Source organism: Myotis yumanensis, unplaced genomic scaffold (genome assembly GCF_028538775.1).
Source record: "Myotis yumanensis isolate MYYU_CA2020_CCGP unplaced genomic scaffold, mMyoYum1.0.hap1 SCAF_5, whole genome shotgun sequence".
NCBI lineage: Eukaryota > Metazoa > Chordata > Mammalia > Chiroptera > Vespertilionidae > Myotis > Myotis yumanensis.
Window position 1 is genome coordinate 81,304,849 of NW_027223756.1, and position 64,376 is coordinate 81,369,224.

At 45.3% G+C, this 64,376-nt stretch overlaps 1 protein-coding gene and 1 pseudogene across 1 annotated transcript; one reads left to right on the plus strand and one right to left on the minus strand.

Moving 5' to 3' along the window:
* The first annotated feature begins 243 nt into the window (after positions 1 to 243).
* Positions 244 to 56,531, plus strand: ADGRE1 (adhesion G protein-coupled receptor E1). The gene is made up of 21 exons (XM_070413904.1): positions 244 to 315; positions 1,232 to 1,264; positions 12,525 to 12,671; positions 15,014 to 15,169; positions 15,294 to 15,413; positions 17,694 to 17,840; positions 23,695 to 23,835; positions 23,922 to 24,068; positions 25,123 to 25,211; positions 28,002 to 28,085; positions 29,452 to 29,629; positions 31,517 to 31,636; positions 32,739 to 32,938; positions 33,597 to 33,767; positions 35,554 to 35,748; positions 37,063 to 37,298; positions 42,450 to 42,516; positions 45,414 to 45,505; positions 50,718 to 50,886; positions 51,004 to 51,108; positions 53,970 to 56,531. The coding sequence occupies exons 1-21, from the start codon at positions 285 to 287 to the stop codon at positions 53,973 to 53,975; spliced, it is 2,634 nt and encodes an 877-aa protein (XP_070270005.1). The 5' UTR covers positions 244 to 284; the 3' UTR covers positions 53,976 to 56,531.
* LOC139009789 (periphilin-1-like) lies at positions 6,263 to 7,566 on the minus strand (annotated as a pseudogene).
* Positions 56,532 to 64,376: the final 7,845 nt, after the last annotated feature.

Genomic DNA, 64,376 nt, shown 5'->3' on the forward strand with positions numbered 1-64,376 from the left:
GAACAGGGGGGAAGCTGAGAGAGAGAGAGAGAGAGAGAGAACGAACATAGCGGCCCACTAGCCAGACCAACTTCTCTTCTCCGTGGAGAAAGGAGAATTTGAGAGTTTGCACACTGTCTGCATGAGTGGCAGCAACTCAGCAAAAAAACGGTCCATGGGGCACTGGCAGTAATTGAGCAACTCCTGCTCCGCCCCCTCCTCCCCTTCCCCCAACATCCTCTGTTTCATTGGAAAGCCCGAGGATGCAGAGAAGGTCCTCCTCTTTGAATGGCAGGAGCAGCACGATGTGGACCTTCAGCCTGCTCCTCTTCTGGGGTGAGTGTGTGTTACATTCTGTCGAACTCAGAAGGCTTTTCTGGGGAGGCTCAGCCACAGCCTGACCCACAGGGAGGTTGACCTGCTGGGAGGCAAGGGGGCCAGGCTGTACCCCGGCCTCTGTCAGTCATTGCTTCTAGGCCAGTGAAACAGCTGGGGGATGGCCATGCCAACCTGGTAAAGTGGATGGGTGGGGGGGGGGGGGGATCTAAGAGTGGCTACCTGCCCACCCCTCCTGACCTGGCAAAGCGTGAAGATCTCATGAGCTGATGTAGGCAGCTCCCCAGGAAGACCCTGCGTTTTCCTTGTCACATACGCACTCCTCCTGCTTTCATCACTTGCCCCAGAAATAGTTGGTTTGCCTAGTGGTTAGAGCAGTGATGGCGAACCTTTTGAGCTCGGCGTGTCAGCATTTTGAAAAACTCTAACTTAACTCTGGTGCTGTGTCACATATATAAATTTTTTGGTATTTGCAACCATAGTAAAACAAAGACTTATATTTTTGATATTTATTTTATATATTTAAATGCCATTTAACAAAGAAAAATCAACCAAAAAAATGAGTTCGCGTGTCACCTCTGACACTCGTGTCATAGGTTCACCATCACTGGACTAGAGCATCAGACTGCGGACTGAAGGGTCCCGGGTTGGATTCTGGTCAAGGGCACATGCCCAGGTTGTGGGCTCGATCCCCAGTAGAAGGTGTAAAGGAGGCAGCCGATGGATGATTCTCTCTCATCATTGGTGTTTCTGTCTCTCTCCTCTCTCCCTTCCTCTCTAAAATCAATAAAAATATATTAACAAAAGAAAGAAAGAAATCGTTGGCACTTAGGGAAACATGGGGACTGGCTGGGTGACAGGGTGCGTGCCGGCCAGATCTCAGGTGCATCTAATGACCTCTTTCCTCTGTTTGCAGGTTGGCAGCCTTGGTCAACACAGGCGGATTTTGGTAAGAGACTCCCCCTGATTGAAGGCAGTTGGACCTTGGATAAGTGCTTCCGTCCCTCAGTTTTGCCATCTGATTAATGGGTGCTGTATGACCCTCTGTGGTGGGATAGTTGTGAGGATTCAGCCCCATGTGGAGCTGTTAAGAGGGGACTCTGGAGTCACACTTGTGGGTTTGAATCTTGGTCCCAGTGTCATTGCCATGGGGACCTCGGGTGTTTTAGTAAATTCCAGGGGCTTTAATTTCCATGAAAATGAAGGTAAGAGGAGTGACTCCCACAGAGGTTATTTATTTATTTATTCATTTAAACCAAGTTGCTTTATTTTGCACTTTTAAAATTCACAAAAAGATTCACAATATCTGCTTTCCCCCTTTGATCGCCAAGGCTTTATAAGACAGTGAAAATCTGATCACATCAATTGGGCATACTCACAATGGACAATATACAAACACATTTTTTAATGCAGAACATTTTGCAAAATACACACTGGTACACATCAGAATTAATCTCTCTTAAAATTAGACTTTAAAGTTTAAAATTAAAAAACACACAGACAGATTTAACACAGACAAACCTACCAGAATAATGCTGGTGGCAAGCTTATTATAAACTGCTTTAAATGTTTAAATGTTATCTATTGAACCTACATTTAAATGCAGTTGTGAATAAAAGTCCTATAATTGAATGAATTTCAAGAAAGTGAACAACTCTTTTGCCTCCATGGTAGCTTCTCAAGTTTATTTTTTATTTATTTATTTTTAAATAAATCTTTATTGTTCAGATTATTACAGATGTTCCTCTTTTTCCCCCCAATAGCTCCCCTCCACCTGGTTCCCGCCCCACCCCATGCCTTTATCCCCCGCCACTGTCCTCATCCATAGGTGTAAGATTTTTGTCCAATCTCTTCCAGCACCCTTCACACCCGCTTCCCCCTGAGAATTGTCAGTCCACTCCCTTTCTAAGCCCCTGCTTCTATTATATTCACCAGATTATTCTGTTCATCAGATTTTTTTTACTGACTTAATTTTTAGATTCACTTGTTGATAGATATATATTTGTTGTTCCTTTGTTGTTCATAATTTTTATCTTTGCCTTTTTCTTCTTCCTCTTCTTAAAGAATACCCTTCAGCATTTCATATAATCCTGGTTTGGTGATGATGAACTCCTTTAGCTTTTTCTTGTCTGTGAAGCTCTTTATCTGACCTTCAATTCTACATGATAGCTTTGCTGGGTAGAGTAATCTTGGTTGCAGGTTCTTGCTATTCATCACTTTGAATATTTCTTGCCACTCCCTTCTGGCCTGCATGGGTTCTGTTTGAGAAATCAGCTGACAGTCATATGGGTACTCCCTTGTAGGTAACTAACTGTTTTTCTCTTGCTGCTTTTAAGATTCTTTCTTTGTCTTTTGCTCTTGGCATTTTAATTATGATGTGTCTTGGTTTTCTCTTATTGGGGGTTCTCTTTGGATTTCTCTTATTGGGGCTTCTCTTGCTTCCTGGACTTGTAAGTCTATTTCTTTCATCAGGTAGGGGAAGTTTTCTGTCATTATTTCTTCTAATAGGCTTTTAATATCTTGCTCTCTCTCTTCTTCTGGCACCCCCATAATTTGGATCTTGGTATGTTTGAAGTTGTCCCAGAGGCTCCTTACACTATCTTCATATTTTTGGATTCTTTTTTCTTTTTACTTTTCCGGATGGGTGTTTTTTGCTTCTTCGTATTTCAAATCTTTGACTTGATTCTTGGGATCCTCTAGTCTTCTGTTGGATCTCTGTATATTATTCTTTATTTCAGTCAGTGTATGCTTGATTTCTGACTGGTCCTTTTCCATTTTTTTGGCATTCTCATTAAGATCTTTGAAGGTCTCACTAAGTTCCTCAGAGATTTGTAGAAGATTCTTGAGTAACCTTATAACTGTGGTTTTGAACTCCAGACCCAGTAATCTGCTTTCCTCCATTTCTTCCATTTGTGACATGTTTCTTCATCTCCGCATCTTGGCCACTTCCCTGTGTTGACAGAGTGGCTTTGTGTGGTAGGTGTCCCACTGGGCCCAGTGGCTCAGCCTCCCCAATCACCTGAGGTGGACACTCTTGGTGAACCCCTCCGTGGGCTGGGTGCACAGTCCAGTTGTAGTTAAGCCTTGAATGCTGTTGGTATCCCTGGGAGGAAATGACCTCCAGGCCAATTGGCTGTGAGGACCTGCTGTGTCTATAGTGGAAGAACTGCTGTGCTGGAGACACCCTTATGGGGCAGGATTTGCTTCAGTGGGGCTTTGGTGCTCTCTGAGTCTGCCTCTTGAGTGTGTCACTTATGGATGTGAGGAGTTGAAATCTGGTATCTGACCACTGGGTACACTGGCTTCTGGATCTCCAAGGAGGTGCAAATTCAACCACTGTGTGAGTCCGCCCAACAGGAGCTACCACAAGATCTGCAGATTTCTCCTCTTTGTTTGGGGTTTGGAAATTTTGGAGCTCTCTGACTCAGCTGCAGTTTGTTAGGTTAGGCTGCAAAAAGGCAGGTGATTCATTTGTGCCACTGCGCACAGCTTGGGTGGGGCGGGGTCTCAGAGAATCACCGGGGCGGGGCAAACAGTGATGGCTGTTGTCAGCAGTCTCCGAAACTCCACTCATCTCCACATCTCACTGTCTCCGTCTCAGTGTCTCTGCGTCCCCGAGTCCGGTGCCCCCACAGTAACAATGATCCCTGAGAGCAGTTCTGTAAGAAAGCCACCCTCGCTTTCCGACCCAATGCCAGACAGTCTGGTTTCTCCCTGTAGGAGTCTGGGTCCCTAGAGACTCGCTGGAAACGAGATCAGTACAGTTGGGAGCTTGTATCTCCCTTCCCACGCACCCAGGAGCAGCCCGGTTCGCACACCTCCATACCTCTGCTCTTGGCGCCTCCGCACCTCCTACCCAGCCTCAATGCGCTTTTTTCCTTCTAGTTGTAGAACTTCCACTCAGCCAGCTTTCCCGTGGTTCTGGATGATCACTGTTTTGTCTTTTCGTTGTAGTTTTAATGTGGTTGTGGGGAGCGGCACGTATAGGTATATACCCTATGCCACCATCTTGGTTGTTCCTCAAGTTTATTCTTTAAATTGTGACATCCTGACTAAAGAAAATGGACCCTGGACCTATAAAACATAAGGAGAAGAAACCCATGGGACAGAGGAGAAACAAAATCAGTACATTTACTCTTTCTAAGGTGGTTGTAACAAACAAAATCATTGCTCACATCTATATATATAAAAGGCTACTATGCAAAGTGTCCCCTCAGTTCGACCATTTGCTATGATGCGCGCTGACCACAAGGGGGCGGCGAGGAGGGAAGGAAGGCCCCGGCGGGCAGCCAGAAGGCCCCAATTGGCCCTGATCACTGGCCAGGCCTAGGGACCCTACCTGTGCATGAATTTCATGCACCAGGCCTCTAGTGAATAAAGAATACCAGAGATAATATGTGGGGTTGAGTTTTGGCTATGTACAACATCTAAATGGCAAAAATAACAATTCAAGTTGGTCTTATATAGGAGACGTAAGAAAATAATTGTTGCCTTCAATTCAATTTTAAATTTGTGGAATGGCATAATACATTTTTTGAGGTACCTATTCCAGGATCTGCTAAAATTATTTATACTGCTATTTCCATATTTAATAAAATGTTTATCTATTCTGGGTAGCTGTTAAGATAGTATCAATAAAGGCCACTAAAAATGATGCCAGAATTCAGGTGAGAAGAGAGTGGAAATGGGAAGAGGATGGGAGGATAATGATATTGGGTAGTAATAACAAACATAATTTTGAAGGTTTCCTAACTAATGCCACAAAATTATATATTTTGGCTAAATGCCACCGGACAGCTGGAAGTGATCAGGAAATGAGTGGAATATCCTAATCGTCCCAGTTAGATTCCTCACTAACCTGTTATTTGGATGGCTAGCTCATGAGGGATGGTTTACACAGACTGCTGGGTGAAAGAACACTTCACAAAAAAATCTGTTTTCTAAGTAAAGGAACCTAAATTAATGTCTGTGCGAGGCTTACTACATATTCTGCTTTGTTTCTTCCAAGAACACTTTTGAAGAATCCCTTAGAAAAGCAGCAAAACAAAGAACTTTTCAAACTACAAAGAGATTAACCAAGACATAATCAGTAAATAGTTTAATCATGGATATGTTATCAGTCTTCTCTCTAAAGATAGGGAATATGGGCCAATGGCAAAAAAAAATGTAGCTCTACTACTACCTCAAATTCTAAATTTTTCTCTTTCAATTAGAAATTTAAAAAGAAATTTCAGCTTTAAAATGGACCTCATCTTTCACCTCAAATTACTACATATGATGTCGTTTAAGACACACACAAGAATTTCTGGATTATTTTAATAGAAGACATTAATTTAGGTTCCTTTACTTAGAAAACAGGATTTTATTGTGAGGTGTCTTTTAAGAGATTTAAGTGCTCTAGGTACTGCCATGAGAATTTATACTCAAAAAAGACCAAGGCACTCAGTTTATTTGGATCTTATACTTAAACATATTAAAACTTACAAAGCCTAAGATAAGGAAGCAACAAGTCAATAAGATCACAACTTAAAATTCTTACATTTTCACATGGTATCAGTGACTATGAAATGCAAAAAATCTTATAAATGTTTAAGTGGGATCATCTCTAAAAATGACTCTAGTGTGACCAAACAAATGACCACATACTATGGAAGACTATAGCACATGAATGAGTACAGAAAGCTGTTCTCCAGAACTTGAAACATTACTTGACCCATCAAAGATAAGTAGTTAATTAGAAGGCTCTACACGTAGATAAAACAAATTCTAATTAAAATATCTTAAGACTATTTTAGATGTTTATTTGATCTTGGAACTGTGGTCAACATCATGAAGTACTTGTCTTCATCAAAAAAAAATCCATATTTTAAGGATTTACACAATCAGGGGGGCGAGCAGGGGCGGGGTCTAGTACTTTTTTTTTTTTTTTGCCTGAGCGAGTAAATTTTTAAAAAGGCTCCTCAAAGTCTTGACTAGTGGTGTCATATTCTGCAATGAAATGCTTGAGTTCTTCAACATACCGCTCACCTATTTCATGTAAATTCTGTCTCAATGCAAACTGTATGGACTTTTCTAATGAAGAATCTTTTCCAATCGGCATTTTCCCAACCATCCCGAAAGTTTCACAGTCTTGTCGGTAAACCTGTTCAATCTCTCTCTCTTTTTTTAAAAAAAATATTTTTATTGATTTCAGAGAGGAAGGGAACGCAGGAGAGAGAAACATCAATGATGAGAGAGAATCGTTGATTGGCTGCCTCCTGCATACCCCCTACTGGGGATCGAGCTGCAACCCGGGCATGTGCCCTTGATTGGAATCGAACCTAGGACCCTTCAATCCATAGGCTGACCCTCTATCCACTGAGCCAAACCAGCTGGGGCAATCTCTTTGGTTTTTGATGCCATTGCTTTGGAGCGGCCGTTTAGCTGACTGTCTTCAAATAATCCTATGCCTTCTGCTGCGTTTGACTCAGGTTCTTCTGACTGGTCGGTGAACAGTGATGCTGTGGATCCTGCCTCAACCTTAGGAACTCCAAGTACATTCCTTTCATCTGCCTTCTCTCGCTTCCCAGTAGCCCCCTTGCCCGCAGCCTCCACAGGCTCCTTTTGAGTTAGCTGACCGGGTTTGTCTCACATCTTCGATGAAGGAGCTGCTGCAAAACTTGAGGGGGAAGTGCCTCTTGATGTTTTCACAGACCGAGCAGGTCTCTCTTGGCTTTCCTTCATGCTTCCGTGTGCAGCGAGCAGCAGCACGCACGGGTTTTCCGGGTTGAGACTGATGGAAAGAGTAAGTTTTGCTTCTTTCTGGAGAGAAGCTTCTACTACGGACACTGGAGCCAGGTCTGCTGTGTGCAGGGTCCTTTCTGTCAGTGGGCGATTCTCTTAAACACGGAGTTTCTCTTTTATGAAGAGACAGGTTTCTGACACCAGGGAAGTGTGGAAACTTTTTCTTCTAAAGCCATCTCTCATGTCCCTGTATTCAGGCTGTTGGTGTCCAGAATGATCGTCTCTTGCCCACTGGTAGTGAGACGCATCTCCTCTGTGAGGTGGACCACTTCTTCCATCATGAGAAGAACTGTGGCCCTCCTCCCAGTCTCGGTAGCCAGCATGACTGGCATATCTACTGTAGCTTCCTTCAATGGCCTGCCTAGCAGTGCTGGTTTCTTTGTCACGATATTAACTGCTCCCTGATAGCCGTCACTGGGGTGATTTCGAGGAGGTGCTCTCATAGTCATGTTGTTCCTCAGACCACATTGCATCTCTTCTGTGAGCCCATCTTGGGCGGTAACCAAGGATAATGGGGCCATGAGCATGGTCGTTTTGGCTGGTCACAAGTCTCACTGTAAGATACCAGCTTCAGAAAAGGCTCTGGGCTCCAGGCTGCTGCCACGCAGGCTCCCATGGAGTGGTTAGAGGCCTGGTCTGGTCTGTGTGCTTTTTCCAAACTCCACTATGTCTGTTCACCCTCAAATGCAGAGGCATGACTGCTGCCCATTTCAAATGCAGTGCAAGACTCCAAGTCCCGCCATGGAAAATGCCCGCCTGCTTGCGGCCACCCCTGTGAGCCGTCCCTTGCCCCCGTCTCTTCCCACAAAGGGAAACCACGCTCACTCAATCCCACAGAGTTTTGATGAAGATAAAAGAAAGTAAGATAGAGGCAATGCTGAAAATGGGATATAGTAAGTGCTCAATTAAATTAGCCCTTCCCCACCTCCTCCTCTTCTCCTTGTCCTCTCCTCCTCTCTCTCCAGTTCCATTTCCTCCTCAGAGAAACATGAATTATCTGGTTCTTATTGTCTGGGCTGCAGATAATCCAAAGCTGGTAGCCAATGAGGGGGCACAGCCGGGGTAACGACCAGGTCTCCCGGACTCCTTCCCGGCATCAGTTCACTCCACTTTGCCCTTGTCTTGCATTCTGACCCGAGGTGTGACCTGGGGCAGGTTGAACCGATGCTCCTGGGCCTCCCTTCCCACATCTGTACCCTGCGGTGGTAGCAGGTACCAAAAGGAGGTTGACCGACAATCCCAACTGGTCCCAGACTTGGGGTGTGAGGACCCGGGACACCGGACTTTGGGTGCTAACACCCTGAGGGCCCTGGAAAAAGACTTGTTCACCTCACCTCGCAGTGTTATTGTGGAGACTAGAAAATGCGTGGAAGGGACCTACGAAAGGAAAGTTCTGGTTATACTTTAAAAGCTCTCTCTGCCTAAGTCATGTTTTTTGCTTAGGGTAATGAAGTGACCACCAGTTAAGTTGTTTTGCTCATGATTGAGCATCGTGTGTGTCTCAGATGGACTGTTGAGTGATCTTTGGCCTGGTCTCCCCGCTCCCTGCCCTCCCAGCAGTGGCCAGATAGCACCTGTGAGCATCTGAGTTGGTCTTGTCCTTCCTCTGCCCAGAGCCCTGTAGGGCTCCCACCTCCCTCAAGGTAGAGCCGAAGTTCTCCCCAAGGCCCACAAGATCCCACATGACCTGCCCCATCCCTTCCCTGCCCTCACCTCCTCCCTCCCTCCCTCTGCTCCAGCCACATGGGCCTCATTGCTGTTCCTCCAACACACCAGGCCCAGTCCTGCCTCAGGACCTTTGCATATACTGGGCCTTTTACCTGGGATGCTCTTGCCCTGTCTAGACACCTGGATCCCTCCACCATCATCTTTGTGTTTCAGCCCATGTGTCATCTTCGCAGTGACTACCCTATTTTTGTTATTGTATGACTCACCCACTCTCTGAATTATCTGCTCTGTGATGGTTGATAATTTTGTGTGTCTTGTTCCGCTGTTGAGTCTGCCATGCCTAGAAGAATCCTGGCATATAGTAGGTATTTGTATTAGTCAGGGCTTTCCAGAGAAACAGAACCAACAGGATGGACATCTACATATCTTGATATATGCATTCATATATGTAAAGATATACTACAAGGAGTTGGCTCACTTGGTTCCAGCGGTTGGCAAGTCCCAAGATCTGCCCGGTGAGGTGCACAGGTCTTGAGTCAGGAAAGGATTTGGGGAACCCAGCAAAGGTGAGCACGGCTGATGGGACAGGGCAGGAGATGAGCTGGAGAGGTTGGCGGGCGCTCAGGCTCAGGGGACTGGGCTGCTGTTCTGGTTGGCGGCCGACTTGAGCTGGGCAGATAGCGCTAGAGGAAGAAAGCTTTGGGGAGCTGAGCGGGGAGACCACAAGTGGCGATGTGCCGGAAGTCTGCAGAGAGAAAGGTTGGCTCTGCAGATGAAAGAGGAAGCTGGAAATGAGAAGAAAGATACAATCTGAGTGCAGGAAAGGGAAATAACAAAACATTTGCAGAAGGCAAAAAACCCTGGCTCTCAAGATCCTAATCATGATAATTCATCTATGACATTTTCATAGCACTTTTTATAAAGAGCTTTCCTGTGATATCCCATCCTACCAGTTGATGTCGGCAATACTGTTGACCCCTCTCTTTCACGCCCCCTACCCAACCCACTGGCAAATCCTATTGGCGTTACCTTCGGAATAAATCCGGAATCTCTTGCTTCCCGCTGCTCCCACCGCTCACCTGGACAAGTGCAGACGCCTCCTGCCTTGCCATACTGCCTCTGGTCCTCTCCAGTTCATCTTCCCCACCCGTGGCCAGAAGGTCATGTAAAACCTGCCATGTTGTGCCCCTCCTCTGCTCTAAACTCTCCCATCTCTCTCTGATAAAAAGCTGAAGCTTTACAATGGTCTAGCTGCTAGACTCTAGCAGATCCTACATGATCTGGCCATCCCTCATCCGCTCTGCTCCCACCACACCAGCCTCCTTGGAATTCCATGAAATCGTCCTTTATCCTTGCCTTTTCCTCTGCCTTAAATAGCTCCCTAGCCCACTCGCTCACCTCTCTCAGGTCTTTGCTCTGATGTGACCTTCTCAGTAAGGTCTTTATGACTGAGTAACAACTGTGTTCCAGGCGCTGTTCTATGCATTCAGGACACGGCAGTAAACGAGTGATACAAATCGCCACCTTCTTGGAGCTCACAGTCCATCAGGGCAACAGACTTGAAACAACCAATTCGACAAGTTTTTCTATAGAATTGTCTTAGGAAGGGCATGAAAATGTCTTCCATTTCCAGCCGGACCTACCTCTTCTTGCGTAGCAGTGGTGGAAATCATGCTCTTTGAGGGTTAACAGGCCTGGCGCTGCCACTTGCCAGCTGTGTGTCCTTGGGCAAGTCATTTAACCTCTCTGAGCCTGTTTTCCACATCTATGCAGTGGGAATTGTATCAGTTTCCTATTGCTGCTGTAACAAGTGACCACACACTTGGTGGCTTAACGCAGCAAGAACATTATCTTACAGTTCTGGAGGTCAGAAGTACAAAATGGGTCTCATTGGGCTGAAATGAAGGCATCGGCAGGGCTGCGTTCCTCTCTGGAGGTCCTGGGGGAGAATCTGTTTTCTTGTCTTTTCCAGCTGCTAGAGGTCAACTGTATCCCTGGGCTCGTGTCCCCCTTCTCCATCTTCACAGCCAGCAATGGCTGGCCGAGGCTTTCTCTCATTGTATCACTTTGACTCTGCCTTTCCTGCCTTCATCCTTCACTTATAAAGACACTGTGATTACATTGGCTCCTCCTCGATAATCCAGGATGACCTCTGTATCAAGGTCATCTGATCAGCAATCTTAATTCTATATGCAAGCTTAATTCCCCGCTTTTGTGTAGCATAGCATATTCACCTGGTCCAGGGATGGGACGTGGTCATCTTCAGGGAAGCCATTATTCTGCTGACCATAGGAATGATAATATCAAGTGAGCATCTTCCTTAACGCCTGGAGCCTGCTCCTATCTGTGGCTTTGTCCTCCTGGATCTCAGTGTGGCGAAGAGCTAACCACACAAATAACTGAGCAGTTATAATTGTAATGAATGTCACAAAGAAGGAGCACACGTAGTTAGGGGGGAGTCAGGGAAGGCTTCTTGAAGGAAGTGACATTTAAGTAAGACCTGAAGAATAAATAGGAACTGGTTAGGCAAAGCAGAGGCAAAGGGAACAGCATGTGCAAAGGCCCTGTGGTGGGAAAGCTAGAAATGGAGACTGACGTGAGATGAGGCTTAAAGATGTGGTTGGGTCTAGTCACTGGGGGCTATTTGGGTCATGTTCAATAATTTGGATTTTAATTCTGAGTGCAACAGGCAGGATTATAAGGAGGGGTGGGGTGGATAATCAAGTTTGCATACAGAGATGATTGCAGGGCTTGATGAGGGATGTAGGACTAATTGTACAATCCAGAGGAAGATCTGTACCAAACATAACCATGGAGACGGAGAGAAGTGAGTAGATGCAGAATGATAGTTGGGAGGGAGAGGGAGAATCAAAGGGGGAGAGACTCACTGATGTGTGGGTAAGGGCTACACAGGGAAACTGAGGTACAGAGGTGAAATCACATGTTCCAGGGTTCGATTGGCTACAGTGTATCTCAGGCCTCCTCTGACCTGCTGAGTCAGCATCTGATATTTCAAGCTCTCCTGGGGATCCCAGGAGAGGCAGAGGCTGCTGATCTGCGACCACACTTGGAGTAGCAAGGGACCAGGTCAGTGCATCTCACACTTCCATGGGCCCACCGATCATTCGGGGATCTTGTTACAGTGCAGCTTATGATTCAGCAGATCTGGGTCAGGGCCTGAGATTCTGCTTCCACCAGGCTTCCTACTGGTGCCACTGGTCATGGACCACACTTTGAGTAATAGGACAGAGATTTATTCTCTCACAGCTCTGGAGGCCAGAAGTCCAAAATCCAGGTACTTCCTCTGAAGGCTCCAGGGGGAGAATCTGTTCTCTGCCCCTCTCCCAACTTCTGTTGCCAGCCTTCCTTGGCTTGTAGACCCATCACTCTAATCTCTGCCTCCGTCATCACATGGTCCTCTCCCTATGTCTCTGTACCTCTTCTCCATTGCTTAAAAGGACACCAATCATGTCAGATGAAGGGACCATCCTACTCCGGTATGATCTCATCTTAACTCACATCTTTTTTTTTCTTTTTTGCTATAGCATTCCATTTTAATATTTAATGTTAACTCACATCTTAATGACATCTACAAAGACCAAATTTCCAAATAAGTTCATGTTCTCAGGGACCAGGATTTAGGACTTCAATATGTTCACAGGGGACCCAAAAACAGTTGCCTTCTTGTTCTCCCACTGGTTTTCCCTGCACCTCCACTCTGGTGCTGTAACACAGGATCTTCTTTTTCTGCTGCCTAGATACGAATGAGTGTTGGGACACCACCACGTGTCCAGCTTATGCCACCTGCACCGACACTGTGGGAAGTTACTACTGTACTTGTAAACGAGGCTTCCTGTCCAGCAATGGACTGATGCAGTTCAGAGGCCCAGGGGTGGAATGCAAAGGTGAGTGCACACCTCCTCAAAATCCTCTAGCATTCAGTAGAAAGTTAGGTGGAAGCTGGCAGATGCAGGTACTTTGTTCCTCCCCCCCAAACATTATTTCCTCCCACCTTCCTTTGCTTGCTTCCTTTTCTTCTTTTTTCTTTCTTTCTTTCTTTCTTTCTTTCTTTCTTTCTTTCTTTCTTTCTTTCTTTCTTTCTTTCTTTCCTTCCTTCCTTCCTTCCTTCCTTCCTTCCTTCCTTCCTTCCTTCCTTCCTTCCTTTCTTCTTCCTTCCTTCCTTCCTTCTTCCTCATTCTCTCTCTCTCTCTCTCTCTCTCTCTCTCTCTCTCTCTCATGATTCCTGGTCATTAAAATTTGCAACAATTAAAGATTAGCATTATAATAAATAAAAAATAAAGAACATGCTATTTATCAATATCCACTGATTTCATGTTGGGGACCCTCCTTCTGCCTCTCGATGTAGATGATAAGGTTTTCTAACACTTATTGAGTGCCAGGCCCGTGCAAGGGCTTTAGGTGCATTTCCCCATGTAATCGAGTGTAGCAGTGGGATGCGTCTCCATTGGGAAGATGAGGAAATTGAGGCTCCAAGAGCTGAAATGACTTGTGTAGTGTCATGCAGTTGAACTGAAATTCAAACCCAGGTCTTTCTGACTCTAATGGTGGTCTCTTCACACATTACTTATTTGCCACACTCTAGTTGTGAGGTGTTGGGGAAATGAATTTAATCTTTCCAAGCCTCAATGTTTCTATCTGTAAAATAGGTACTAGTATTTAAGAGCATCTACCTCCAAGGATAGTTGGGAAGATTAAATGCAATAATGTTTGCAGTGTGCTAGGCTCATAGACAATTCCAAGAGCTACTATTAACATAAATAATATAAACTCAAATAGTTCCCAGAATGAGCTAAGCTCTTTGTCTGCATTTCTTATATTTAGACCCCAATTCTCCTCTTGGCAATAAAGATCTGTCTGTGCCTTTGAATAAGATCAGGGGTCTGTAAACTTTTTCTGTCTGGGGCCAGGTATTTTGGAGGTTGTAAGCCTTACAATCTCTGTCATGACTTCTCAATGCTCCAGCTGTATTGCAAAAGCAGCCATAGATGATACATAAATGAATGGATGTGACTGTGTGCTAATAAAACTTTGTTTACACAAAATGGATGTGGTGGACTGAATTTGACCCGTGGGCTGTAGTTGGCTGAATAAGATAAATCATTTCTATCATTATAGCTCCCAGGGAGCCCCAACCATCTTCCTTTGCGCTATAGTTCATGGATTATTCAGTGAGCTCAGTAGTACTGATGGGCCCTGGTTTTTAAATTTGGGGTGAAATGAACATTCCTCATCTAGAAAGTGATGGATACTACAGCCAGGATTTTGTCCACTCTATATCTGTGACCCCCCAGTACAATGCATCAATAGATATTTGTGAAATGAAGGAACATGTTATTCTTTATGTCATCTCCAGATTTTATCATCCTGTTATTGACACTTAGGTTGTTTCTAAAGTTTCATAACTTCAAGCAAAGCTGAGATGAATATCCTTGTGATCTTATCTTGGCAGACAGTGGAGTTCCAGATTTCTCTTTAGGAGAGGTGCAATTTGCCAGGAGAGAGCTATAGGAGATTTGCCTCGAAGTTTTATTAGCATGAAGGTACATAGCAAGTGTTCGTTTAGGGTGGCTTGATAGAGCAGGGCCACCCCATGGTACCACAATTGCACAATTCAATGGGTGCTTCAATGAGTAAGTTCCTAGAGGTGGTTTTGCAAGGTGTTCTCGACTGGGTAATAGACAACTGCAAACTTAGTGCCTAAAACAATAACTATCATTTATTTTGTTCATGAATGAATCCACAATTGGGGTTGAGTTTGGTGAGAACAGCTTGTCTCTGTGCCACACAGTGTCAGTTGAGTTGGCTCATGTGGGAGTTAGAGGACCCACTTTGAAGAGGGCCCACTCACATGGCTGGCAAGCTGGTGCTGGCTGTTGGCTGGCTGCTCCACCAGGCCTGTGGGCTGGAGGTCTTAGTTCTTCTCCGCACGGGCTGCTTTTTCATGACTGGTTGGGCTTCCTCACAGTATGGCGGCTGAGTTCTAAGAATGAGCATCTCAAGAGAACAATGCATGCTTTTTTTTATAACCTTGAGTGTCACTTCCTCCATAGTCGAAAGCATGCTCAGATTCAAGGGGAGGGAACATAGACCTGCTGCTTGATGAAAGGTGTACCAAATTCGTACTAAATGAAGGGCATAAGGAATGGAAGACTTTATAACCATCTTTGAAAATAGTCTTTTATACAGGATGAGGCAGATTTGTAACTCTGGCCCTTTCTCTGTCTAGATGTAGATGAATGTTCTTCAAGTCCCTCAAAATGTGGTCCTAACTCAGTCTGCAAAAACCTGCCGGGAAGGTACAAGTGCAGCTGCTTGCCTGGTTTCTCTTCTCCCACTGGGGATAGCTGGAGCCCGGGAAAGCCCGGTCATTTCTCCTGTACAGGTAATGCTCCTGGGCTCTGCATGGGTCTTTGGTGGCTGGCTAGCTACCACTGAGTTGGGCACATGCGTATTTAACCTTAGACAGCCAATCTTTTGTCTGCTCACTCTCCTCTGCTGCTCCTCAGACATCGATGAATGCCTCGACAGTGGAGTCTGCCCAGAGCATTCTGAGTGCGCCAACTCTTTGGGAAGCTACAGTTGCCACTGCCAAGATGGATTCATCTTTAACAACTCTCTCTGTGAAGGTATGGAGGACCTGCTCTTCTTCATTTACCTACTTAACGAAGCATCACTTCATTTGATGATCCTATGAGAGAGGGTTGCTGATCCTCATTTAAGGCTGAGGAAATGAAGGTTCAGAGAGATGAAGTCACTTGCTCAAGGACACACAGCCATTAAAGTGGAAGAACTGGGATTTGAACTCCTGTTGAGATCTTACGATGAATTAAGCAGTGGGGTCAGGAAGTACTTGAGAGTATGGGAGGCTCTCAAGTGCTCTTTCTCCCAGGGGACATTGGCCATGTCTGGAGACATTTTTTATGGCCACAACTGGTGGTGATGGTGGGGTTGTGTGTGCTATTGTCATCTAGAGGGTAAGGCACATTACAAAGCACAGGACAGCTTCCCACAATCAAAAATCATCTGATGGTGGGCAATGGTGCACTGGCCACCATAACGAGAAATTAACTTCAGGCTGAAGAACGAAGCAGGCAACTCCATAGAATATGACAGAATTTATTACAGGTTACTTACTTACGGGAAGATTAGATCAGAACAGACAGTCCGCACAGATTATTCCCCACTTCCAGACCCCTGTTCCATTGCTTTTGTATAGTATAACTCAGACACTAATGATCGACAAGAGAAAGGGACAATGAATGCAGTACAGCAATGCCAGGGGCCATACCTCCTTGTGGTCTTGTGACAGATGGCCAGTTTGATATTTGTCTTGGTTGTCATGGCATTCTGGCCATTACTAACGAAAATATTTGTGGCCAGAGTTTAAGGAATATAGATATTCATCAACTAGAAGGCTTTGATCTGCTTGCTAAGGACAGTGAGGTTAATCACAGCATGAAACTTAAAATGAAATGAGGTCTGGACGCAAAAATGGAGTTGGTTTTGTTCACACCTACCTCCCTACAAAAATGATCCTGTCCCAAATGTCAGTAGTGCTAAGGCAGAGACACTCTGTTGTAGGGAGACCCAAACTTCAGAACTTTCTCCTAAAAGGTGTTTCAATTAAGACCTGAGAGTTTCCCTTGATCCTCTGTCTCCTTCCATATTGAATCAGTCATCATGTCTTGGGTGACTGACCTGGTAAATGGTCTGGAATTTCTCCATTCTTCCCCATCTTTGGTCCAAACACCATATGGTTTACAGCAGTCTTGGTCTTGCTCTTTGATTCTGCCCCCCACATTGCAGTCAGAATATTCTCACCAAGAGGCAGGGAGTCTGAATTCTCCATGTTCATTTGGAGAGAGTGACTGCATGACATGCTCAAACCTCATTATATTCTCTTGGCTTGGAGCCAGAGATATTTGAAGTCAGTCCATTTGTAGCAGTTAGCTATTGCTGACTAACAGATGACCCTGAAAGTCAGTGGCTAAAAACCACCCCCATTTATTTAACGCTCAGTTCCATGTCTTGGCAATTGAGGTTGGGCTTTGCTGGCCAGTTCTTTGGGTCTCAACTGGAGTTTTTCATGGGTCTGCAGTCAGCTGGGGGTCAGTTTTGCTGATCTTGGCTGGGCTGTCCACATATCTGGGGCCATCCATCTCTCTTCCACTTTGTCTTTTATTCTTCGTTAGGCCAGCCTAGGGCTTGTTCATATGGCAGAAACCTCAAGAATGAGCAGAAACAAACAACCCTCTATAGCAGTGGTTCTCAACCTTCTGGCCTTTTAAATACAGTTCCTCATGTTATGACCCAACCATAAAATTATTTTTGTTGCTATTTAATAACTGTAATGTTGCTACTGTTATGAATTGTAATGTAAATATCTGATATGCAGGATGGTCTTAGGCGACCCCTGTGAAAGGGTCGTTCAACCGCCAAAGGGGTCGCGACCTACAGGTTGAGAACCACTGCTCTAGAGGTATAAGTTTGGAACTGATACCACATCACTTTTGCTGCATTCTATTGACCAATGCAAGTCACTGGGCCAGCTAGATCCAGGGGTGGGGGAACAACTCCACATCTTACAGAAAAAGGAGTGGCTGAGCCCACATCCCAGGGTGTAGGTACAGGGAGCAGTGAAAGACCATGAACACCTCTGTAATCTATGATCGTTATGTTTTGAAACTATTTTCCACCCTTTTGTTTACACACTGTTGGCCAACATTTATTCTCCCCAGGCGCATCTCACTGCCCGGGAGGTGAGGCAGAAGGGGGAACATGGGTATTGGGGAGCAGCAGCACTGTGTGCCACCTGTTAGGAACATGTAGAGGGGGTCTCCTGCTTGCAATCTCCTGTCCTCAATTCCGCACCTGCCTTGATCTGGGTTTTCATTTCCACTCATTAGATGTGGATGAATGTGCCGATCCCAGAGCTTGCCCGGAGCATGCGACCTGCCACAACAGTTTTGGAAGCTACTCTTGTGTCTGCAACCCAGGATTTGAATCCAGCAGTGGAAACAGGAGTTTCCATGGCCCAGGAGGGATGTGTGAAGGTAGGTGGAGGAGTCTTTTGGTGATCCAGGTCCAAGCCTGTTTGCAAAGACAGCAGTGGTGGGGCAGGAATCAGGGTGGATCTCAGCTGAGTTCAAAGCCCTCATCTACAAAGGGGAAGCCAATCATCATTCATTTTTTCTTTTATTCACTCATGCACTCATTCAACAAATACTTCTGGAGCACCTACTTTATGTGAGGCACTGTTCTAGGGATGGTAGATACAGTGGTGAAAAACACTGACAAAATATTTATTTTCCTGTAACTTATCATCTCATGTGGAGGGAAACAGGTAACAAAAATAAATGCACGCATGTATTGTGTGTCTGGAATAGTTAAAGGAGATGAAGACAAATAAGGCAGGGAAGGCAGCTAGTGCTGGAGAAGATTTCTAATTTTATTAGAGCAAAGGCCACAATTAGAAGTGGGTATTTGAGAAAGATCTGAAGACACCGAGGGAGTGAGATATTGGGTATCTGGGGAAGGGTGTTCCAGGAGGAGGGAACAGCAGGTACAAAGGCCTGGAGGCAGGCTCTCAGCCAGGGCCCTAAGCTCTTCCATACGTGACCTCCTTCGGTCTTCCCAAGTGATATTTTATACTCATTTTTGAGATGAGGAAATAGAGCCTCCATTGTGGTGGAGTCACTCTTCCCATGTCAAATAGGCAGGAGTTAGGAGGGTCAGCACCTGAACTGTGCCTAGGTTCACATCCAAGATGTCCTGCCCTCCAGGCTTCCACTCTGATACATCTTAGTTGTTGTTATTATTATTAATAATATAGTGATACCTTGGAAAGGGGCTGGAATTCACCAGGGAAAGAAGGAGTGGATGAGTTTGAGTTCTGAGGGAACACAGGTGAGAGAGAAGAGTCTTCATGAACCTGCAGGTCATCAACGAATCTGGATCCCTCGTTATACAGGGAGTAGAAGCAGAAGATGAGGGAGGTGAGCTTAGCCGGGAGCAGGTTCTCAGGGTCTCGTTGGTTCTAAGGAGGAGTTTGGGATTTACCCTGAGTCATGGGAGCCTCTGGTTGTGTGCGTCATAGACATGCATTTGAATGCTTCCCTCCATAGCAATGAAAACGTGTGTAAGAAGGTGAGACAGGGCCAGGGAAACCCCTTGGCTCTGTCCCTGGTGGGCTGTTTACTGTTGTTATAGCCTCAGCTTCCTTCATCTTTATGACTTAGATCAATTTTCTGCTTAGATGTGGATGAATGTTCCAGAAACTCGACTCTTTGTGGTCCCAATACTGTCTGCACCAACATCCCAGGAGACTACAGTTGCTCCTGCCTGCCTGGGTTCATTTCGCCTGAGTTTTGGACCCCCAAGCAACCAGAGGGTTTCAAATGTACAGGTAATTCTCCCAGCCGTGAGGTGGACTTCTCAACGGTTGTCAAATGACCCTGAAACGCAATGGCATATAGCAACAACCCTCTGTTCTTGCTCGTGACGTTACAGGTTGGCCACATGGGTTTTCTGGGATACCAGGATGACTGGCAGATCTGAAATGGCCTCATTTGTGTGGCTGGTAGTTGGTGCTGGTCTCTGGCTGGGAGGTTAGTTGGGCCCCTAATTTTCATCGTGGGCCTTTCCACATGGCTGCTTAGGCTTCTCATGGCATGGCAGCTGGTCTCCAAGAAGGAACGTTCAAAGGGGCAGAAAGCAGAAATGCCAGTTCTCATAAGGCCTGGGCTTGGCAGTTTTCTAGCACTTTCTATTGGCCACAGTCCGGGCCAGCCTAGGTTCAAAGGAAAGAGAAATAAACACCCATCCCTCTGGGGGGACATTGGGAGGGAATGCTTCCACTGCATACAGGAAGTGAAAGGGTTGATGGAGGCCGTCCTCAGTGTATCGGCTACACTGCAGAACACATTTTATATTCCTCAACCCCCAGGGGAAATCATGCTTCTTTTAATTAGTCTATTTCTTCTTATTGATCTGCACTAGATGCTGACATTGTTAGAAGCAGAACAGTAGAGCAATAAAATCGAAAGGGACCTTAGAGAGGGTAATACAGCTCTAATGGCTCCTGGGAGCCTATTCAGGATCCTGATCAAGGGCAAGAAAGCCAAACCATGGCCTTCCACTCCACTTTTCGTCACACTATCACCTCTTTCATTTGTCTTACCTACTCAGGTTTCACTCCACAGGAACAAAGGTTCTCTTGGCCCGAAAGTTTTGAAATTCATGCACGAGTCCAGCTCCATATGCAAAACATAAATTCCCTCCCTGCTATTTCTGACAAGAGCTTGCCTAGTCAAGGCTTCAATGTGTCTGGAAATGGGAAGCTCACTCTTTGGTTAGAGATGTTTTCTGTAACACCAAGAGGAAAACCACTTCCCCATGCTTTCCAGCTGTGGGCCACTTCTATGCCTTTGATGACTCCAAATTAGTCTATGTTCGTATCATAAGGACATCTTGTCCCAGTTCTCCATGGTAATGTCCAGTGCAGTGTGCCACATACCTGCTTAAGTGACTAGTGGATGCTGCTTGTTTACTCTTTTTTTGTTTTTGTTTTGTTGTTGTTAATCCTCACCTGGGATATTTTTCCATTGAATTTTAGAGAGAGTGGAAGGGAGGGGGAAAGAGAAAGAGAAAAACATCTATGTGAGTGAGACACATCAATTGGTTGCCTCCCACACACATCCAGACTGGGTCCAGGGATTGAGCCTGCAACTGAGGTACATGCCTTTGACTGGAATAGAAACTTTGACCCTTCAGTCTGAGGGCTGATGCTCCAATCATGGAGCCAAATCAGTTAGGGCAATTCTTCATGTTTTGTGACGACTCCTAATTCTTTTCTCTAGGGCATTCAATTCCATATATCCTCTGTGGTTCAGAAAACCTCAGAGGGAGAGGTAACCCTGTGTTGCCATGGTGACCTGACACCGCTCTGTATTTGTTAGGATAGAGTTTCTCAACCTTTGCACTATTGACTTTTTGGGCTCAATAGTTCTTTGTGTGGGGGGCTGTCCTGTACATGGTAGGATGTTTGGCTTCTACCTACTAGATCCCAGTAGCACCCCCTCCCCCAGTCTTGACAATAAAACATGTCTCCATACATTGCCCAGTGTTCCCTGGGGAGGCAAATTGCCCCCAGCTGAGAACCACTAGCTTAACACAGAAATTTTTTATGCTCATAACAATCCAATATGGATATGCTGGGCCAATGGGCAGCCTTCCTCCACAAGGTGATAATAGGGGTCCAACCTCCTGGCATCTCTTGGTTTTTCTATCCCTTAGGACCTTGGAATCCCTGGTCCCAGCCAGTGGTGGGGCAAGAGAGAGAGAGGGCACACCCACTTCTTGGTCATATTGGCCCAGAAGTGACAAATGTCATATCTTTTCACATTCCATGAGTGAAGACTGGTCACACTGATACCCAACCAGGTTCAGCTGCCTGCCACTGGAAAGCCAGTAATGAAGAGACAAGGGTTGGTGAAAGGAAAGTAGTTTATTCAAGAGCTGGCAGCCCAAGAAGATGGTGCACTTAGGTTGCAAAGACCATCTTAGCAATTGGACACAGGCAGTGGTTTTTGTAAGGAGAGAGGAGGAATTACAAAAACAAAACAAACAAACAAAAACCAGAACAGAACAAAGAAATTGGAAGTAGGGGGTTCAGAGTTCTCCATTGAAGGGACTACGTGCAAGTCAGCACAGTCTGTACAGATAACTGATCGAAGCTCAGCAAATCTCCCAGAACCGGAAGATCTGGAGGTTGGGGTTTGCTTCTTTTGAAGTTAGTTCCTAGAATTCTTTTTTTTTTTTAATTAAATCTTCATTGTTCAGATTATTACATTTGTTCCTCTTTCCCCCCCGCCCCTATAACTCCCCTCCTCCCAGTTCCCACCCCACCCTCCGCCCTCACTCCCCACCCACTGTCCTCATCCATAGGTGCACGATTTTTGTCCAGTCTCTTCCCGCATCTCCCACACCCCTTTCCCCCCCAAGAACAGTCAGTCCATTCCCTTTCTATGTCCCTGATTCTATTATAATCACCAGTTCATTCTTTTCATCAGATTATTTATTCACTTGATTCTTAGATTCACTTGTTGATAGATGCGTATTTGTTGTTCATAATTTGTATCTTTACCTTTTTCTTCTTCTTCCTCTTCTTAAAGGATACCTTTCAGCATTTCATATAATACTCGTTTGGTGGTAATGAACTCCTTTAGCTTTTTCTTATCTGTGAAGCTCTTTATCTGACCTTCAATTCTACATGATAGCTTTGCTGGATAAAGTAATCTTGGTTGTAGGTTCTTGGCATTCATCCCTTTGAATATTTCTTGCCACTCCCTTCTGGCCTGCAAAGTTTTTGTTGAGAAATCAGCTGACAGTCGTATGGGTACTCCCTTGTGGGTAACTGAGTTTCTTTCTCTTGCTGCTTTTAAGATTCTCTCTTTGTCTTTTGCTCTTGGCATTTTAATTATGATGTGTCTTGGTGTGGTCCTCTTTGGATTCCTTTTTGTTTGGGGTTCTCTGTGCTTCCTGGACTTGTAAGTCTATTTCTTTCACCAGGTAGGGGAAGTTTTCTGTCATTATTTCTTCAAATAGGTTTTCAATATCTTGCTCTCTCTCTTCTTCTGGCACCCCTATAATTCGGATGTTGGTACGCTTGAAGCTGTCCCAGAGGCGCCTTACACTATCTTCGTATTTTTGGATTCTTTTTTCATTTTGCTTTTCTGGTTGGGTGTTTTTTGCTTCTTCGCATTTCAAATCTTTGACTTGATTCTTGCGCTCCTCTGGTCTGCTGTTGGGAGTCTGTATAATATTCTTTATTTCAGTCAGTGTATGCTTAATTTCTAGTTGGTTCTTTATCACAACATCGAGGGTCTCATTAGATTTCTTGAGGATCTCACTATATTTATTGGCGGTCTCACCAGTCTTTTCGAGGGCCTTACTAAATTTATCGGCGGCTTCTAGACAGTTCTTGAGAGACCTTAAAAGTGTGGTTTTGAACTTTATATCCTCCATTTCTGTCATTTGTGTCCTGTTTCTTTGTCTCCGCATTTTTTTATGCTTTCTTGGTGCACCCCCTTGTGGTCTTTGTGTGCAGTCTTGTTGTAGTTAAGCCTTGATTGTTGTAGGTAATACTGGGGGGGATTTGACTTCCAGGCCAACTGGCTGTGAGAATCAGCTGTGTCTGCAGTGGGAGAACTTCTGTCCTCTAGGGAGGTGCTAATCTAGCCTTTGCCTGAGGCTATCCCACAAATGCCTCTGTGCAAGGCTTGGGCAGGGTGTGTCCCAGGGGATCAACAAGGCGGGCAGAGCGAGCAGTTATGGCTGCTCTCAGTCCCGTCCCCAGAGGCTCTGCCTCTCAGTGTCCCAGCAACCGCTGCAAACCTCGGAGAGAAAGCTGCCCTCGAGTTCCGACCGATGCCAGACAGTCCCCCTTCTCCCGTTTGAGTCTGGGTCCCCAGAGACTCGCCCGGAACTGGAGCTCAGAGCCTGAGACTCCCTCCTGATTGAAACAGACAACTGCGCCCTCAGCCGCCAGCCCGCTCCGCGCGCACCTCTGCACCTTAGTATTTTGCTTCCGCACTGCACCTCCTTTGAGTCTCGGTATGTTTTTCTCTTTCCTTCTAGTTGTAGAATTTCCCCTCAGCCAGCCTTCCTGTGGTTCTGGGTGATGTCTGTTCTTTTAGTTGTATTTTTGAAGTGGTTGTGCGAGGCAGCAATCTCCGGTGTTTACCTATGCGGCCATCTTGGTTTCTCCTCAGTTCCTAGACTTCTGGGAAATGCAGTCCCTGTTTGGGTTGCCATTATTTAAATGACAACTCATGTTTCAGAATGGGAAGCATGACTTTTGTTGGATTGTTGGCCAACTCTGCTTCACGCCCTTTCTCCACTACACAGATATTGATGAGTGCCTGGATATGTGCCCTTTCAATGCAACATGCACCAATACCCTTGGGAGCTATTTTTGTACCTGTCACCCTGGCTTTGCACCAAGCAATGGACGGCTGAACTTCACAGAGCAAGAGGTGGAATGTGGAGGTAAATGGAGGGTTGCGTGGACATCCCTGGACAAAAATTAATCTCCTTGTTCCTTTGGTTGTTTGATATTCTCGAGTTCTTTGCAGATATTGATGAGTGTGTGCAAGATCCTTCACCGTGTGGCCCCAATTCTGTCTGCACCAATGCCCTGGGCTCCTACAGCTGTGGCTGCATTGTGGGCTTTCGCCCCAACCCGGAAGGCTCCTGGAAATATGGCAACTTCAGCTGCAAACGTAATCATCTCCTTGTGTGTCTTGACAATGGAATCTGTGTCTTGCTCACCCTGCCCAACCTCTGGATCCTTTTCTTACTTTCACCTCATCCACATGTTCTCTCTTTACTCATTCATTCATTTACTACACATTCATTAATTCCCTCATTCAATACATTATTTTCAGAACATCTATTAATTAGTTAATGAATCAATCTGACCCATACACTGAGAATTCAATCCTGGACATGATGGACATGATACTTGCCCTTACGTAGCTTATAGTCTAGGGAAAAAAGCAGAGAGCACATAAATAATTATTTAATGACCACGATGAATATGACCATTGAAAAATCTTAGAATACTTTGGAGTGACTAATGGGATATTTAATATGCTTGGGGAATATAGCATTTCAGCTGAAGCTTGAAGGAAAAGTAGGAATTATCCAGATGAAGTGTGAAGATTACACGCAAAGGCCCTGAAGCTAACACAGAGAAAGGGCAAGAGAAATGGCATTAGCTGCATCTGAGAAGGTGGGCAGAGGTCAGATACTGCAGGATATTGTGAGCCATGCAAACAATTTTGCAGTCTTCTTTGCCAAGAACAACGGGAAACCAGAAGAGGTTTAAAAATGTTAAATGCTGGATTCTTTGGGATGTTAGAAATATAAGTAACTTACATGGAAGCAATGAAGCACAGTAATAAAATGACTCTATCAGAGGCCATTGTCAACATAAGTAGAATATCATTGATGTCCTTGCTTCTTCCCCATTCCACATCCCTGTTTCTGCCCCAGAGGGAATCCCTTTGAACTTGTGTTCATAATTACCCTACTTAAATAAAGATTTCTTCCCTTGTATATATTCCTAAACAATGCCTTGCTTAGATTTGTTGGTTTTGGAGCTTTATAAAACATCTCAGAGTCTCTGATATGGTGGTGTATAGTTTACTTGTTTCCACTGTTGTATAATATAGCAGTGGATGGACTTTCAGCAGGGCGTGACGTAATCAGACTTGCTTCAGTCATATCTTGCTGTGGTTAAGTCTGATTTGGTTGCTTTTGTTTCATTCCTAGGAGTTCCCTTCAAGTGTAAAGAAGATGTGATCCCCAACAATAAACAGGTCCTGCTATGCCAAGTGGGAACAGCAGTGGAACCTGAGGATGTAAGTATTTTTGAAGGTGTTTTTTATTTTTGTTTGTTTTTTTAAGATTTTTTAATTGATTCTTAGAAAGAGAGGAAGGGAGAGGGAGAGGGAGACAAGCATGGATATGAAGCGTAACACCAATAAGTTGCCTCCTGCACGCCCACTGGGCATCGAGCTCACAACCTGGGCATGTGCCTTGACCGAGACTCACACTGGCAACCTTTTGGTGCATGGGATGAAGTCCAACCAACCGAGTTTTCCTTGGAGTCAATTAAGTAGGATATTGTTTGCACCTTTAACAAAGGTAAAAATAGTTGTGCCCCAAAACAGACAGCAGTTTGTTTCTTTCTTTATAACAGTCTGAGTGTAAGCTGCTGAGAGCTGATATGGCTCCATAATGCTCTGCCATCATTAATACAAGACTCCCTCGCTGTGGTCCAAGATGGCTGCTGCAGCCCCTGCCATCACATCTGCATTCCAGCTGGTGGGCAGGGGAGAAGGGGAAGTGAAAGGCACTATCCTTTCCTTTAAGACTATGATGCAGTATCACCTCTGCTTGTACCTCATTGGCCAGACATTAGTCACTTGGCCACAGAGCCAAAAAGAAAGTCTAGGAGGGCGGGCACTTGCTTATTTAAAACGTGGGGATTCTTTTACTAAAAGAAGAAAAGATGTTGGGGTCTCACGACCAGTAAAGGTGTTGGGGCTGCATGTGTGTGACAGAAGATGGGTGTGACAGAGCCCCCAGGCCAGCCAAAGAGGAATGTGGACACCCTGGCTCTCTAATGAAGTCATTGTCATTGTAGTGGGTCAAGCCTTCATAAGCATTTTCAGGGATTGAGGTCACTACCTTAAATCCGAGCTTGGACATTAACTTAGGATTCCCATGCACTTTGGACCACTGTTTTTTGTTTGTTTGTTTCTTTGTTTGTTTGTTTGTTTACTTGTGGTAAAAACACACATAAGATTCAACATTTAAACCATTTTACAGTGTACAATTGTTAGGCGAAATGATTCCCGGTACTTAATATGACAGTTGCTATCTAATGAAGCAAGCTGACCACCAATTCATCCTGGAATGTTCTTGCATAGAGAAGAGGGCCCATTAAGTTGTTTTCTGCTGTGGATTAAATGGCCTTAACCAGCACAAACCACTGGTTAGGAGCCACTGTTGTTCTTGGAGGCTGATGTATCAAACTCCTTCCCTTCTCTTTGCTGAGATCAGCCAGCTTGCTGCCGCCCACAGGTGCTGCTTCTGTCCATAGTTCCCCTGGTAAACTCCTGACATCATGCTGGAGTTGTCAGTCTCTTGGACAACTTTCTCAGGAAATTTTCCCAAGAAATCGCGAGCCAGCCAGGAGACCGGGGCCATGGGAAAGGGGAAAGCAGCTTCCTGGGGGCCATCCTGGGTTGGCCCTTGGTCTCTGTGTGGGGAGGGGTGGCCCCCGTGCTGGGTGCTTGTGGCCACCTTGTGAGTATGGGGACCCTTGCAGACGCTGGCTGGGCTGGAGCCCTGGCTTGCTGAGCATTATCTGGCCCCTTGTGTAAGGATAGCCCTTACCACAATGGGCCAGAAAATGCTTAACAATCAGAAAATACTCACTAGTTGGATTGCTAGATATTGTGGCTAAATTTCAACAAAAGTCACGAGAAAGCCTTTCAACTTGGATGGTGAGGTTTTGGGTCACAGGCTGATGGGCTCTCTCTCTCCTGGACTGAAGGAGAAAAAAATGAGTAGATATCACCAGTCCCCCGACACTAAGGCATATTCTGCAGGCGCAGGCCCAGGGAGATGATTCTTTAATGGGTTGGATACCAGTGGGATGCGGGGCCCAAGCCAAGTGAGGGAGACCTACCGGGACAAGCCAGTCCCTGAAAGTCCACTGAGGAACCTCAAGATTTGTTGCAGGAAGTAAGAATGAGCCAGGCTCTCGGTGGCCAGGTGTTTGAGGGGCCCACAGAGCTGTATTCACTGCTAGTAGGAACAATTATCCTTTGCAGGCAGCCCCAAAGGATGGTCCTTGATTTTCCCTTTTAAGTCCGTTAATTGGGCAAGGTAACCGATGTGGGGAAATCATGGCAGAGTTCGTTGAAAAGGAACAGGGCCGAGATCAAGTCTGCCCTGTAACTCGAAAGGAGACTCAAGGGCATCTACACCCCAAAGAGTAAATCTAAGTATAAGGGGCTCATCTGTGTCCCAGGTAAATAGAGGTGTCATGATTTAGTAACAAGGGAACAAGACAGACAGCCTGATGCAGTTCTGGTGAAACCAGGGAAAAGGCTACGCCAAAACCAGCAGTTCCTGCCTCTCCCGTTGTCCCTTCCTCCGCCCTAACCTCAGTCTTAACACTAACCTACTTTCTATCTTCATCGATGTGCCTGTGCTGGACATGTCACATACATGTAATCACACACTGTGTGGCCTTTTGGGTCTGGCTTCTCTCTCTGAGCATCATGTGTTCAAGGTCCATCCATGTTGTAGCAAGTGTCAGAACTTCACCCCTTTTTATGGCTGAGTAATACTCCATTTAGCCACTGATTTTTTTTCACACATCTCCCCATCTTTTCACCCCACTATGTAGTTCTGCTTTCATGTGTGTCTGATGTTTTATTCATGGAAGAGAAAAGTGCTGTGGCTCCAGTTCGGATCATATGGTGAGTTTGTATTTCCCTGAGGATTCTAGAGACTCATGACGCCTCAGGGACCCAGGGCCACCCCATGCAGTGGACGTGGTGGCCCAGTCTGTACCTTGAATGCATGGGGGAGGGACAGATCAGTGCTCACAAATGCTCTTCCCTCTGGCACAGGTTTCGTTTTGTGCACTCATGAATTCCACCTTCAGCGTTCTGGATGAGACCTGTGCAAATAAAACCACTGCCGTTTCTCTGAAGGTAATGACGCTTTTGTCATGTGTTTCGTGGTTTGAATCTCTCAGGGGTGCAGAAAGTCCTCTTTATAATTGAGCTGTGAGTTCACATTTAATTTATGAAAGTTGTGAGGTTTGAAAAGTTAACATAGAGTGAAAATCAGAACAAAGTAATGAAAGTTAACATACAGCAGAATTGCCCTTTTCTGGACAATTTTACATGTTTGATCATTACCTGAGTAGATGGGTGTAGCTACCACTACAATCAGAACACAGAACAATTCTAATTCCCCACCCCCTACCTCTACCCCCACCCCAGACTTCCTTGGGCTTCCCCTTTATAGTCGCATTCTCTGTCCACCACTGGGCTTGAAAAATCCCTGATCTGTTCTGTCATTATAATTTATCTTTTTAAAACATCATGTTAATGGGGTCACACATAGGAGCCCTTTGCGTCTGGCTTTTTTCACTTAGCACAGTGCCTTTGAGAGTTGTTAATGTTGTGTTTATCGATAGCTCCATGCCCTTTTGGGGGGAACTATTAGTGACATTTAGCACATTCACATGGTTGAGCAAACATCACCACTATAGTTCTACTATAGTTCTAGAACATCTAGAACATCCTTACCATCCAAAAGGAAACTGCATAAGCATCTCTCCTCATTCCACCCCGCCTCCCCAACCCAGCAACCACTCATCTACTTCCTGTCCCTGTGGATGTGCCTGCTCTGGACATGTCACATAAATGGAAACACACACTGTGTGGCCTTTTGTGTAGGGCTTCTCTCACTGAGCATCCTGTGTTCAAGGTCCAGCCATGCTGCAATGAGTGTCAGTGCCTCACTCCTTTTCATGGCTGAGTAATATTCCCCTGTATGGCTGGGTCATAGCTTGTTTATCCACTCATCTATTTTGTTTTAAATAGGGGATTGGATTACTCTTTAAAAATTATTTTATTTTTGTTAATCCTCACACGAGGATATTTTCCCATTGATTTTTAGAGAGAATGAAAGAGAGAGGGAGAGACAGAGAAAAAGAAACATCGATGTCAGAGAGAAACATACATGTGTGAGAGACACATCAATTGGTTGCTTCCCACTTCCCCCAACTGGGCCAGGGATCAAGCCTGTAACCGAGGTATGTGCCCTTGACTGGAATTGAACCTGGGACCCTTTAGTCCACCAGCCAATGCTCTAACCACTGAACAAACAGGCTAGGGCTAGAAAACACTCTCTTGATGAGAGAGGGAAGTTGCTATTTCATGGATGAGAGAGACAGAGACAGAAGAGTCACACAGAAAAACCGAGAGACTGAGAGACAGACAGACTGAGAGACAGACAGAGAGAGGAGAGAGGACAAGAAAAAGCAAGCAAACACCCCTTTCCTTGCAGAGTACGGCTGAGAGCTTTGCCTCTGTGCTCGAACAAACATCCACGTGGTCCAACTTCACCAAAGACGAGACATCCACACTGGCCACAGTCTTACTGGAGAGTGTGGAAAGCACCGCTTTGGCAGCTTTTCTGAAACCCTCAACGAATGGCAGTCAGACTGTTCAGACGGAGCACTTGGGTAGGACATATCCTTCATGGCAAGGTCACACCTGGTGCTGGTTTTGAGGAGTGACTTCGGCGATGTGATTCTCCATATGCCATGTTTCCAACTGTCTCAAACCTGTGAACTCATAGCAAAGCAACGCTAATCATATTATCAACACTTCTCATGGACTGAGTGCTGGGCGCTGTGTGTGTGTTGCCAGGCACTGCGTTTGGAGTGTGTCATTAATTCACTCAAGAAGCACTTGCGAAGTGCCTGCCCTATGCCAGGTGTTAAGGGAGGATAGTCACTTGCTGTGTTCAAATGGGTAGGATGGTCCTTCCTGGCTTGGAGTTAGGTGGGGTTTTGTGACTAGTCCTGATCAATGGATTGTGAATGGAATAGTTGCCAGTGTGAGATCTTCCAGAGCTTTCTTTCCCTCTGCCCTACCGACAGGTCATGTTTCAAATCACAGTTTGTCCATCTGTGCAGGTCTCAGTGTAAGGACAAAACAGAGCACCATCCCAAGTCAATGCACTGATGGGAAATTATTGTTATTTTTAATCCACTAAGATTTGGGATTGTTTGTTACTGAGGCCTAACTGATCCTCTCCTGACTGATACACCCTGAACATATGTGATCTGTGACCACTTGGGAATCCTGAGTGCTGTAGACCTTTTACAGCAGTATCCTACTCATGGTACTCGTCTAGGATCAGTCACACAACCTTAGGACTTTCTATCCGGATAAGTGCCTGGGAGGTCAAGATGTGGAAATAGAATATTTGGTGGACTGCTACCAGTAGTGAACAAGACTGGCCTCATGAATCTTATATTTTAGTGAATTGAATCAGACAAACAGACGTCTGTATACCAGATTGAGCTCGTGTTATAGAGAGAAAATGCAGCAGGATAAGGAGGCTAGAAAGGGTCAGGATGAGGGGGAGTGTTGCTGTCTTACACTGTGTGGTTAGGGGAAGTCTCACTGGGGTGGGGACCTGAGGGAAGGGAGCCACGTAAATACGGGGTATCCTAAAAAATGTATGCACACTTTAACCGCTGGTGCCTCAGTTTTTTGAAAATTAAATATATTTTAATCAACACTGCCTTTATAATTATTCAAAGTGTGTGTATACATTTTTGGGGACACCCTATATTTGGAGAAAGAGCAAATGTGGGAACACTTGGCGAGTTCAGGGAGCGCTAAGAAGGCCAGCATGGCTGATGTGGAGGAGAGGACAGTAAAAGCTGCAGGAGAAGGAGTCAGAAAAGGGAGAGGCAGGTTTTGTAGATAAATGTAGGGACACAGGATTTTATTTGAAGTAAGCTGGGGGGGAGGGGCAGAATTGGAGAGTCTGGGAACAGGCATGGCATTGCTTATATTTTTAAAGGGTCCCTCTGGTTCCATTATGTATTGTGTTTTCATGAAGAGTCCTATGGGCATGGTCCAGGTGAGAAACCTGAGGTTCAGAGAGGTTAAGACCTTGCTCAGGTTTACACGGCTGGTGAGCAGCAGAGCAGGGCCTCCCAGTTCGCATCATCTGACTGCAGAACCTGAGCCCTTGTCCGCAGACTGGGCTTATCCCAGTCCCTTCCTGTTCTCTTTGGCTTTGGAAAACCTGTCTAAATTTGGAGTAGCAGCAGTGTCTCAACACTGTAGTCTTCTTCACTGTTGACTTCAGCCCGTCTTTCCCCGATGCATCCCCTACTATGTGAGCTTGCTCCTAGAGCTCCGACTGGGCTTCTCGTGTTTGCTGCTCCCACACACCTGTTGTTCATGAAGGGGCTGTAGTGCGAGCCCAGGACCACCTGGCCTTTCTGTTCTTTCCTTGGCTTGCAACCAGGGATGCGAACCTGTGTCCGAAACCCAACTCGACCCACTTTCTGCGTGATGTCATGCAAAGCCTCCCTTTCTCCTTTTAGATATTGAGAGCAAAGTTATCAAGGAAGAATGCGCTGAAGAGAATGTGACCTTTAACTTGAAAGCCAAAGGGGATGAGATGAAGATTGGCTGTTCCACAATCGAAGAATCTGAATCCACAGGTACAGACCTGCTTGTGAGAGTCAAGGAGGGTGGTTTGGGTGCGTTCAATCAGCAAATATGAGTTGATCATCTCCTACGTGCCAAGACCTGTGCCAGGCAGTCTGTGGCCTCAGGGAGCTTTCCATCTGCTAGGGAGATCAGGCATTAAATAAATACTCTCATGAGACTGCAGTATCGAGAGCTTCCATCTCCAGTGCATCAGCTACTGGCCACATCTGGTCACTTGAAATGAGGCAAAGCTGTGCATGTAAAACACATGCCAATTACAAAAGCGTGGTGAAAAAAAAGAGAAAAGGATGTGAAATATCTTATTAATAGTTGTTTATACTGATTGCATGTCGAAATGTTGTTTTGCATGTGAGTTAAAAATTATTATAATTCATTTCACCTGTTTTTTCCCTTTTCTAAAATGTCACCACTAGAAAATTTAAAATCACACATGTGGCTCCTACTGTACTTCCAGTGACAGTGCCCATTTGTATCGGTGTTGGCAAGCTTTCCCTGTAGAGGGCTGGTTGGTAATTGTTCTAGGCGTTGAGGGCACTACCATCTCTGTCCCAATTACTCAACTCTGGCGTCTTAGTGCAAAGGCATTCATAGACAATACGTAAAGGAATGCGTGTGGCTCTGTTGCAATACAACTTTTATTTAGGAAAAACAAAACCCAAGCAATGGCTCGATTGGCTTGTTGGCCATTGTCAGCCACCCCCTGATCTACTAGTATTGCTCTCTGAAGGGCATAGGGGGCAGACCTAGGACACATCCCTGGAGACCATCAACATTGAGACCACCCCAGAGACTGAATGAGAATAACCAAAAACGTGGGAGGGATGTTAGTTCCCACTGCTGAGTCAAACCGTCCCTTAAAAGCACAAATTCAAATTTATTTTGTAAATTTCTCCAGGTGATAGCCCCTCGGGATTTTCTTTTTATGGTTCTGCTGAGAGTCACCTGGAAATCCACTGGTGTGTCAATCCTCAGAGCAGGCCAGTGACGGTGCAGAGATGTACAGGGAACTAACGCATACATGTGTCAGGCCATCTGTGATACCCACTGAGCAAACGATTCCTTTTTATTTTTTTGCCCTTGGGGGACTTGCAGGAACCACTGGGGTGGCTTTTGTCTCCTTTGCGGGTATGGAGTCTGTGCTCGATGAGAGCTTCTTCCAAGACCCTCAGACCCCCTTGACCAACTCCAAGAGGAAGCTGAAGATGAATTCTCGCATCATTGGGGGCATCATGACGGGGGAGAAGAAAGATGGGTTCTCTGACCCAGTCATCTACACCCTGGAGAACATCGAGGTTTGTGAAGAGGTCCTCACTGGGCCCCCACCTACCCATTGACAGGCTTGACTCTCATTTCTCATTGGAACCCAATGACTAGCAACGCCAGCCCATTCTCGAAGAATGAGCCCTTCTACTTCTTTTTGTTTCTAAATCTTCACCTGAGGATTTTAGAGAAAGAGGAAAGGGGAGAAAGAGAGAGATCGAGAGATCAAGCTGAGAGAGGAATATCAATCAGTTGCCTTCCATAACATGCCCCAACCGGGGATCAAACCCAAAACCTAGGTATGTGCCCCGACCAGGAATCGAACCCGAAACCTTTTAGTGTGCAGGATGATGCTCCAACCGACCGAGCCGCCCGGCCAGGGCAGAGCTCTTCTCTTTCTATGAGGTGTTCTTCCTTTCCTCAACGAGTGACATTTAGTTCAGGTGATGTAACATTGACGCAAGAACATACACGTGGACTTTATTTACATTAGCTATGACCAAGCCAGAGGTAGAGACAGGTCTGGCATCCAAGACCTTGCTTTTCATCACTGCGCTTTGAAATGTCAGCGTTTTCCCCCACTCCCTACAGAACATCCCTGCATCTTCTTGCCCCAAATGACTCTGAAGTGATCACATTGAGTCCATTCAAGAGGGGCTCTCAGGTGACCAAGAGCCTTTGCATTTTCAGCCAAAGCAGAAGTTTGAGAGGCCCATCTGTGTTTCCTGGAGCACAGACGTGGGGAGCGGCAGGTGGACACCATCTGGCTGTGTGGTCCTTGAAGCTTCAGAGATGTATACCGTCTGCAGCTGTAATCGACTGGCGAACCTGGCCATCATCATGGCTTCCGGGGAGCTCACGGTCAGTGCTGACACTTGGTGCTCTGGTTCCCTGCTCCTGATTGGGAAACATTGACTAAGCATCTGTGGGTGCCCCTCATGGTGTGTGTTATGTGAGTGAGCCGTGGGGACAGAGGGAATTTGTGGTCTGCTTGGGAAGCCATGACATTCATATATCAAATGAGAAATGACCCTAAATAGGTGCAGGCACAATACCAATCACAGATTCCATTTAATGAGCACCTACTATGTACTGGACTCTTTGTTTTAACTTTGTTAGTTTTAGACCCATTTTATAGGATGGGAGACTGAGGCTCAGTAGTCTGCCTAGTCATGAAACTTGTAATTGGTAGAGGTGGGATTTGAACTCGGGACAATTTGGATCCAGAGGTCTCTTTCCACTAAATTATGCAAATGGTGCAAGAGGCTGTGGGAATTCAGATGTATCAGTGAGAGCTGGTGATCGATCAGGAAGGAAATAGAGTATGAACTGAGACTTGGTGAGCGGGTAGATTTGATACAGAGGAAAGACAACCTCCTTAGTGCTGTGGTGAGTATCCTTGCCTATCATGCCAGATCTGAGGTTCAATTTTCTGCCAGGAGGGCCTTGAATGCTATTTAGAGAAATATAATGCATAGGACTTAAGAGAATCCATTCCCAAGCAAGACAGACCTAGTTTTAAGTCCTGTCTGTATCACGTCCTGGCTGTGTTTCCTTGGGCAAATCACTTAGCCTCTCTGAGCCTGAACCCAGTTCTTTCATCTCAAAATTGAGAATAAGAAAAAAATGATGACAGCTAACACTTCCACAGCACGTCATATGCTTGTGGCACAGTTGTGAGTAATTCCAGTATTTTCATTGAATGCTCCTAAAATCTTAAAGCAATCCTATAAGGTGGTTACTATTAGCATCCCCTTTTGAACAGATGAAGAAACTAAGGCACAGAGCAATTAAGTGTCCTGTTCAAGCTCATACAACTAGAAACCAGCAGAATTGTGGACTGTTTTTTAGCTACTGGGTCACCATGTTGTCAAGAGGAGCTCATGAGGTGGTGCCTGGCACACCATTACACATCTTTAATACACAGAGGACACTCAAATAAGTTTAAAATTAGTCTAAAATGGTTGATGAATAATGGTTAATGGGAAGGACGCAGCTTGTCATTTCCACTCCCGGAAGCTGGCATCTCTGAACATGTATGCATCAGTCCTGGTTCAGTGCAGGAAGTAGGAACCCCTTTAGGTATTTCAAGCAGGAGGGGATTGAACACAGGGACCTGGGTGCTCCCGGGAAGGGATGGAACAGTTGAAGTCAGGGAGCTGCCACTTGGATTTTGGCTTTGGGATCACCCCTCTGCAGCGGCAATCAGAAGATAAAAATGGCTGCTGTCAGGCCGCTCCCCATTCATTGGAATTAAAAACTGGACAGTTGGAATGTGGTGTCCAGCCACAGCTCACTCCCGACTGCAGAAAGCTGGTATCTGTCTTCGCAGACTTCCATGCAGGCATCGCATGGGAGAACCTGAGTGACATCCAGGACCTTAGCCCCAAGAGATTCTGGGAAGTGTAGTTTGTAGACAACCTGCCCTAGTAATATGTGGGTGGGGTATGGGACAGGGTGGGAATGGGTGCTGACAGATGCTTATAGATGCCAAAGAATGACGATGGACAATAGCTAGTTTACTCCGATGTCAGAGGAAGAAAAGTTCCCCAAGCTCTTTCTGCCCAAGTCAGGAGTCTGTATCATTCCTTTTCTTGCCCAGGAGAATGTGTTTCTCTGTCTGAGTGGGGTGTCTTTTTCCTGACAGATGGATTTCTCCTTGTACGTCATTAGCCTCGTGGGCATGATCATCTCCCTGGTGTGTCTCCTCTTGGCCATCGCCACTTTCCTGCTGTGTCGTGCCATCCGCAACCGCAACACCTACCTCCACCTGCACCTCTGCGTGTGCCTCTTCTTGGCCAAGTTTCTCTTCCTCACCGGTGTAGACAAGACCGACAACCAGGTCTCACATCCCTCAGGCTGGGCCCCCATCCAGCCCCATGATCTCCACATCTGCCTCTGCTCATCCATAGCCAACTCCCTCTGTAGTAGTTCCCGCCTCAGGACCTTTGCACATGCTATGCCCCCTTCATAGTACTCATCCTCCAGTACCTCATCTGGTTGACTCCTTCTTATAATTGGTCTCAGTTTAAAATCATCTCCCTGACCATATTATATATTGTGGCGGATGGTCCCTCCTCTTACTCTTTAAACCATTGGTTCTCGCCTGGGATGATTCTGCCCCCTTGGAGGACACTTGGCACTATCTGGAGACATTATTGGCTGTCACCACTGGGAGAGGGTACCGCTGGCATCTCGTAGGCGGAGGCCAGGGATGCTGCCACGCACAGGACAGCACCCCCCAAGACAGAAAATAACCTGGCAACAGCATTACAGCTGTCAATACGGCTACAGCTGGGAAACTCAGCTTACCACTCCATGTTGCATTCCTTCCCAGCTCTTACTTGAAACCATATTGATTATTTATCGTTTTATTGTGTATCTACTTTTGCCAGTAGACTGTGTGCCCTGTGAGAGCAAGAACTTGGGCCCGTTGACCCCCAGAACTGTGCCCGAAACACAGGAGGCTCTCGGAGTTTTCCCAAAAACAGCACTGTGGACCATTCTTTGTGCAGAGCCACCCCTCTCCCTGCGGGATGTTTGGCTGCCCAGTCCCTCTGGGAACTAAATGCTGGTAGTTGCACCCCACTCCCATCATGAGGCCAGCATTGGGCAAGCTTCTATAGACCCAGATAGGATCCAGTCGGCCTTACAGATCCTACGATTTCTGCTGCAACTACTCAAATCTGCTGTTTTGGTCTGAAAACAGCCACAGAGGATACATACATGGGTGTGGCTATGTGCCCATGAAACGTTATTTATAAAACAGGCAGCCAGTCCAGTGGCTGCAGTTCGTGAACCTCCCCCCCTCCACCCCCATATCTTCAGTCATCCCCTAAAGTAGGGTGATCATCTACCCATTTTTACCCCAAATGCTCCCAGGGTTAGCCTCGACAGTCACATGTCCTGGGAAAACTCAGTCCCAGGCAAACCAGGACGAGTGGTCACCCTACCGCAGGGAGGGCACAGCCCATGATGGAGACTCATAAATATTTGTGGAATGAATGAATGAATCAATGAATGAATGAATGAATGAGTCAGCGAATGGGCTGTGTTTGGGGAATGCCCATAAAGTGGTCCCTCTCCTGCCCTCGTCCTCTGAACCCGGCCCTTGGGAGGGGCGGGGAGTCCTGAGAGCACACGCTTCTCCTCTCAGATAGGCTGCGCCATCATCGCAGGCTTGCTGCACTACCTCTTCCTCGCCTGCTTCTTCTGGATGCTGGTGGAGGCCGTGATGCTCTTCCTCATGGTCAGGAACCTCAAGGTGGTGAATTACTTCAACTCCCGCAATGTCAAGATGCAGTATCTCTGTGCCTTTGGCTATGGGCTCCCAGGGCTGGTGGTGGTTGTCTCGGCCAGCGTGCAGCCGCAGGGCTACGGGATGCATAATCGGTAAGTGGCATCCCCCGCCTCCCTGAAGGCCCTGCTGCCAGGGTTCATGGTGATAATGACATGAACCACAAGAAGGGCAAGGACATGATCAGGAGCATGGCTACTGTTCAGTGCGCTTTTTGTACACCCATGCTCTCGGGGGCTGCCGTGTACAGCAGCACAGGTTGCGCAGGCACGAATCCAGGAGCTCCTGTTAGTGCTGGAGTCTAGGTAAATGGCGGTGATGTGAACAGTGGACTTGACTGTACAGTTTTGTTTTAATTCTAACCTGAGGATATTTTTTTTAATTGATTTTAGAGAGAAAGGAAGAGGGCAAGGGAGAGAGAGAAAGAGGGAGAAAGAGAGAGAGAGAGAGAAATATTGATGTGAGAGAGAAATAGCAATCAATTGCCTCCCATACATGCCCCGACCAGGGATCGAACCCATAAGCTAGGGATGTGCCCTGACCTGGAATCGAACCTGCAGCCTTTTGGTGTATGGGATGATGCTCCAACCAACGGAGCCACCTGGTCAGGGCGTGGTTGTACAGTTTTAAAATCATGGACTCTGGAGCCAAGCTTCTTGGGTTTGAGTCTTGGCTCCACTACCTCCTAGTGGTGCCTCCATGCCCTCACCTGTACAGTGGGGGCGAATAGCAGTGCTGACATCATGGTGCTGCTGCGAGGGTTAAACGAGTTATTATCTGCAAAACACCTAAAACAGGGTCTGGCACAGAGTCAAGCATTATTCACGTCGCGGTTAGCATCACTGTTACGATGGTGTCTGTTTTAAGTGAGGTGTGTTTACCATATTTCTATGCGAGGTCATTTTAGGCAGTATGCTGGTAAGTACTCATTTTAAAAAGTATTTATTTTGTAGGTAATTAGAAAAAAAATGGCCAGAATGCCAAACTCATGATTTCACAGACACGATTTGTGTTAGTAAAAGACGGAGTCCACTTTGAGGAAAAAATCGGGTGAATTCTAGAACAAGGCGTAGGTGGACAGGGCAGAGACGGTAACTCGCCGTGTTATTCCCTTTAGTTCTCCGACAGGCCCTGGGCAGTGCTGCTCCTTGAATTCACAGACGAGGACATGAACTCAGAAATCCTTCCCCCCCAGGACAGTGAGAGGAGGGCATGTGAGGACCTGGATCTGGGTCTTTCCAATCCCGGGGTCTCTGCTTATCACCCAGTGCTGTAGGCGCTCTGCTGAGCCGTGTTTGGGGGGTTCAGTGATCCGGGTTTCCTCCCTGCCTGATGATGGTTCCTACTTCAGATGAGGTCGTAGGATAAGGGGTGAGGAAAAAGAATTCATACTCAGTGAGCACCCATCATAGCCTAAACCCCATCAGCTTTGCCTCTGGTGCTTCCCAACAAACATCCCGTGTTAAATCTAAGCATCTCCATCATGTACAAGATCTATCGTACCCTGGGTTTTGTAGTGCACAATCTGTGCTGCTGTGCATGGCCGCCCAAGACCACACGTACATAGAGTAACAGCTTAATAAGTGGTAGCTGCCGAGGAAATCGGGGCTCAGGACAGCTGCAGAGATTGCCCGGGTCACATAACTAGGAAGTGTCCAAGCTGAGCAGGCCTGACTGTTCTGTCAGGAGATGGTGACCATGCAAGGCTGCCAGGAGGAAGTGCCTCCTGCTGGTGCAGGTAGGATAAGCCCCGGCACAGACCAGAGGCTGATGGCATCTGAAAGCTGGAAAGTTCAGGGAAGGCTTCCTGGAGGAGGCAGGATCTGGGTCTTAAAAGCTGTGCTGGAAGGTACGCAGCAAAGAGGAAAGGGGGTAGCAACATGGATGAGGATAGAAGTTTGCCCACGGGGGAGAGCTTGAGGTATGTTTGAAGAACAGATGGACTGGGCTGGGAGAAGGCTGGGGGAGACTGGGGTGGGCATGGAATTTGGACAACACCTGTAGGTGGTCTGGAAAAGTTTGGGGAAGGAAGGCATCATTGACAAGGATTTGAGATGATCTCAGGAAGCCCTAGGAAGGGGGTGGGGAAGTGAGACCGGGAGGAGAAGGACCGCACACAGAGTGAATTCAGGAGCGGGTCCTGCTGTGGGTCACCGGGTTTAACACCAAAGGTACCAAGAGGAGACCGTGCAGGGTGTGCACCACCCTTATCCCACCCGAGGGTGAGGGAGCCGGCATATTTACCTACCAACTCCCTCCCATCAGCCCTGAGTGGGGCTGCTCCCAGGAGAACAGCCTCCAGCGCTTTTAGCCTGATGCCCTGAGGCCGGCAGGCAGAGAAGCAGCACCGATAGGGAAATAGCCAGTATTTGCGTAAGTGGTCATTCCTGACAGGGTGTGGACAGCCTCTTCTCAGGTTGCAAACATTTTCCTGCCTTTATTATTCTGCTACTGGGGACTCAGTGCCAGGAAAGACCACGTGGTTGTGAAACTTGACTAGCAGGGCGGTAGAGCTCTATTGTTTGAGGAGACCAAGTTTAGAGCCATAGAAAACCTGCCCTCCAACAAAGTCCTATCATAGGTTGGCGTTTTGTTAAGATTCCTATGACCACATAACCCTTTTTTCAGTTCCTTGCTTTTGCTTGCTTTACAACCCATGAAGACAAAGAACATGAAGTCAAGAAAAAGCAGACTGGGACAAACACCACACTTGTTTTTCTCATAGAGATTTTTTTTGTTTTTTGTGTGTTTGTTTTTTTTTTTCATAAGAGCAGGAGAGAGCAAGCATATTCCCTTCCTCTACTATTTAAGTGCAATTCTCACCGGAATCTCCAAGAAGGACATCAAAAACCTCCACCAGAATCAAATAAAACCATGCACAGTTTTTACATATAGATAATAATTTTGAATGATGGATGTTTTTGTTACAGAAAGAATCTGTTCATCTCCTCATAGCCCGGGCCATATCTTTGTAAATGCGCTTTTAAAGAGCAGCATAATCCGCCACAGAAAGCCAAGCTATTCCTCTGTGCTATTAAACTCAACAGAGAGCTCCATACGCAGCCACGGGAGGCATAAGCAATTATCTCGGAAAATGGAAAGGTTTCGAATCTTTGCGTGACCTCTAGCGGTCCACACAGTTGTCCGTTCACTGCACGCAATTACACAGTGACCAGTTCATAGCAGGAAAAGCCATACACATATTTAGTAAAGCCAACCTTGCATTCATCAAAAGCTACTTGGCACTCCCCAGGCTTTCTGTGAAGAGTTAGCTTTGCAGAGCACAGGGAGATGAAAGAGCAAAGGAGACCGCTCGTCCCCACTTTGTCCAAGACTAAAGCCAGCCGACCACCAAAACTGCTGAGGATGCGACAGCCTCACATCCTCCAATCTCTCTGTAGAGTTTCACAAAGAAAGATAAATTTAATTGAATGACTATGTTTGTGCTATTGCTAGGGAAAAAGGGAGACAGGCGTATCACTGCTAATTGACCATTCAGAGGAAATCAGAAAACAATTATAGCTACTATGGAGTAATTCAGGAGATCGAAGGAAGTGATTAAAAGGGCTTTATCTAATAGAAGTATATTATAAACTCTGATTCCCTAATTATCTGTCATACCCCATATGGATCACTGTGAACAAAACGTTATGTTCTCTTACAGCTCATACAACCCCAAGTAACCTGAAAGTCTTATATTTGCCAGTGGTCATAGCAATCAATTGCCTAAATAGGCCAGATTTCCCTGGATTCCAGGAACTAGACTGCCCGTCATTACAGCACAGGATGCAATCCAACATATGCATGTGGTATACACACTGGAAGTGGGTGGGTTTTGGAAATCCAACATCCATTTGGAGTTTCATGTCAGTATGTTTCCGGAGAATGTGTAGATGTCATTTGTAAACCAGAAAAGCGTAGTATGCTCTCATGTTGTAACGCGTGGTTTATGTTTTGACTGTGGAGGTGCATATTTAATAAAGACAGCATAGAGATAAAAGATTTCTATATATTGTGAAATGATCACCACAGTAATCTATTTAACACACATCCCCTCGCATAGCTACACACTTTTTACTTGTGAGGAGAACTTTTAACATGTACTCTTCTAGCAACTTTAAAATAGACAACATGCCGAAACCGGTTTGGCTCAGTGGATAGAGCGTCGGCCTGCGGACTGAAGGGTCCCGGGTTCGATTCCGGTCAAGGGCATGTACCTGGGTTGCGGGCACATCCCCGGTAGGAGTTGTGCAGGAGGCAGCTGATCGATGTTTCTCTCTCATCGATGTTTCTAACTCTCTATCTCTCTCCCTTCCTCTCTGTAAAAAATCAATAAAATATATTTTAAAAAAAATAAATAATAAAAAAAGATAAAATAGACAACATTATGAACTACAGTCACCATGCTATACACTACATCCCAGGACTAGTTAATTTTATAACTGAAAGCTTGCCGCTTTTGACCTCCTTCACCCATTTCTCCTATCCCCACCCTCTGGCAACCATCTATCTGTTCTCTGTATCTGTGAGCTTGTTTTTTCCCCCTTAAGATTCCACATACAAGTGACGTCATTCATCTTTCTCTGATTGACTTATCTCACTTAGTATAATGCCCTCAGGTTCCATCTGTGTTGCTGCAAATGACAAATTCCTTTCTTTCAATGAATAGTTATGGAATGCCGTGTCCATAGCAGGTCTGGTTATTCAGAGATGAACAAACATTCAAGGTCTAACTTCTCAAGCAGCTCATGGTCTAGTAGGAGAAGATGGGCAATCGGCCAGTCAACAAGCTGAACATGATCTTATGATCCAAATACTAGTAGATGCCAAAAAAAAAAGGCAGCAAGTTTTGCCAGAGCGGGACCAGGAGTAGGGACAGTGTTCTTAGTAAGGAATAGTCAGGAGTGGCTTCTCAGAGGAGGTGACGTGTGAGCTGACATTTGAATGACAAGGTGCGCCATGGAGAGTCCTGAAAAGAGGGGAAAGGGATGACAAAGGTTACGCAATGAGAATGGCCTCTCCCCACGGCACGAGGTGAACATTTCAGGAACATTTAGTCAGGAAGAAGGTCAGAAAGAGGACTTGCTAGAGTCCAAAGAAAACTGAAATGCCACCTGCCCCATCATGAGATACTTTTTAATCTCCGTCTCATCTCCCAATTTTCTGCACTCGGCGGGGCTGGAGTAATTAACTTGAAGGGCAAGACTGACGCAAGCACTGATTCCTCCTCCTGTTTCTCTCCACAGCTGCTGGTTGAATACCGAGACAGGGTTTATCTGGAGTTTCCTGGGGCCGGTCTGCACAATCATACTGGTAAGCAAATTGCTTGGTGCTGTGGGTTCTGGAGGAGGGACCTGAACCGAGGGGCCAGTGGAGGTTGCAGAGCTGAGGTCACGTATTCCTCTCCCTTCTGATCCTTGATTCTTGAGATTTCCAAGTTGGAATAATATCTTCAACTCGTGATTTTTTTTTTTAATGCAGCATGCCAATCCCCTGGGAGGGACCACAGTTTTCCTTGTCCTTTGCGTTTCAGTAAAACAGGTCTATTAATCTCTTCTGAGCACAGGTGTTGAATGAAAGAAAAGGTAGAGGGTTTTTCTCAGCTTTATCGAAGTATAATTAGCATAAAAACTATAAGTTTACAGTGAACAACTTGAAATTTTGACTTATATATATCTTGTAAAATGATCACCTCCATCAAGGTAATTAACATTTCTATCACCTCACATAGTTACCATTTTTTCCCTTTTTTAAGTTAAATTTGTTGCCCTCACATTGGTTGTTCTATATATAAATTTCAGGTGTATTATTATAACCTGACATTTGGTGTACTTTATTGCATGCTCACCACCAAAAGTCTAGTTTCTTTTCATAACCATGGATTTGTCCCCCTTTACCCAATTTGCTCTCCCTCCCACCCTTCTTACCCTCTGGTAACTACCATTCTGTTATCATAGAGTTTGTTTTTGTTTTGTTTTGCTGGTTGGTTACTCTTGTTTTATATTTTACCTACTAGAGGCCCAGTGCACGAAATTCATGCAAGTGGCTCAGCCCTTGCAGCCCCGGCTTCATCCGGAAGGTTGTCCGGATGGTTGTTCTGCTGTTTGATCTAATTAGCATATTAGCTCTTTATTATATAGGATGAGTAAAATCATAGGCATTTTTCCTTTTCCGTGTGACTTATTTCATTAGCCTAATAACCCTCAAGATCTACCCATGTTGTTGAAAATAGCAGGTAAGAACATTTAAGACCTACACTTTCAGTAAATTCTAGGAATATAACACAATATTGTTAACTACAGTCACCATGCTGTAGATTAGATCTGGGCAATTCCTCACTTGCATCAGTGAAACTCTGTAACCTTAGCCCAACACCCCCTCCCCCCAATTTCCTTCCCCACATCCCTGGAAATCCTGCAATCCCGGGATCCAAGGGAGGCTGAGCAACAACCATCTCTTACCTCCTTGACTCCACCCGGATTCTACAGTCTTGCAAGATGATCTTTCTCACTCCTGGTGGCTTGTTTCCTTGTGTCACTTGTCATTGTTAGTTATGAGCTCATATTTGACCAATCGCAATCTTGGGAATTCTTGTAGCTGTATTCCTCCAGAGGGTTTTGCTCTGACCCCTATCAGATTTTCCAGGGTCATGTATTAGTCTTCTAGAGCTGCCAGAACAAAATATCACAAACTGGGTAGCTTAAAACAATGGGATTTTATTGTGTCAGTGGTGGAGGCAGGCTAGACATCTGAAATCAAGGAGTTGGCTGGGCCATGCTCCCTCTGAGGCCTTGGGGAAGGATCTGTTCCAGTTTTCTCTCCAACTACTGGTAGCCTTGGGCATTTCTTGGCCTGGAGATGTCTGCCTGCTTCCTATGCCCTCACATCGTCACCTGCAGTGCATGTCTGTCTCTTTGTGGCTAATCGCCTCCTCTTTTTTAAAAAAAAAAATATATATTTTATTGATTTTTTACAGAGAGGAAGGGAGAGGGATAGAGAGCTTTGAAACATCGATGAGAGAGAAACATCCATCAGCTGCCTCCTGCACACCCCCTACTGGGGATGTGCCCGCAACCAAGGTACATGCCCTTGACTGTAATCGAACCTGGGACCCTTCAGTCTGCAGGTCGACGCTCTATCCACTGAGCCAAACCGGTTAGGTCGCCTCCTCTTATAAGGATACCAGTTATAGTGGATTAGGGCCCACTCTACTGACCCCATCTTAATTTGATCACCTCGGCAGAGACCAGATCTCCAAATGAGATCTGAGGTGCTAGGGATTAGGACTTCAGCATATCTTTGGGGGTGGGGTACAGTTCAACCCCTAACAGGGCATCTGTCTTGAGTCTAACTTCCCAGATGCATCGAGTGGAAATACATAAAGATCACTCAGTTGAGAACAGCAAAGGCTATTTATCCAGAGATTGCTATAGTAAGGGAGTCAGATCACCAATTTGTTGGTTTCAAAAGCAGGCGGAGAAGGGAAAGCTTGATAGAAGTAAAAACGGAAGCCCCAGGTGTGCCCCGATCAGAGGCTGTGAGCATGGGGATCCTATAGGTGGGCTATGGGTACACACTGGCTTTCTACTTTTGGTCCTAAGTTGGAACCAAGGGCAGAAATTAGGGAAGCTATCAATTATTAACCGAGTCCTGGTTGATTTGAATCAGTGGCTACAGGAGTTATTGTTGGGCTTCTTGGAGTGGTTACTGAAGACTGGGCCAGAGTTCCATTTTGAAAGATGGTTTGGCCATTGTCTGTTTTACCAACCAAAATTAAATGTAGACTGTGACGAAGAATGGAAAGCATTTATTTGAGCAAAAGGAGCTGCCGCCCTGGAGACACAGATTATTTAGATATCAACCTAAATTGGGAGAACAAAGAGAGGCAGGGTCTATAAAGGCAAAAACCCCGAAGTGTAAGTCTTTCCAGGCTTGGTTCGTTTCAATAACAAAGGAGGTGGTGAAACTAGGAGCTTCCCTATGTTGTTCCAGGGTGTTTATGGCTAGGCCTTGAGCTGAGTTTAGCAACAGGTTAGCAACTTAATTGCAGCTCTGAGAACTGAGGCACAAGTTGTACGGAGACCCCACTTCCCTCATAGCCTCCGGAATCTGTTTTTAAGTTTCTCTTGAGTAATGCTTGTTCCATTTTATTTTTTTCTCTAAACAGTTTGTGTACCCAATCCCTCAGTCCCTTTTGCTTGACTTTGTAGGTCAATTCCGTCCTCCTGACTTGGACGTTGTGGATCCTGAAGCAGAAACTTTCCAGCGTCAATGCTGAAGTCTCGACACTCAAAGACACCAGGTGCGGTCCCTTCTTCCTCTCTCTCCTTTCCCAGTCTTCCTTCTTTCTTTCCACAAATGAATACCTTTTCTTTGCCTGGTCTTCTACCCAAGACAGAATAGCGTAGTGTCTAGATTTGGGGCTTAAACCAAGCTCAGCCACTTACAAGCTATGTGACCTTAGGCAAGTTACATAACCTCTCTGAAACTCAGTTTCTTCATCTGTAGAGTGGGGGTATTGATATTGCACACTCTATGTGGCTTATGAAGCACTTAGCACAGATGTTGCTCTTGAAATTGGATTCTTGTGGTGTCAAGAGAAAGGAATTTCAAAGGGCATCTGTGTGGGAGAAGTTTAAATGTAGTGGCAAGACTTATTGGGGTTGAAGGAAAATATGGCCTTGGGGCTGTAGAGGGTGTCAAGCTCCAGCAGCATTTGATAATCCTTGATAATCCTCCATATATATATTAGAGGCCCAGTGCAGGAAATTTGTGCGGGGGAGAGGGGGCTGTCCCTCACCCCGGCCTGTGTCCTCTCCCAATCCAGGACCCCTTGGGTAGGATCCCTAGGCCTGGCTGGGGATCAGGGCCTATTGGGGCTTTCCTTCCCCTGGCTGCCAGCAACTGGCCCCACCCCCACCACTGCCACTGCTTGCCATCAGTGCGGCGCTGCCCCTCCCCTCCCCGGCCACCAGTCACCTCCCTCTGTGGGGGACAGGCGTGGAGTGTGATCACATGGCTGGCCTGGGCCTCCCTCTGTGGGGTGATCGATTACGGGGCGCCCAGATTGATCGCCTCACAGAGGGAGGCCCCGCCCACCCACCACAGCGCTGCAGGCCAGGTAGCCTGGGCCTCCTCTGCAGGGAGATCGTGGGGCAATGGCAGGGCTCCTGACCAATCACATCGCACCTACCTTGGCTGGCCTGGCGCCAGTGCATGTCATAGCGTGGCTGTCTGGACAGTCATTCTACTGTTTGGTTGTTTGGTCAATTTGCATATCACACTTTTATTATTATAGATTCTAGGAGCCCAGCGTGCGATTCGAAATCACAAGGTGCCACCCACTCCCTCTCCGGCCCTTGAAGCAGCCATGGCTGCTGCTGATCAGGCCCTCCCCCAGCACAGGTGCATGGAGGCCCCTGCTGCCCTGCCCCCAGTGCTGCGCGCACAACCTCCTCCTGTCCAGTCAACCCGTTATGGTGTCCTGGTTAATTAGCATATTTCTCTAATATATATAGATTGCTTTCAAACTATCCAACATACTTCCTGGGTTTTTCTGGGCTTGTACTGGGTCCTCCCCCAAATCAGTCCCTTTTGTGGACCTTCCAGGGTTCCATGCCCTCATCCAATCTGACTCTTTTCCCAGTCTTGGTACCTCCCCTCTATGGTTGCCATCTAGACTCCTACTGCACATGCCTCACGGTAGAAGGACCTCCTCTGTGCCATCTTGGCTTCTACTGTGCATGTGCCTAGTAAAGGAGTTTGCTCCTGCTCCCATGGCTAATCCAGGTACCTGGCCACTTGTTCCCTGGGGAGATGCTTTCTGCATCCTTTGGGGATTAAGTCCCAGGGTGGAAGATGTGGTGGTCCCCGGGGGAGCCCATGAATGCTATAACTTCCTAGTGAACAGGCCTCATATCCAGTTCAGCTCCCTAGTTTATAGGCTTAACGTTTGATTCCCTTTGTTCCCTTCCTTTATTAACACTAACGAGCTAACGATGCTAACAGTTTACTAGGGAAAGTGTTTCATATATTGAACATGTGTTGATACATTTTCTAATTACTCTGTGCATACTTACATGTGCAAAAACAGAATACTATTTTATTTGTATTATCATTTTTCTCTAACATGAGTATTTTTAAATTTAATTAGAAATTCATCAATAGTTTACCCCCCAGTGTAATTCTTTCCTACAAATGAAGGATTGCTGGCTAGGTTACCAGGATTTGTTAGTTTCAATATGCAACTGAGGGACGCAAAAACCACAAGAAGGCCCTGGCTGTGGTTGATTAGAGCGTCAGCCCACGCATGGAAGGGTCATGGGTTCAATTCCCAGTTAAGGGCATGTACCTGGGTTGCAGTTTCAATCCCTGGCCCTGGTCAGGGAGCCTGCAGGAGGCAACCAATCAATGTGTCAACACACTGCTGTTTCTCTCTCTGCCCCCCCCCCGCCCCCACCCCCTTTCCTCCCACTCTCTCTAAAAAAGCAATGGGAAAAAAAACCCTGCTAGGAAGAGGGCAATTTCATATGTAGTTCCAGGATGTTTATGGCTCAGCCTTGAGCCCAGGTCGGCAGCCCATTTGCAACTTAATAGCAGCTCTGAGAACCCAGGCACAGGTCTTGCAGAGGCCCCACTTCCCTAAGAGCCTCCTAACTCTGTGTTAGTGACTCTCTTAGCAATGCTTGCTCCATTTTATTTTTTCCATTATCAGACCATTTGTGTTTCCTAACTTCATCACTCAACTGATTTTCATTTTAAGAACCTCCTTAAACCCAGGCATCATGTAGGTTTCATTGTCAGCAACCTGCTCATGTCCTCTGCTTGTTATTCTGTCAGTGTCCAATCCCTCATCCATTTTAAATATATATTTTTAAAATGTTATTTTTAAAAAGTTAATGTAAAAAGTTCAAAGTTAATAAGAAGAATTAAGTAGTGTAAAAGATGTCAACCAATGGCTGACAGTTGTTGGTGCCAATTCAAGGCCAACAGAAATCCCCAGTTGTGGGTGTGGTGAAAGGAAACAGTTCAGTTGTGATACCACATGGCTGTGAGGCGTCGGTCCAGACCCCTCTCTAGCTGGACAGCTCTGCTCTGCTCCAGGTTGTTCACTTTGTACCGCACTGGTCTGTTCTGCTCTGCTCTGGTGAGAGATCTTCAGTGTTTCAGTTCAGCCAGGGAGACACAGCCTTCTGTTTTGGTGGAAAGGAAAAGTTTGCTCTCTGACCCAGAGGGGAAGTTGGTTTATATGGACAGAATTTCTCATCCCTGGTCTCTGATTGGTCCATCCTCATGCAAATGAGGATTCCAAATCCTCACAGTTTGATTGGTCAGAATAGAGCTGTTTTGATTAGCTGGAACTGTACAGCTCTGATTGGATGGGGAAAGTCTTAGTCCTATTGGTTGAAATAGGATTCCAGGAATTCCTTTATAAGGGCAGGCTTAGATGGCAGAAACATAGTGCAGGCAGGCATTCCAATACCTCCATGAAGTACAGTTTATGTGAGAGGCCCCTGGGCAGAAATGGCTGCTAGGCTGTTTTTAAAAATTTGAGCCCAGCCCTAGCCGGTTTGGCTCAGTGGATAGAGCATTGGCCTGCGGACTGAAGGGTCCCAGGTTTGATTCCGGCCGAGGGCACATGCCTGGGTTGTGGGCTCGATCCCCAGTAGGGGGCGTGCAGGAGGCAGCCGATCAATGATTCTCTCTCATCATTGGTGTTTCTCTCTCTCCCTCTCCCTTCCTCTCTGAAATCAATAAAGAAATATATTTTTTTAAAAGATAAATAAATAAAAATAAAAATTTGAGCCCAGTTAACCACCAGGAGCTCTTCTTAGTAGTTGTCTTTTTTCTCAGAGTTCACAAAGAGAACATGTGAAAAGTAATTCTCTCTTCCTTCCCTGACACCACAGGTCCCCAGATCTCTTCCACTTTAAGCAGCCATTATCACTCAAGTTGAGTTTTCTTCCAGAAAATTCTATACTTACACATCCTCCCCCTTTTACATAAGTGATAGGATACTCTACATATCATCCAGCACTTTTTCCCCACATAATACATAGTTTATTTCTTGTAATACTTAAGATTAACACTAACAAAAATGCTTATTTTGTGCCACACACTGTTCTATGCACCTTTAGGGTCTTGCCATCTTATTTAATTTGTAGGACAAGCAATACTATCGTGTTATTATAACATAATACCATTGTGTTATTATCTCTATATCAATTGGGGGTAACTGAGGCACAGTGAGGTGAAGTAACTTACTAAAGCCACAGGTTAGTGAATGAAGCTGTTAGAATTTATTTGCAGGCAGTCTGTCCCAGAGCATGGACCATTCCTTATCCTCCATAGTATATTGTCACTCTCGTTTCATTTTTTAAATCCTATCTAATAATAGACAAACATGGTAATTGACCATACTTTCGCTACACCTCCCATTGGCTAATCAGCATGATATGCAAATTAACCATCAACAAAGATGGCAGCTAATTTGCATACTGCAGGCAGGGCGGGACAGCGCCATCCCACCTGCACCGCCACCATCCGGGCCCGCTATCTGCGACCCGGGGTGGTGGGTGTCCAGTGTGCGACCCGACCCGGGGCGGCCGGGCGGGACAGCAAAGGCTTGAAAGCGGCTCTGGCCGGAGCGAAGGCCTGGGTCCCAGGTGCCGGAGGAAAACTGGTGCTGGCAGCCAGGGGAAGGGAAGGCTTATTGCACGAATCTTTTCGTGCAACAGGCCTCTAGTTATTTTATAATCTGCTTTCTGTCTCTCTGGCTTTGCCTGTTGTGGACATTTCACATCAATGGAATCACACACCGTGTGGCCTTTTGTGTCTGGCTTCTCTCACTGAGCATCATGTTTTCAAGGTCCATCCGTGTTTAGTGAGTGTCAGTGTTTCACTCCTTTTCATGGCTGAATAGTATTCCAGTGCAGGGATGGGCCACATTGTGTTGATCCATTCATATTTTGATGGCCACCTGGGTTGTTCCTAGTTGGGGGAGAGGGGAATGGAGAGTGACTGCCTAATAGGGATGGGTTTCTCTTTGGGGTGATAAAATGTCTTGGGACTGGGTAGTAGTGATGTATGTACAACATTGTAAATATGCTAAATACCACCGAATAGCACACTTTATGGTAAAAACAGTGATTTTTATGTAATGTGAATTTTACCTCAATTTAAAAAAAAGGACTTTATAGTATTTCATACCATGGCTTTACCATTGATCAAATGTATCCCAAATTCATGGACATGTGGGTCCTTCTAGCTTTCAGACAATTGCATTAAATATGCGTTCACACATCTTTGTGCCCAGGTGTACCTGTAGATGTATTGCCTTTCAGGTGCCTGTAGAATTTGATTCTCCTCCCTCTAGCCTTGGAGATTGCCCCACGTTTATTCCCACCCTGGTGGCGGGTCATGGAGTGGCAGCCTCAGACCACTCTTGGGAGCATGACCCACAAGGACAACAGCCACCTCCCAGTACCTTACCCTCTGCAAATCTTCTCCCCTAGGTTGCTGACATTCAAGGCCTTTGCCCAGCTCTTCATCTTGGGGTGCTCCTGGGTGCTGGGCATTTTCCAGGTAGGACCCATAGCCAGTGTCATGGCCTACCTGTTCACCATCATCAACAGCCTGCAGGGAGCCTTCATCTTCCTCATTCACTGTCTGCTCAGCCGCCAGGTATGTAGCTGCTGCCCTCCCTGCTCCCTGACTTCCCCCTTCCAGGGGACATGCCTGTGGAGCACACTTCCTGCACCTGGAAGTGACTCATCGCCCCATGTCTGTCTCCAACTCCAGGTACGGGAGGCATACTGGAGATGGATCACCAGGAAGGCCAAACCCAGCTCCCAGTCCCAGACCTCAGGAGTTATACTGTCATCCATCGCCTCCACTTCCAAAGCGGTGAGAGACTGGGTGTTTGACGGAGGTTCTGTTGAAGGGCACGCCTGCTTCTTAGCAATACTAGACACTGCTGTGCGTTAGTACCTACAGTGAGCTAAGTGTGTCCACGTGGATTAGTCCACTGGTGAAGTGTGGGGTTCAGGTGCCAGGCTGCCTAGGTTCAAATCTTAGCTTTGCCTCTTAGTAGTTATGTGACCTAACCAAGAAAAAAATCTTGACTCATATAGTTATAAAATGAGCTTATGTTAAGGATCTTAATTCTACTCACTAATCCAGTGGTTCTCAATCTGGGGGTCGAACGGCCCTTTCACAGGGGTCGCCTAAGACCATCGGAAAACACATATATAATTACATATTGTTTTTGTGATTAATCACTATGCTTTAATTATGTCCCATTTGTAACAATGAAAATACATCCTGCATATCAGATATTTACATTACCATTCATAACAGTAGCAAAATTATGAAGTAGCACCGAAAATAATTTTATGGTTGGGGGTCACCCCAACATGAGGAATTGTATTAAAGGGTCGCAGCATTAGAAAGGTTGAGAACCACTGCATCAGTGAGGGAATCAAACAGATGTTATAACTGGCTCAAAAGAGTAAGTACAGACATGTATATGTATTATGTAATATATGTTATGTATATTTTACATGCATTGTATAAAATACCTGTGTATTATATATCATGCAAGCTTTTTACACATTATAGTGCACCAGTTTCCTGCACCAGTGGGGTCCCTCAGCCTGGCTTGTGCCCTCTAGCAATCTGGGACCCCTAGGGGGATGTTGGACTGCTGGTTTCAGCCTGATCCTCACAGGCCAGGCAAGGGACCCTACCTGTGCATGTATCTGTGCACCGGGCCTGTAGTATGCATATAAGATCTTTGGTTAATCTCTTCCCACGCCCCCCTTCCCCCCTTCTCTCTGAGATTCATCAGTCTGTTCCATGTTTCCATGCCTGTGCGTTGAGCGTCTGCCCCCTGGTGGTCACTATGCTTCATAGCTACCGGTTGAAAGGTCACTTGGGCTTTTATAGAGAGAGATATGCATTATATAATATATAATGTGCACATTATATATGTTGTATACATTACATGTGCATTATGTAATACATATTGTGATATATATTTTTATATATCACACTTGCATTCTATTTTGAGCCAGTTATAACATCTGCCTGTTTTCCTCATTGATAATTATATATATAAAATATACCATTTAATTATATATAATGAAACTATACGTGCAGTAATAAATATACATAAAATTATAAATAATATGTATCATTTTACATATACTATATGTGATTCCACATATGTATACATGAATTAGAATACATATGTACATAATTTCACAAATACTTAAATGAATGTGCAAATGGAGGTAAAATTGATTTTTCCACAGAATTATTTTGCAATGCTGACAGTTGTTTAAAATATAGAGCAGTGTGCCCCGCACTCGCCGCTCCCCACCGCCCCCCATCCTTTTCCTCCCCGTGCTGCCCAGCCGGAGCCCAGCCGTGCAGCCACAGCTGTGGGCACTAAGGGCTCCTGAAAGTGCACCTTTTAAAAGCAAGGTGATTTATGCTAGCTCTAACGGTGCCATTAAGAAGAAATTTACAGGTATTAAACATGAGTGGCAAGTAAATGGCTTGGATGACATAAAGGACCGTTCAACGCTGTAGCAGCCAGAGGGCACTTGTGAACACAGGAGTCAGGTCTCCTCCTCTCTCTGCCGACAGCACGCCATGGCTCCCGCCTTTCTCAGAGTAAAAGCCAAAGTCCTCCGGGTGGCCCACAAAGCCCTTTCCGCTCTGACTCTTTTTCTCCCCGACTTCACTCTGCTCACCCATACTGACCAGCTCAGGATTCTTCAAACATGCCAGGCTCGCTTCCTCCTTAGGAACTTGGAATTGGAAGCTCGCTGTCTTAAATGTTTCTTTCCTGCTACCCACATGACCAACTCCCCCACTTCCCTCACCGCCTTCAAATCTTTATTTCAGTCATTTCTTATCAGCGGAGTTCCTCTGACAACTCTATTTAGAACTTCCTCCTCTTCTTCTACCCTGGTGTTCATGTCTTCCCTGCCCCTTTACCCTGACTGTTTTTGCATGGCACCCTACTTTCCAACATACTGTAGCTCCTTATTTATTTTATTATTCATGGTCTTCCATCCTCCACTGGAATGTTTTATTTTTTTTCACTGATATATTACAAGCATGCGAAATAAGATCCAGTGGTTTAATTAAATAGGGAATTGTTTTTCTTGCAAGAATGCAAGCCCAGAGTTAGGGGTTGCTGGTATTGGTTCTATTGCTTGGTAGTATTATAAAGGATTTAGACCCTCCCTAAATTGCCATTCCACTATCGACATGTTGGGTTTCCATCAAATTATTTTCATGGTTGCAAGATGACTGCCATAGCTCCAGCCACCATGACCATAGTCAAGGCAGGAAGAAGAGGGATGGGCAGAAGCCACAGTCTCCTTTCAGTCCTCTCCCTTTAACAGGATACAAAAGGTTTCCCAGGAACCCCCAGTGGATTTCCAATTACGTAAATGATCAGAACTGCATCACATGACCACTCATACTTATAAAGGCATTTGATAAATCAAGCATTTGGCTTTCTAGCTGAGAGAATGGGAGTTATCATTGGTGAAGAGTTCGAGAATAGCTCTTGAGTTTGCCAATGAGGCCTGCCACGCTAGGAATAATCACTGTTAACATTTTAATGCTTATCCTTCTAATATTTGTTGCTGTATTATCTCTATATTTAGAAGCCTTATGTCCCTTATAGATATGACTCCTGGAATTATATTTTTACTAATTCTGCTGCTGATTCTGATTTCTTTTCACAGGCTTAAAGCCTTTTCTTGCTTTTCCAATACGGTATGGAGCAACATTGGAGAAAAACAAGTGTCTACAGGAGCCTGTCCCGAAATCTTCTCTTCCTGGCTTAATGCAGAAACACAAGATCACACCAGCCCAAGAATATCCTGGGCAACGCAGAGCGTAGATGGGTGGGCAGTCTCCCCATCATTTTGTGTTCTGGTGGGAAATGAGAGTTTCCATTCCAGATGACAATTTCACCGTCTGTGTCCTGCAAATCTTTGCCTTTCCAGAGTTTTGTGAAAATAACAGATCTCAGTGCAATGGCTTGAGCAAGATAATCTGGCTGCCATTTTGGTTTTTTCTTATGTTCATTGTTGTGTGGCTCCAACCGTACCCCTCTAGCACCTACCACGTGCCTGACACAGCACAAAGCTCAGTAAAGGATTTGCCACGTGACTGGCTTACCCTTTGACAAACACTATTCCTACTTTCAAAGAAATGGTCAGTAAAACTGTAATGACAGTCCCAGGGGGGCAAACAAAGCACATAGACATATAGGCTACTTTGACAGAAACACTCGAGAGTTATATAGGTAAGTAGGAGTGGTTGGTGGAGCAGGACTCTACCATCTCGTGAAGGCTTGGAACTTGATGACAACAGCCTTTGGAAAGTGTTTTGGTTTCCTGGGACCTTTTAGGGAACCACCATTTCCCTTCCTTCCAGGAACTTTTTTCTGAGTTGGCCAGGATTTTCGCTGTTCACAAAGGTATCACTGTCCCACCTTGCTCCCCCATAAAGCCTGAAGTGCCAGGGAGAGAAGGAGAGGAAAATTTTAACTGTAGAAATCCTCCCTTCAATGGCCTCTCCAGTACCTCCCTATTCCAAGGGTGGTCCATGGGTCAGCATCACCTCATTAGAAATGCAGGATCTCAGACCCCACCCCAGAGCTGCACAACCAGAACTTGAATTTTACCGAGATCCCCAGGGAATGTGTGCTGTATCCCTGAATGAATATTCTAGAGTATGCTAGAATATTCTTCGGCTTGCCATGATGTTAGCCAGAAAGGAAACATCTTGAGTTTAGAACTTCTACCTGCCACTCCCTCTTCATAGGACACCTTTCCTGAAAATTTGACAAATTTCTGCCCTCACTTTGAGTCTCAGCTTAGTCATCACTTCCACCAGGAAGCATGCGCTGAATCTGAAGTAGGATTAGATGTCACCTCTGTGTGTCCCCTAAGGCTCCCTGCTTTTGAGCCCTGTATTAGAATTTTTCTTTTTCTAGGGAGTTTCCAACATAGATCCATGAGTACAGAGGATTATATTTAGTAGAGTCTCCATAAACATAGGATGAATAAATGATTGCTTTCCATTTTGAAGACAAGGAACCTGAGACTCAGGTTAAGTAACTTCCTCAGCATCACACAGCCACAGGTGGCTGAGCTGGGTTTCGAGCTCTTGACCATGGAGTTCTTCTTCCCAACCCCTTGTCCCTCTCTTTCTCTTCCTTTGATCCTATAAATTCTTAGTTTGGGGATGCAGAGAAAGATTAAATATTTACTTTGAGTCGCCTTACTGTTTAGGATTGAATTAGTTCAGTAATGATCATGTATAAGACAATCTGATCGTGAAACTTGATGGAGGCTCAGTCTTTGTTATTTGTGGCACTGACGGCTTGAGAGGGGAGCTGAGACATCTGATCATTTATGATAGGTTGGCCTTTAATGCTTGGCTTGTCCCGAGTGTTCAGTGCAGAGGGGATAGTTGTAAGGGATATTGAAGCAAGAAATGGCATGGTTTCTTAACCATAGCCAACTGTGGTAGGGTGAGTGCGTCAGTGGCTTCAAGGATTGTCTCCATCTCTCCCTATCCCTTTCCCTGTAACTGTAACCACTCCCTGCTCTGACTCTGGCTTGGCCTTGAAACTTGCTTGGGGCGATGCAATTTTAACAAACAGGAGTCCAAGAGAGGTTTCAACACTGGATGTGCATTCCTCCTTGCCCTTTACATGACTGGCCTTGCTTGCTTTTGCACTCCTGCCTCCATGAGAACGCGCCCAGGCTAACCTGCTGGAGGCATGTGAAAAACAACTGGAGGATCCATCTATCAAGATTTTAAAAAAACAACAACACAAAAACAAGTGGAGGAGGGCTCAGTCATCCCATTATGGCAGCTGAGACTGTCCTTACCCAGCCACCTAGCCGGCTTGTAGCTGACTAGTCTCAGGAGTGAGCCTGGCCGGAATCAGCACCTGCCCACCCATGGACTCAGGACCAACAATCAAGTATCAAGGTTTTAAGGCAGAGTTTCGGGAGTGGTTTGCTATTAAGCATTTCTGTGGCAATTGCTAACGGATGACAACCAACGGGCTGTCAACATTTTGCATTTGATTGCAGCGATTTGAGTACAAAGAAGGGTTTGAGTCTTCATTTCCTCTCAGCTATCAGGACGTGTAGATCTGTATGCTTGAACGAAGTTCTTTCTGACAGGAGCCTCGCACAAGGCTTTGTCTCTACCCGTGTTACTTGTTGCTCTAAAACAGTTGCCCTCAGGAACCCTGTATTTCCTATGCAATTGAATAAAGCTGTGACCTCCACTGTAGGAATTTTTCTAATATTATAACATCAAGCTACACTTGGTGAGGTCCCTTCCCCTGTGGTCTCACTTGCCTCCACTAGAGGGAGAAGAGACTCAGAATAAAAACTGCATGGTTCTCAAATTCCATAAATATGAAATAGCTTTGCCCTCCTGTAATGCAAAGAATTTACAGTGTCCAAAAAATAGTGACCCATTCTCTCCAGTGATATTTTTTGAGGCACACCTACAATGTGCCTCTCCCTCCTGAATAGCAAAATAGTTGAAAAAAATTGAATAACTGAAAAGGATATTAGAATATAAAACATTATTCAAAATTTAAATTTTTTATTTATCCCTCAAACCAGAATTTATTAAAATTTGACTTCTTGGTTTGGTTGGAAGCAACTCATCAATAATATTTTCAAAATCACATTCCAGAAAAATATTAACCATTAAAAATATACTTGCCTGGCTGGTGTGGCTTAGTGGTTGAGCATCGACCTATGAACCAGAAGGGTCACAGTTCGATTCCTGGTCAGGGCACATGCCCAGGTTGTGACCTTGGCAATCCTTGCTTATAATCCTTGATTATAGCCCTAGCTGGTTTGGCTCAGTGGATAGAGTGTTGGCCTGTGAACTGAAGGGTCCCGGGTTCAATTCCAGTCAAGGGAACATGCCCGGATTTCGGGCTTGATCCCCAGTAGGGGGTGTGCAGGAGGCAGCCAATCAATGATTCTCATCATTGATGTTTCTATCTCCCTCTCCCTTTCTGAAATCAAATTAAAAATAAATTTTAAAAAATACACAACACACACAAAAACACTGATTATAATAATAACCTAGTAGTCACATATGTCCATAGGTAGAGGGAAAATCATGACATAGCAGAGCCAGATGTCTCACACCCACATAGGAAATTGCCCTGCAGGTGACCTACAATAGGCACACCTATGTTATTTTGAAAGCTTTATTTTTCCCACTTGTCCTACGGAGACCATCTTTAACTCATCAAACCTTTGGAGCTTCGTTGTTCCCCTGATGGTTGCATGGTAATCTATGGTTCACATGTCATAATGTATTTAACCTGAGTTTGCATCATTTCCAACTTTTCAGTGTTATAAACAATACTGTAACGAACATCTTCGAGGTACACTTTAAACATTCTATTCAGATGCTTCTGAAGTTACTAGCAGGTATCCGTGGGAGGAAGCTCACATGTCTCAATGTCTGGTTAGAGAAAAACAACTGCACAAATCGGCCAACTGTCAAAAAGCAAAGTATGAGAAATACAGTAATTTGGAGATAACTTAAGATCTACTCATGGAAAAGCTTTCCGTTGTGGTTTCTAAGTCATCTGGTTGCCTCCTGTCTTCAAATTTCTGTTCCACTGTACCTAAAGTTATCATCCTTTTACTTGTAATACTCAGCTGGGCAATCAGATGTTCATGTTCTGTCCCCAGCTTTCCCACGAGTTCCTTGACTGAGTTATCTCCGTATGCCCATAACCGCGCAGAAGATCAGGTTCACTGATTAACTCAATAATATTTGTTAAATGAATGTGTCAAGGAAAGAGAGTCAGAACAGGGCACTGTTTGAAGGATGACTCTCGGTTTTACGAAGACAGCCATCGTTGCTTAAAGACAGGCATATGTTCTGAGAACTGTATTGTTAGGTGATGTGGTCATTGTATAAACATCACAGAGTGCACTTACACGGACCTAGCTGGTCCGTGACCACCATTGTACCTGTGGTTCATTGTTGACCAAAATATCATTATTATGCAGCCTATGGCTGATATGTCTTGTTTCTGCGGTTACCCAAATACTCTTGTTTAAGTTCCCACTAACAGCACTCTAGTAATTTCATTACAAACACCATTTCTAAAATGACAACAGGCAACTCAGGTCAGGTTCCTTGAAAGACAAGGATTTTGTTGCCTATGACTCATGGATGGAGTGTCCTGAGAAGAGAGAGAGTGACGAAAGCAGAAAGGGGTCGGAGAGGATCTGGGTTCTTCCTGATCCCCCGGTGAGCTCTGGAGCATGAATAGCTTCTCAGCACAGTCCCGTTTTGAAGCAAGGAGACCAGCCTTTTCAACCCTCCTGTCAGTCAGTCATTGGCTGTGTGATGCCCTCATGGTGGGGAGGTGTTAACAGCTCCCATTCAGCTGAAATCAATTTTCTCTACAAGGGAGAGCTGGCTCTATTAGGGAATTAAGGATGGACATCAAAAGTACTGACTACGGTCCTGGCCGGTGTGACTAAGTGGTTACAGCATCTGCCCATACACCAAAGGGTCTCAGGTTTGATTACTGGTCAAGAATATATACCTGGGTTGCAGGCTCAATCCCTGCCCTAGTCAGGTTGTGTGCAGGAGGCAACCAAATGATGTGTCTCTCCCATACCCATGTTTCTCTCTCTCTCTCTCTCTCTCTTCCTTCTTCCCCTTCTTCCCTCTCTTCCACTCTTCTCTAAAAATCAATGGAAAAAATATCCTCAGGTGAGCATTAACAAGAACAACAACAAAATACTGTGGCCCAACTGATATGTCTCAGTGGTTGAGCTTCAACCCATTAACCAAGAGGTGGCCTGTTCGATTCCCTGTCAGATCACATGCCTGGATTGCAGTCTCTATCCCCAGTAGTGGATGTGCAGGAGGCAGCTGATTGATGATGTTTCTCTCATCACTGATGTTTCTATCTATCCCTCTCCCTTCCTCTCTCTCTAAAAATCAATAAAAAAAAAATACTGACTTCGTTGCACCATCCCCACAACTATCAAAAATGAAAAAAAGTCTTATTGATCACTTAAATACTTGTTTGATGCTTATTGTAATGAGACTTTGAACTGCATTAAAAAATGTTTCAAATGATGCTGCAAATGTCTTAGACATTCGGGGAAAGCCATCCTCTTACTAAAAGATCCTAGAGTTTGTATCCACTTAGCTTTATTGAACCTAGAATGCAATGGCTTTTATTTTTGCAAATATACCATTAATAAAGTGCTTTCATCTGTAAAAAAAAAATTAAAAAGGGTCAGGAGATATTTCTAATGCTGATCTTGGGAGAAGCATGCCTTCTCTTTTGAAGTTTTATAATGTACAACACCTAATAGTACTTGCCATTTCACCTTTGAATAATACATCACTTCATAACCAATATTTGGTATATACCCATCTGTGCCCTTACTTCATGAATAATTCCCAATGTTAATAAAATTATCCATTCCATGAGTAATTTGAAACTCTCAAGCTGCAACTGTCTGTGCTGCTAATACGGACTGGCTCAGTTTACTCAGCGAGCTTTTTTTTTTTTTTTAATATATTTTATTGATTTTCTACAGAGAGGAAAGGAGAGAGATAGAGAGTCAGAAACATCGATGAGAGAGAAACATCGATCAGCTGCCTCCTGCACATCTCCCACCAAGGATGTGCTTGAAACCCAGGTACATGCCCTTGACCGGAATCGAACCTGGGACCTTTCAGTCTGCAGGCCGATGCTCTATCCACTGAGCCAAACCAGTTTCCGCCTCAGCGAGCTTTTTGACCACAGGATCTCAGAATGTATTCTTTCCTCTTCCCTATTTCTCAGAAATATCTCATTTCAGGAGTTTGTGGGTGTTGCTGGGTTACTATCTGGTCTCTGCTCAGGGTCAGTTTCCACCATCCTTCTTCACATCCTCACCCAAGCCCCTCACATGCCTTCTCCCCAGCTATCTGCCCAGCTCAGCACAGCAATCTCCATCCGTGGCCATGTCAAGTCCACTGAATGCCGAGATTCATCCTGACAGGTTCACACCCTAGCGTGGGGCTGCCACCGTCTCCTGGGCTTCGGAGCTGTTGTACTTGGGCATAGAGTCACCTCTGACGCATAAACACCACGGCACCATCTCTCATTCTACCCATTCACTTCAGGGGCCTCCATTAGCCACTTAGGTCTGCTGGACAGACTGTCCACCCTTCTGTCTTCTCTCTCTTTTCCTTCCAGTGGAATCTTCTCAAAACCTGCATGCATATCTACTTCTACAGGTTTGGGAGGTGATGTAAGGTGTATGCCAATTATTTGCCAAAGTGTTTAATTCTGTCTGGTCCAGCCCAAACACCAGTGACACATAGACCAGAAAATCCAGGGGTCTCAAAGATGCTAAGAAAATGTCACAAAGTCATTTATTTATTTGTCCTACAAATATTTATTCAGTATCGACTCTAGAAACTGCGGCTACGATGCTAGGCAAGTTGTACATTGTCTTTTCTGCCATGGAACTTGCATACTCATGGGCGGGGAGACCCAATAAACAAGTAGTGAAGATCTAAGTGGGCTGGAAGTCTTCCGTGGACCCCTCCAAATCCATGCAGATGAGGCCTCGAATGCTGACATCTGATTATAACTATGAACTTTCTTGGACTCTGGTTCCCAGGGCTTTTGGCCCATGGGCAACACCAACAGGATATTAGAAAAAGGGAGGAAGGGAAAGGTCTTAGTTCCCTCCCTGTGGGTCGCCATGGACTGTCTGTTCTTTGAATGATGACTCCAGCTTCATGATCTGGTGCTCCCAGTCTTAACAATTATAATTTCTTACTCCTTGTCCATTCTGATGTTTCCTCAATAGCATTGCATGTAATTCCTAAACATTTTCAGCCTACCCTGTGATTTTATTTCTACATGAAATGAAAAGAAAATATAGAAAGCTTCGGTTATGAAATTTTGGGAATTAATATATGCATTTTTTGCATGAATTACAATACATCCTGCCCTTCCCACCATCAACTTGAGTGTTGTGATAACTACATGATCACCACAGAGATAAAACAAAAGCCAATGTTATCTGGATTTTATGGAAAATAATGTCTAGCAAAATCCATGGGTAAAGGGTATGATTTTGCCCAAATCCAAACGGGTCAACCAAGTTCCTTGTTTAAGCCTGAATGGAATCAGTAGTTTATTTATTATTTCTTTATTTTTTATTAAGAGAAAAGTCACATAACATGAAATTTACCATTTTAACCATATTAAAGTGTACAATTCAGTGACTTTTAGAATAGTCAAAGTGTGCAGCTTTGTGGAGCCATATTTTATTTATTTTAAATTAAATTTATTGGAGTAACATTGGCTAATAACTGTGTAATTTTCAGGTGTACAAGATTCTAATTTGACATCTGTGTACCGTTATTGGTTGCTTCCTACCTGGTCTAGTCTCTTTCCATTTCCATACATTTGACCCCTTTACCCACTTCGTCCACCCCCACCTTGTTTCCTGTCTGATAACCATCATTCTGTTGTCTGTATCCATGAGTTTGCTTTTGCTTGTTTTGTTTGTTTTACGTTCCACATAGGAGTGAAATCATACACTTCTTATCATTATCAATCTGACTTATTTCACTTAGCATGATATTCTCAAGATCCATCTGTCGTAAGTGTTTCCCTCCACGTCCTGCGTGGTTCAGGGTTCGGGTCTGGAAGTGGAGCCACACACAAATGAAATAGAAAAGACACAAGATAATTTGGGGATATGGGGGACCAGGCGATCAAGTCCAACTCAGGGAGAAGGACTTCCACTGTGCTCAGGCCTCACCAAGCTTTTATAGTGAGAAGTAAACAAGGTAGTGATTACCATAGTTACACAGTTCTTGTGAGTTTCATTTGTTTTGACCATGGTTACACTTCCTGCACTTCCTCATCCCATTAGCTTTCCCAGATAAGATCTAGGGAGTGTTATAAGGTCAAGCCTAATTATGCTAAGAGGACTGTGCCCTTTAAGCTAGGACTTGTTTGTGACTTTGCCAGCAGGCCAGTCCGAGGCTTAACCCTATATCAGTTTCCCACATCCATCCATGTTGTTGCAAATGACATTACTTCATCTTTTTATGGCCAAGTAGTATTCCATTGTACATACGCACCACAACTTTATCCATTCATCTGTTAATGGACCCTTAGCGTGTTTCCATGTCTTGGCTACTGTGAATACTGCTGCAGTGAACATAGGGGTACATATATCTTTAGGAATAAATATTTTTATATTTGGGGGTAAATAAATACCCAGGAGAGGAATTGCTGGGTGGTGTGGAAGTTCTATTAACTTTTTGAGAGACTTCCATACTGTTTTCCAGAGTGGTTACTCTCATTTACATTCAGTGGTTCTGTTTTAAGCCATCTCAGGTACCTAGGACACTTGGCATGAAAGGTTTGTTCGAAACAAAAGTGACCATGTATTCTAAGGGCTAGATTCAGTTGATTTCCAGTGAGCCGGTGGGCGAGAAAAGGCATTTTGTGAGCTGCTCACCAGGACCTTTCGGCATCAAGTCTAGGTCGCCATTCTGATAGGGGGAAGATACTGGGTTCTGTGATTCTTGTGTCCTGTTCTTACAGGGTGTGACATCTTTGCCGCATTTCTATCCATTCCTCTTGTGAAATGCCACTATTTCAAGGCACAGAAAGTTAGTTTGCTGAGAAACAACTGTTAAATGACTGTCAAAGAAGGAAGTGGCATTGATGTTTTGTGCTTGAGTTCCACAGTTTGGTGGAAGATGATATTTCCTTTTTTTTTTTCCCCAGAAATGTGGCTTCCTCTTTTGTTACAGTTAATAAAACAGGGTTGGCTTCTGGTTAGAATGGGTAGAGCTGGTTATAGTCCTAGGGTGTGTATTGGTTGTCTACTTGGCAAGAAGTAGTGGACCCAGACGAATGGGTTAAATGAAGATACTATTTATATAGGTGTGACCAGATAAAAGGTGTGTGTGTGGGGGGGGGGGGGGTGGTGTTTCCATACCAGCAAGCAACTCTCCAACACCAGGTAGGTGTCCTATAATTCAACTCAGTTCTGACACCATCTACCTGGAGACAACGTCCACAGGTTAAGGGCGCAGTTCCACAAGACTGCCCCCCGGCCCTGCCACGGCAGACACCAATCTGAAGTCTGGGTTGTCACCTGTGCTTCTGACATACTGACTGTTGATGGGAGGTTCCCATGACTCCCTCCTTGAGTTCCATTAATTTGCTAGAGCAGAACTCAGAAAAACATGCTACTTATTAGGTCACCAGTTTATTAGGAAATGACAGGACCCAGGAACCGCCAGGTGGAAGGGATGCAGAGGGCCAGGTATGTGGGAAAGGGTGTAGAGCTTCCATGTCCTCTCCAGGCACCACTCTCTCCCAATCTCCAGGTGCTCAGAACCTAGAAGCTTTCTGAGCCCTGTTCTATTGGTTTTTATGGAGGTATCATTATACAGGCATGACTGATTACATCATTGGCCATTGGTGACTGGTTCAATGTCTAGCCCCTTGCCCCTCTAGTGAAATGGTGTGTGGGGGGTGGTGGTGGACTGAAAGTTTCCACCCTCTATTCTGTTCTTGGTTGGTTCCCCTGGCAACCGGCCCCCATCCTTAGGTGTTTCCAAAAGGCACCTCAGTAACATAAACTCAGCTGTGGTGGAAAGGGACTTGTTACGAATAACCAGACACCCATTTCACCTTTATGGCTCTGAAGTGATATCCAGAACTGAAGACAAAAACAAATACGCTAACAAAAGATGCTCCCATTGATCTTATCGCTCAGGAAATTCCAAGGATTTTAGAAGCTCTGTGCCAGACACCGAGCAAGACCAATGATACATTTCTTATGATAAATTACAATTTCACAGCAGGGCTAAAGGGAAGCGACAAAGGATGGTGGGCACCCGGGGAGCAGCAATGGTGGGTGGGGGAACTCTTATCAATCTTTGGCTTGAAGGAGCAAAGGGAGGGAGCAGTTATAGAAACCTGGAAAGGGCCTTAGCCTGTGACAGAAGAATCCAGTCACCTGGGAAAGAAATACTCCATCTTTCTCTCTCCTCCAGTTCTCTTCTCTCCTTCCACAGCTACC

What these genes read in the sequence shown, in the direction of transcription:
- ADGRE1 (XM_070413904.1), top strand. Translation starts at nt 285, where the DNA reads ATGTGGACCTTCAGCCTGCTCCTCTTCTGGG. An exon ending in CAGCCTGCTCCTCTTCTGGG is followed by an intron (nt 316 to 1,231) that starts GTGAGTGTGTGT and finishes CTCTGTTTGCAG; the next exon opens with GTTGGCAGCCTTGGTCAACA. An exon ending in TGGCAACTTCAGCTGCAAAC is followed by an intron (nt 24,069 to 25,122) that starts GTAATCATCTCC and finishes TTTCATTCCTAG; the next exon opens with GAGTTCCCTTCAAGTGTAAA.